The sequence below is a fragment of the Mesoplodon bidens genome (genome assembly GCF_964165515.1).
Source record: "Mesoplodon bidens genome assembly, chromosome: 4".
NCBI lineage: Eukaryota > Metazoa > Chordata > Mammalia > Artiodactyla > Ziphiidae > Mesoplodon > Mesoplodon bidens.
The window spans coordinates 150,796,488-150,864,166 of NC_138160.1; the positions used below are offsets into that span (position 1 = coordinate 150,796,488).

Here is a 67,679-nt window from a genome sequence, read left to right on the forward strand (position 1 = left end):
GCCCCTTTTATGTTTACTTTTTAGCAGTTGATGATGAAATTTTTGAAACGGACAGAAAGGTTGAGGGAAATTTTCAGTGAAGGCCCACATTGCCGCCGCCTAGATTCTACAGGTCATATTTTGCTGTGTTTGCTTTGTCCTGTCTTTGTTTACCCACCTTGCTTTTGAAATTTCATTTCAAAGTCTACTGCAGGCATCAAACCCCTTTAGCAGGCGCACCGTTTACTGGGGATCCATAAATATTTATGTCTTTAATAGGGGCTTCCATGGCAGTCCAGTGGTTAGGGTTCCACGCTTCCACTGCAGGGGGCGTGGGTTCGATCTCTGGTGGGGAACTAAGACCCCACAAGCTGCGTGGCCAAAAAAAAAAAAATCATTTGACAAATGTTTGTGTCTTTAATGTTTGGATGAAATTCACTCGAGGGAAATGTACATGTCCCAACTGCACTGTCAGATGGGTTTTATCAAATGTGCCGAAAGTCACCAATGGCCCATGAAGAAACTGAATATTCCCCTCACTCCGTGTATGAGCTCCCTGGGGCAGCTGTAACAAATCATCATCAGTGTAGTGACCTAAAACAACACAGGTTTATCCACTCACAGTCCTGGATGTTGGAAGTCCAACTCGGGTCTCACGGGGCTAAAATCCAGGAGTGGGCCGGGCTGGTCCTTCCAGAGGCTCCAGGGCAGCATCGGTTCCCGCCTTTTCCAGCTTCTAGAGGTGCCGCATCCCTGGCTCCCGGCCCCTCCTGCATCCTCACAGCCAGCAGTGCAGCATTTCCCGTCTCTCTCTCAGCCTCTGGCCCTCTCACCTCCCCCTTATAGGGACCTTGTGGTGATGCTGGGCCCTCCCAGGGAATCCAGGGTCACCCCCATCTCAGGGGCCTTAACCCCATCTGCAAAGTCCCTTTGCCAGGTAAGGTGGCACATTCACAGTTCTCAGGACTAGGACGGGGAGGTGTTTGGGGGCTGTTACTCAGCCGACTACACTCCATGAATCTTTCTAAAAATCAGTGAGATCCATGGCATCCTCCTGCCTCGACATACTGATTTTAGCAGGACACCGGGCGTGGGCCCTCCATCCTTGACGTGCCTGTCCCATGTCTTCTGTTATCCCTTCCCAGCAGCTCAGCTCTCACCTCCTCCAGGAAGTCCTCCCTGATGCCCCCCTCTCCCTCCCTGCAGTCTGGGGCCCTCACCTTTCATAGACTCCCTGCTCCCAGTGAGGCACCTCCCCTCTGATTTCTTTCTTTTTTGGGGGGGGGCCTTTTAATTTTTATTTATATATTTATTTTTTACTGAAGTATAGCTGATTTACAATGTAGTGTTAATTTCTGCTGTGCAGCAAAGCGATTCGGTTACACATATATACATTCTTTTTCATATTCTTTTCCATTATGGTTTATCACAGGATATTGAATATAGTTCCCTGTACTATACAGTAGGACCTTGTTGTTCATCCATTCTCTATATAATAGTTTACATCTGCTAACAAACTCCCAATCCTTCTCTACCACATCACCCCCGTCGCCCCATCTGATTTCTCTCTCCGTCCCCAGCTAACCCAGCCAGGGTGGCTGCCTTGGGCACCTGTGCCCACCCTGAGCCTTCCCCACTGTGGTCTGCTCAGTGTGTAGGTTCCCCCTTCCCAGCACGTGCAGGTGCCCCCAGATCAGTGGGAGAAAGAAGGAGAAGGTGACATTGGGGGGGGAGACTGGATGATGTCTGGGGACTTCTGTGGTTGTTACACTGGGAGGGGGCTCCTGGCATTGAGGGGGTGGGGGCCAGGGAGGCTGCTCCACATCCCACGGCACCCGGGATGACCCCGAATGTGGAGAGTGGGCATTCATTTCTGCCTCAAGAACCCAACCTTATGACTTCCTTGGCGGTCCAGTGGTTAAGACTCTGCCCTTCCAAAGCAGGCGGCACGGGTTCGATCCTGCACGCCACGTGGCATGGCAAAAAAAAAACACACACACACACAAAAAGCACAAAAACAACGAACCCTGACTGCAGGCTCACAACCTAGATCTGACAGCGAGCAAGGCTTTTGGTGCCGGATGAAACCTGGAAGGAGAGTTTGGTCTTGTTCAGCGTTTACAATCTTAGTGGCAGGTGCTTTGGTGCCCCCAACATGCACACACAGGGATAGAGCAGAGGAACACGGTCCCCATCCTGTGTCATCCTGTACCAGGTCACTCTCACCTCCCCGACAGCAGGCAGAGGGAGCTGTCCCTGAACCGGAGCCCACCCTCCCCACAAGGAAGCCGTGACACTGCCCCCCACGTCTCCGCCCAGAGCTGGGGCCCCTCCAACACCCGGAGACCCCACGGTGACTTTTCCAGACACGTCTCACCCCGACCTCATGTGCACCCATTTTCTTCTCCACCCGTTTTTTTTCCCCAAGCTGCTGCAGTTTGTTTTTTTTCTAAGAGGTTACATATTTTTCCCCTTTCCACCCACAGTGATTCCAAATTAAAGCGTGCTTTGGCCAGCAAGGGCACAGGGCCTGCTGATGAAGAAGGAACCTCCCACCCCAAGTCCTGGGTCTGGAGTTTCCTGCTGGTTCTCCTGGACTGCAGAGACCTGGACGTGGCCTAAGTGTCATCCCCCAGAGACTGGCCTGGCATGCGAGGCATTCTTGGAGACATCTCCCTGGACCAGGGTCTGCATGGCTGCTTGAGCCCACTGTGCTGGCAGTCAGCTGAGAGCCCTGTCACTCCCTGGCCTCAGTCATGGGGTTAGGTAAACATGGCTTGACCCAGTGACCAGTGGCCAACCATGGGCAGTTCCAGATCCTGGACTCTTAGCCCAGAATCGCCCGTCTGTGTAACACACCGGAGAGTTGCCATGAGGCAAAGACCCAGATTTCGAAACCCATAGGCTCTTCCAGCCTCAAGAAAACACAGCCTAAATAATGGTACACCAGGGACTTCCCTGGAGGTCCAGTGGTTAAGACTCCGCGCTTCCACTGCAGGGGGTGCAGTTTCCATCCCTGGTCGGGGAACTAAGACCCCACATGCCATGCGGTGTGGCCAAAAAGTTAAAAAAAAAAAAAGCATACTAGCCCCACAAATAGTGAGGACACTTAAGTGGCACCGTAAGTGGGTCGGTGGGAGTGAGCCCTGGCAATAAAAGAAACATTGAAAACAATTAGAAAGTTAACTACAAATTCATCTGCTTTTGGTTTTCACCATGAGCGGCAATTCTAAGCAATGTCATTCATTAAATATTCTTTCTCTGGGAAATTTCTTTGGTTGGCCTAACATTTGCAATTATTACAGTCTCTGTTGAGTTTTAATAATGTACATACGGAAGCTGTAAATTAGACGTTTGTATTACTTATAAATGCTGTATACATAAACAATAAGTTCTGCATTCCACATGGAAGGGTATTTGGAGACACACAGGGACTTCGCCACATGCTTTGGAGAGTAAATTTCTATCAGTTTTGTAATAATTCAAGGTCCTTTTGCAGAAAGTTTGTACCTCTAACCCCAATAGACACAGTAGCTTGGAAATAAAAATGAGATAAAAAGGACAGGCAGGGATTGTAAAGACAAAGAAACAAGTAGGAGTTACTTCATTCCATGTAACTCTTCAGAGACTCTGTGCTTAAAACGTAAAAACATGAAACAAAGTGGGACCTGCAAGAACAATATTTTTGCTTGGGGCAAATTTTAGTTCACACGTGAAATATCTTTGTGAGTTTATCTGCAAGGAAAAGCATTTTTGCTTAAGTCCAAATGTGATGCGAAATATTTTACTGAATTTGAATAATATCTTTGACATCGAAAGTAAACTGCAAATTGTTTTAACACGTGAAAGACCGAATCCAGAAAAACCATTATTAGGATCCATCATTATGACGTTATTACTGAAAATAGTTGTGTTCTATGGGGCGGTGTGGGAGCTTGGACCCTTCTCTCCAAATACCCGGGGTCTTTGTCGCCCAGAGCCGCCCAGGGGAGGGAGTCCTTTAGAGGCAGGGGACCCTAGCGAGGGCGACAGGGAACACCGCGGAGACGTAGCAACCGCGAGTCCCCCAAAAGCGGGAACAGCGACACGCCCCGGCCCCCAGGCCCGGCGGCGGGGCGGGGCGGGGCGGGGCGCGCCGCGCGTTCCCGACGCCCCGCGGGCCCCGCCCCCTCCGCGCGCCCGCAGAGCTACGACGGGGAGAGGGTGGGGGCGGGACCTCACGCGTCCTGCTCAGTCCGAGGCGCGGCCCCACCCCATGTCCCTCGCCGTCTGCCAATCAGACGCCGAAAGGGGCGGGCGCGCCTGGGCTTCCTGGTGGCCCCACTCCCTCGTGCGGCCGCGTTCCCGCGGCGTGGGGGGGCGTGGCCTGGGCGAGGTGCGTATAAAGGCGGGCGGAGGCGGAGGCGCCATTTTGCGAACGGCGAGCAGCGGCGGGGGCGCGGAGAAGCGCAGCGGAGGTTTTCCTGGTTTCGGACCCCAGCGGCCGGATGGTGAAATCCTCCCTGCAGCGGATCCTGAACAGCCACTGCTTCGCCAGAGAGAAGGAGGGGGATAAACCCAGCGCCACCGTCCACGCCACCCGCACCATGCCGCTTCTCAGCCTGCACAGCCGCGGAGGCCGCAGCAGCGAGAGGTGAGCGCCCCGCCCCCGCCCGAAGCTTCCAGAAGCGCCGCCGCGCAGGCCCGCAGGGGTCTGGCCGCGGGGCGCCACGGAAGTCCCGGGAGCTCGAGTTCCGCCCCTTTGTCGAGGCCACAGTCGCGCCGGGGGCGGGTTCTCGGCGGGGCGGGGTGGGGGCAAAGGGGGGGTCTCTGATTGGATTGAGGGGCCCGCAGGCTACTTGGTCGGATTGGGGGGGACACGAGGATTTCCGGTTGGATTGGGGGTCGCCAGGGAATCTGGTTGGGTTTGGGGGGCACGGGAGTCCACGGTCCTGTCTGGGGGTGCGAGGTTCCGGGGTCGGGTTTGGGGGGCGGTCGGGCCGGCGGGTCGCGGGAATCTGCGCTTTGCGGGCGCGGAGGTTGTGAGCGCTCAGCGGAGGGGCCCTTCCCCCTATCCCGCGCCCGACGTGGCCCCGGGACGCGACCGCCCTCGCGGTCACTTTTCAGCCCCGAGGATGCGCGGAGCCGGGCCGCGCCACGTAGACGGGGCCCGGGGCCCTTCTCGGCGTGGCGGCCGGCCCGCCTCTCCCCCGTAGGACGGCTGGGTCGAGGGTGGCCGGGGGTCCAGGTGAGCCGCGCTCGCCACGGATCGTGAGCTCTTAGACCACGGCCCCGGGGGTGCCCTCGCGCGGGCCCTGAGCCAATATGCCGACGCCCGCGGGTCGGGCGCCCCGGATAGGAGCCGAGCAAAATGGAGGCGACCGCGGGGCCTGTTGACACTGCGCAGCAAATGGCTGCTGGCGCTGCCGGCTGCGCGATTGTGAAAACCTCCCCCGGGGCCGAGGGCCGCTCTGTCGAGATGACGCAAGCGGAGGCCTCGGGGTGCGCGCGGGAGGGCGTCTGCGCGGGCCCGTCTCCGCTGCGCCGGCGGGGACACCGAACGGGTCCCGCGCCTCCCGGCGGGTGCTGCCAACGAAGGAACCGCAGCAGGGGCTGCTTCAGTGGAAGGACGGTTTTGCTGGACTCCTAAGAAAAGGCTGTTAGAGCTTCAGGTCTGCTGGAGACTGCAAAGTGGAAAAGGGGAAGCTGAAGCGCTGGACTTAGAAGTGGGAAGTAGAACCTGGCGCAGGGCTGGGTAGGGCGACACTTAGTGCTGGTGAGAAGATAGTTAAAGGACAGAAGAGGCACTCAGGGGACCGGTTGGACCTTTAACCAGCGTCACCACCCGAGGAGGTGAATTTGAGTGGCCTCTTGTTCCTGTGGTTGCTGACCCGACGGAGGCAGATGTCGACACTGCACCGGGTGTAAACATTGCGCTTGAAAGAGGGAGGCGCGTCCCAGGGACCTGGGCTCTGGTAGGCCTTGGTCGTCTGCTTGGCCTTGCTGGGGCTCGGGGCCCTGTCAGCGGAGGCGGGGCGTCTCCCCCAGTGCTGTTCACCAGCGCCTTTTCTCCAGTTCCAGGGCGTCCATCAACTGCTGTAGTAACCTGGGTCCAGGGCCTCGGTGGTGCTCCTGATGTCCCTCACCCACCCCTGAAGATCCCAGGTGGGCGAGGGAATAGTCAGAGGGATCACAATCTTTCAGCTAATTTATTTTACTCTGTAAGTATTCTTCTTCCTCGGACTTCTGGGTACCTGAGGTGGTGGGGGAGAGAGTAGCCAGACCCACAAAATGTTTTATGCACCTGTCGTGTGCCAGGAACTCTCCACATGGTCTTCCTGAATCCAAGATAGAAGGAACAAAGGTGCAGACTGCAGCGCAGGCTTTGCCTGAGCCTCTAGTAGCTGTTGGCACCTCCTGTTTGCGCCTCATCCTGGGGCTCCTGCTCTGGCCTTGGGCGGAACCACCGTTCCTCAGAGGCCCGGGAGGCCCCGCACCCCAACAGCGCTGCAGGGTGTGGGGTGAACAGTCATATGGGTGCTTTTCTGGGTTTTCCAAACTGTCAGGGTGGCAAGAGGGAAGATCCCCAGGCTGTGAAGGCTGGCGTCCAACGTTGGATTTGGTCTTCTTCCACAGGATAATCGGCTGAATGTAACAGAAGAACTAACGTCTAATAACAAGACGAGAATTTTTAACGTCCAGTCCAGGCTCACAGATGCCAAACACATTAACTGGAGAGCGGTGCTGAGCAACAGCTGCCTCTACGTTGAGATCCCAGGCGGCGCTCTGCCCGAGGGGAGCAAGGACAGGTGAGGGCGGGCCTGTGTGCGCCTGGGGGGCAGAGCAAGGCAAACCGTGTTTGCACCTCAAAGTTGGACTCCAGAGGAGGGAAGCCTGAGTCAGGAGCCAGGCAGTGGTTATTGTTTCCGGGGTGAGGGTTCCCCTTTTAAGCAGTGGACCAGCAGTATCACCCAGGGGGCACCAGGGACCATCTGTGGTTGTCACATTGTGGGTGTTGTGCCTGGTGTCAAGTGGGTGGGGCCAGGGACACCCCACAGTGCCCAGGACGGTCCCCCAGAATGACCTGGCTCCAATGTCAGCAGTGGCAAGGCTGACCCTGGATTAGACCCGGGAGAGGCTGGTGCTCCCAGTATGCAGATGAGGCCACAGACAGAAGTGGGAGAGCTGGGCTAGGGCCCCTGTGGGGCGGCCGGGGCATGGGCCCTGACGCTGGAACCTCAGCTTCGCAGTTCTTCTCGAGTTTGCTGAGGAGCAGCTCCGCGCTGACCACGTCTTCGTTTGCCTCCATAAGAACCGCGATGACCGAGGTGGGTGATCTCCACGCGGGGGAGAGGGGATGGGAGAGGCTGCCCACTGCCCTGGAGGCCAGGCCCAGGGTGGGGTCCATGCGGTCCAGGGGCCGCACCACACCCTGCTGAGCAGCCCTCTTGCCCTAGACTCGGGCCTTCTGTCTCAGGCGGTCCCCGGGCCGGCAGGACTCTGGGCCCTGCAGGTGGACGGGGGGTTCTGACCTGATGGTGTCTCCTCCGCAGCCGCCTTGCTCCGTACCTTCAGCTTTCTGGGCTTTGAGATTGTGAGACCGGGGCATCCCCTTGTCCCCAAGAGACCCGACGCTTGCTTCATGGCCTACACGTTTGAGAGGGAGTCCTCCGGTGAGGAGGAGTAGCATGATGCCCCTGGGGCTCGATTGCAGACCGTTCCATGTGCACTTGCTGCTGTGCTTCGGGCGGGTGGTGTGATCAACTGCGCGCTGACCTGCGTCAGCCTGCTCACCTGCTGGGTTTGTCCGCATGTCGTAATTGTGCAAATAAATGCTCACTCCAAATTAGCCGTGTATTTCTTGAAGTTTAATATTGTGTTTGTGATACTGAAGTATTTGCTTTAATTCTAAATAAAAATTTATATTTTACTTTTTTATTGCTGGTTTAAGATGATTCAGGTTATCCTTGTACCTTGAGGAGGAGTTTCTTATTTGAAGTCTTTTGGAAACAGTCTTAGGTCTCTTAACTTGGAAAGATAGGTATTAATCTACCCTTCTATTGCTCTCAAAAATCCAAATAAAATGATTGCCCTTCCAAGACCTGTGTTGGCTCAGTGGTGTTGACAGGGGCACTGTCTTAATGCAGGGCAGGTGGAGGGGTGGCCCGGGGCCAAGGGGAGAGGGGCCTCGGGGTTGCCTGGGGTTCAGGGAGCTGTGCGAGCGTCCTGAGCTGAGTGACCCCCCTACACACACTTCCTTCTTTCTACAGAGGGGTGGGGAAGCCAAGGGCCCGGTCTCACCTCTGGCCACAGCCAGCCTTGGCCTCCTGTGGGCAGCCCGGCCCTGGGGCTCCACCCCGGCTGCTCCATACCTCGCCTTCCCGCCGCCTCCAGGGCAAATGGCAGCCTGCCCCACCCCACACCTTGGGCCGTCACATCACTCGCCTTTCCCAGTGCCATTCCCTGCGGTGGCTGAGGCCTGAGGCTGGCTGGAGCGGCTTGGTTCCAGTCTGAAGCTGTTTACTACTGGGTCCTGGGAAGTGGCATGGGGCGGGGCAGGGGCTGCTTGGGACTTTTCCAGCTTGGGGGCGGGGTGGTGTCTATCCGTGGGCACCCCACCCTTTAGCCTTTGTACAGTGTCGTGCTGGGGCAGGAGCGCTGCTGGTGGGTGTCCTGGCTGGGGCAGAGGTGGGGAGGTCTGAGGCAGCCCGAAGGCAAAGACACTGCAGTGGCGGTGGGCTGGGGTGAGGTGGAGGCGGAAGGCGGAAGAGCTGCAGGGCTGCAGCGCCACCTACTGGCTGCATCTGCGAGCGTGGCCCGGCGATTGACAAACAGGCTGCCAAGCGGGTATCTTTTACTAAGGATGGAGTTTAGGGGGATTCAAGTATATTTGGGGGTTGGGTGGGCTATTCAGCTACCTGAGTGATAATGGAGTTGGCTTTCAAAAGTCTGGGGAGACGGCTGGACACACTCCAGTCCACGTTGGCAGGGCAAGGGTCAAGAAAGGGGTTTGGAGCCGTGTTGGAGGAGGTACAGGAGTCTGAAGCAGAGGTAGGGGGGAGGGTGTCTGCAGTGGAGGGAACAACGGGCAAGGCCTGGAGGCCAGAAGCACCTTCACAGATGGCGATGTGGCAGCAGGGGCTGGCCAGAGAGCATGCAGAGCCTTTAGAAGAGCCCCATTGTACTGTGAAGGTGCTAGGGCGCCATGGGAGAGGTCTGAGCAGGAGAGGGCCCTGGTCATACCTGGGGGTCAGAAAGTTCCCCCCAGGATCGCCATGGTAGGGTTGGGGTGAGTGAAGGGGCATGACTGGAGACCCCAGGCTACCTCATGGCCTCTTATGTCCATTTTTCAGAGGTATAAACTGAGACCTCATTCTCTCCCTCAGGTCCCTTGATGTATACCACTTTGTTTATTCCATCAATTAAACGCCTAGCCTGGCCCCTGCCCTCAGGGAACTCACAGCCTGATAGGTGAGGTGAACAGGTGACAGGTAGAGATGAATAAATACTTCCAGGTGGTGACAAGTGCTCGGGGAAGGCAGGGCGCGGAGCTAGAGAGGGCCCAGGAGGGGCAACTTTATTTGCTTAGAAGAGGTGAGATTTGGACAGTCTGGCAGAGGGAACAGGCCATGCAAAGACTTGGTGGCTGGACGGAATTTAGTGTCACAGAGGAACAGCAAGGAGGCCACGGTGGGTGGAGGGAGTAGGAGGTGCAGGGCATGGGCATGTTTGGGCAGGTGAGCCCAGACCCCACTGGGGTGGGCTGGCTGTCTCAGGTTCCAGGGAGCCTCCCTCCCCCTGGAGACCCCAAGCAGTTCTTGACAAGGTCGTTCACAGCACAAGGGGGTGTTCCAGGGCCAGGAATACCTCTGATGCCACCATTCGGAGGAGTGTCCACACGGTCATGGAGACAGTGGCCATCAGACCCCAGCATTAGAAGGGCATCCTGGCTTCTGCTGGAAGGTGGTGGGAGCAGTTCTACACACTGGGAGAGACATTAATTGTCGGGGGGTTCCACACCTGGAAGAGGGGTGGGCACCTCTGGCATCAGAAAGCCTCAGCAGGCACTGGTCATTAGCCCCCAGCCCTGGAAGGGGGGCACCTGAATTCTTAGGGGGCCTTGGTCCCAAGTTCCCAGCTGCATCCTCTGCTGGCCTTCTGGTCCCTTCTGGAAGGGGGCATCCACCCTATCACCAGCCCCAGACCTGGGAAGGGGGAAGTGCCTCCTAGAGAGGCCCTGGAACAGGTGCATTGCTCACCAGAAGGATCAGTTACACAGCAGCTCCAGGGCGAGGTACAAGGAGTCCTCAGTGGCCTTGGCCAGGTATTCACAGCACAGCACAGCCAGTCTTCCAGGCTGGGCACCCCCCACCCACGGCCCGCTCGGCTAGGTGCAGGACCAGCAGCGCGCGGCGCATCCGCAACCAGGACCCCAGCGGGGCTCCGCGGCCGCGCAGCTCGGGCCCGGGCCCCCAGAGCAGCACTTGCAACGCGCCACGCGTCCGGGCCGCCGAGGGCCGCGCGGGCCAGCTGGGACGCCAGGTGCTCCAGGCCCACGGCCAAGGACGTGGCCAAGGGTACGCCCGGGCCAAGAAGCTCTCGGAGTGGGCTGCCCAGCTGCCGCGCGTGGGCGGCCGGGGGTGCCGCGGGGGGACACGGCCGAAGTCTGCCAGCAGCAGGCGCTGGGGCCTGGCGGCTGAGCAGCCCCACGGTGCCGCCAGCAGCAGGTTCTCGGGCCGCAGCTCGGCCAGGGCCGCAGCCCGCGCCTCCGGGCACTCCAGGGCTGCAGGAGCAGCAGGGCCACGGCCTCGTGAACTCCTCGGGCGGCTGCGTGCCTGTCTCCACAAGCCACTGGACCACCGTGAGCTCCGGCACCTCCGCCGCCAGCGCCACGGGGCTGCTCCAGGGCGTCTCGGGAAGTGCGCCCTCAGGCACCAGACCACACAGCTCCTGGAGTTTGAAATGCAGGGCCAGCGAGGCCTGCGGCCCTAGGCCACACGGGTGGGGCTCGTCAGCTCCTGGATTGGGCACCTGCGGGACAGAGGGACGCTTCAGAGCTCCCCGCCACCAAACCAGCACAGCTCGCCCAGTGCCTCTACCTGTTCTGAAGACTTCCCACCCAACCCAACCTGCCCACCGTCGCTGTATCCCTCCAGAAGCGGGGGGTTCGTGTTAATTCGGATGTTGGTCGCCAGTATGATTTTAAGGAAAGCTACACCAGGGAGGATAGTGTTTAGGGGATCGGACTTCCCACTCTGCCAAAGGGGCGGATGCGTGCCACTTGGTAGCAAGGGAGATGACAGCTAAGGTGCCAGAGCTGGGCCGTCCAGTAGAAATGCAACTCGGGCCATGGTGTAATTCAAATTTTCCAGTAGCCACATTTTAAAAAGTGAAAAGGAGGTGAAAGTAACTTTCTTTCTTTCTTCTAAAAAAAAAAAAATCCCTAGTTTGTTTTATTTTTTAGATTCCACATACAATTGAAAACTTACAGGATTTGTCTTTCTCTGTCTTATTTCACTAAGCATAATACCCTCCAAGTCCATCCATGTTGCTGCAAATGGCATTATTTTGTTCTTTTTTATGGCTGAGTAGTAGTCCATTGTAGATATATTTCACATCTTCTATTGAGGGACGCTTAGGTTGCTTCCATATCTTGGCTATTGTAAATAATGCTGCTATGAATATTGGGGCGCATATATATTTTCTAATTAGCGTTTTCAGTTTTTTCTGGATATATACCCAGGAGTGGAATTGCTGGATCACATGGTAGTTCTATTTTTAGTTTTCTGAGGAACTTCTAGACTGTTTTCCACAGTGGATGCACCATTTTACATCCCCAACAACAGTGTACAGGGTTCCCTTTTCTCCACACCCTCGACAGCATTTGTTATTTGTGATCTTTTTGATGGTGGCCATTCTGACAGGTGTGAGGTGATACCTCATGGTGGTTTTGATTTGCATTTCTCTGATTAGCGATGTTGAGCATCCTTTCATGTGCCTGTTGGCCATCTGTTTGTCTTTGGAAAAATGTCTCTTCAGGTGTTCTGCCCAGTTTTTAAAATATAAATTTATTTTTATTTTATTTTTGGCTGTGTTGGGTCTTCGTTGCTGCGTGCGGGCTTTCTCTAGTTGCGGTGAGTGGGGGCTACTCTTTGTTGTGGTGCACGGGCTTCTCGTTGCAGGGCACGGGCTCTAGGGGCACGGACTTCAGTAGTTACAGCACGCGGGCTCAGTAGTTGTGGCGCACGGGCTTAGTTGCTCCGCAGCATGTGGGATCTTCGCGGACCGGGGCTCGAACCCGTTTCCCCTGCATTGGCAGGCGGATTCTTAACTGCTGCGCCACCAGGGAAGTCCCCCCGCCCAGTTTTTAATTAGGCTTGTTTTCTTTGATGCTGAGTTTTATGACCTTGAAAGTAACTGTCATAATCTGTTTTATGTAATCCAATTTATCCAAAATGTTATCATTCAACAGGTCACCAAATGAAAAAAGTATTAGTGAGATGTTTTACATTATTGTTATTATTATTTATTTTATTTTATTATTTTTTTTTTTGCGGTACGCAGGCCTCTCACTGTTGTGGCCTCTCCCATTGTGGAGCACAGGCTCCGGACGCACAGGCTCAGCGGCCATGGCTCACGGGCCCAGCCGCTCCACGGCATGTGGGATCCTCCCGGACCGGGGCACGAACCTGCGTCCCCTGCATTGGCAGGCGGACTCTCAACCACTGAGCCACCAGGGAAGCCCCTATTGTTATTATTATTGATACTGAGTCTTGGAGACCTGGTATGTATTTGGTACTCAAAGTATATTTCAATTGGCACCAGCCCCACTTGAAGCGCTCAGAAGTCACCCATGGCCAGCAGTTGCAGTACTGAACAGTAAAGCTCTTTCTAGAAAGTAGGAGAGTATCAGCCCTGGGGATTACCTTTGAATCACCTTGGGGCAGGGGTTAAAAAGGACAGATGCTGAGGTGGGGCTCTGGGAGTGTGTAATTTAAAATTTTAAATTTAAAAATAAACTCCTCAGGGGTCTCTGAGATGGATGGAACCAGGACGGAGGTGTCAACTGAAGAACTCACAGCCAGCAACAACTTACTCCCTCCATGCTCCGGTCTGTAAAATGGGTCCATAATAACACATTCTGCCCAATGGGTGATGTTCCTCCAAAATGGTGATGTGTCTGACACTTGGTAGTCTGGTTTATTTGATGGGAATCTTTCTTTTCTTTTTCTTGGTGGTGCATAAAACAGAAGCATCTTATAACGAAACGTGGTGATGCTTGCATGAGCATTAGCTGAATGAAAGTGTCTAAAAGTCCTTAGAACAGCACAAGACATGAAGGAACAGTGCTCAGTATATTTTGTTGAAGATGATGATGGAAAGTGGGAGCTATCAAGCTGGCTGTGGGTTTCTAGCGCCAGAATTCACAGGTGAGTGAGTTAAAATGCAGACTACTGGGCCCCTGAGAGTCGTGGGGGAGAGTTTAACAAGACTCCCAGGTGATTTGAATGTAGGTCACCCCACACCTGAGAAACACGGTTCCAAGGGCTGAGGGTGTTAGTTCGTATGTTAGTTGCAAAATAAGCAATCGGGCCTGAGTCTAAACAGCCCTGGGTTATGCCTTGGATGGGATACTGGGGAAACCTCCGAGGAGGGGGGCGAAGGCGGAGTCACCTTGGCAGCCAGGAGGTGCCACGCCTCCTTGTCTGTCTGCACCAGGCGGTGGTAGAGGGCGTCCCAGCTCTCCACGCAGGGCGAGCTGTCCAGGAGGCGGAAGTGGTGGCCGGGGTGGCAAGGGCCCGGGAGGCCCCCCAGGAGCCGGGCGTGCAGCTGGGGTGTACACGGCGCGGAGGCCCTCCAGCTGCCGGGCCTCCAGCGTGGCGGAGGGAGAGGCCCAGCTCCGTGTCCAGCGAGCAGAAGGGCAGCTCTGCAGGGGGACAGGCTGGCCCCGCCCTGTCGTCGCCTGCCTGGCTCTCGTCCACACTGCGGGATCCCAGAAGGGGCTTCTGAGGCTGCCCTGCTCGAGTGGGGCCGGGGCTGGGGCACTTGTGGGTGGGCAGCGACTGGCCCTGGTCAGGGTCTTCTTGGGCAGGGGCTGCGGGTCAGTAGTGGGGCGCTCAGATGTCTGTGAGCAGCAGGCCTTGGAGGGCAGCAGGTGGCACGGACCTCACCTGTGGGGGGAGGGAGTGGGGGAAGGGCGTGAGGACACGCAGAGTGGGGTCCTGTGCGCATGGCTCCACCCTCAGCCATAATTCCTTCATCTCTAGAATGGAAACAATGGGGAGCTCCCTGGTGGTCTAGTAGTTAGGACTTGGAGCTTTCACTGCCGTGGCCCAGGTTCAATGCCTGGTCAGGAAACTGAGATTCCACAAGCCACGCAGCACGGCCGGAAAAAAAAAAAAAGGAAAAAATACCAACTCCAACTACCCTATGCCCTGTGGGGTAAGGATGCCATCTCCAATTTACAGATGAGGAAACAAAGGTTCAGAGGAGTGACAAGTCAGTGGCAGAGAAACATCTGGCCCAGCACAGGTGACCCCCACTTCCCTGTGTGGCTTTGGGGAGGTGACTGAGCCTCTCTGAACTCCAGTTTCCTCATTTTTAGAAGCTGGTTATCCAGCTTTTTTTTTTTTTTTTAAACAAAGAGTTTTATTAAAGGTAGTTAAAAAGCTGCTATAGGACTTCCCTGGTGGTCCAGACTCGGCGCTTCCAATGCAGGGAGCACAGGTTTGATCCCTGGTGGGGGAACTAAGATCCCACATGCTGAGCGGCACAGCAAAAATGAAACAACAACAACAAAAATCCCTGCTGTAATCTAGTTAAACCATCATGGGGCAGAGCATTCCTTACATGATAATGAAACACTCAACCCTTCTGCTCTGGCTGCCTCACCGACCACCTGTCCCACCCCCACCCGGGGCCCCTCCCAGGCTCTCACCAAGGTTGCTGTACGTGGGCTGGGTCAGCCAGGTCGGGGCGTTGGCCCCCCGGGGGTCTCGGTGGGTGGCTCTGCGTTGCTCATGCTGCTGGGGGAAGGTCAGAGTGCAGGGCATGTGTGGGAGGGGCCCAGCACCTGCTGTGTGGCCCTGGGAGGGTTGCTTGACCTCTCTGGGCAAATGTCACCCATCAACCTTTCAGGGCGGCGAGACCTGTACTTTTGTGACATGGACAGAATGCCCAGCTGTGTGGACAAGACCTCAAGGGGGTGGGGGAAGAAGCTGGGGGCCTGTGACAATACCCAGGGAACCCATGCTTAGGCCTTGTCCCCAGAGCTCAGCCCCCTCAAGCTGTGTGGTTGCCAGCAGCAGCCTGGGCCCCAGCTCTGCCCCACCCAGATTCCAGGTTGCCCAACCTTGAAAAGCAGCTGCTTCTGCCCACTTCCTGCCCCAGCCCCCCTCCAGGAGTGCCCTACCTTCAGGACTGGAGTGACCTCGGGGCAGGGGGATCTTGGGGACAAACTCCCAATAGCTGCAGCCCCTGGCCTCCCGGACTGTCTGACCGGTTGCTGGCAGTGAACCGGAAACGCCCAGGCAACTGTCAGACCGCAGGCCCCGTCAGGAGGGGGAGCTTTCTGCATTACTTCCCCATGAAGGCCACCCGGTTCCAGGGCTGAAAGCGGGTGGCAGGAGATGGGAAGATGGGCGGAGGTCCCAAAGTTTACACGAGGTGGGTGGCAGAGGGGAGCCCTGAGAGACGGGGAGAATCGAGACTTTTTAGACTCTCCCGCCTTTGGGGAGGGCAGGGAACCCCAGCAGTGACTGTTTAGGGAGAGATTTGACCAGGTGACCCTTTCATCTGTGGCTTTCACTTCCTCCAGAGCCGCTTCCCCTTCTGCAGGATCATCTGAGAAGCCTCCACTGCGCGTGCCCCCACCTCCCACCCATCCCAGGACCCTTGACAGGTACCGCTCCATTTGAGCCCCAGCTCCGCTCTGACTTGCTGTGATGTTGGGCCAGTCACCAACCCTCTCTGTTCCAGCAAATAAAGAAAAGTGGCACCTGCTTGCTGCCTCCTGACAGCCACAGAAGCTGGATTTTTCTTTAAAAATTTAATCAACTCACTTCCCTTCCCCCCACCACCTTAATGCATTGATTTAGAAAAAGGCATTTGATATAGAATTACCATACACAGAAAATCAAGAAGGGTGAAAATCCAGGGAAAGCCAGACAGTGTGAAATTCTAGCTTCAGCACACACTGTCGAAGCTGTCTGGGGGCCTGAGGCTTGCCCTACCTGCCCGGAGGCATGAGAGGTGTCTCAGCTGAAACCCAGCCTCTTCCCCTCAGTAACGGAAGAACCAAGAAATCACTGCAGATGCGAAGATGCAAAGATGTTCTTGCTTCCTAGCTTGAGTGTCTTTCATTCTGAGTTTCTCCCTCCACCCCATCTCATTTCCCTTAGGGGCAGTGAGCCCAGAGAGGGCTGGAGTCCATGCATGGTCACATAGCAGGTCCAGGCTGGGCAGAGGGGTCCACAGGCCATCGCTGGGTGCCCCCTGGGTGTGGGAAAGAAGACAGATCCATCTCACGGAGTCCTCCAAGTGGGTCTCCAGTGGGCCCACAGTTTGGGCCCCACTGACCTGCTAATAGCCAGCTTTTCAAGCATGAGGGTCTGTAACTTGATTCAATATTTTGTCTTTCCCAGCACTCAGCTTCTGTATTTCATAGAATTTATACTCTTTGTCTTAATCCATGGGGCAGCCCGTGATTTGGGCAGATTTCAGAATCATGCAGTCGGAGAATGGCAGGCTCGAGGAAGGATTTGCCAATTATATGGGACAAGGATTCCGCAAATCATGGGCTGCTCCAGGTGGAACAGAAGGGACCAGAGGTGCCAAGGAAGTGGCCTGCTTACTGCCCAAACCCCTGCTGACCATGAGTGCTTATTCTTTCCTTCATGAGACCCTGTGGGGTCACCCAGCTGGGCCACGCCTCCCATCCAGGACTAATTAGGGTGAGGCAAGCAAGGCACTCACCCCAGGCACAGAATTTAAGGTGATGCCAACAAAACAAAACAAAAAAACCATCAAGGTGGAGAGACTTCTGACCCTTTGCTACCTCCTGAATTAGCGAGAACAGGACGTTGGCTGGTGGTGGCAGTTGTGGCCGTGACACTTGTGTTTTCCTCCTGTCGCCCTCCTGGGCCCCCCGCCTGTGCCCCCTGCCTGTGCCCCCTCTCAGAAGGGGCACCTGTACTTCCTCCGTGCGCGTGTGGCCAGCTGGCCACCCTGAAGGTGTTCTGAGCGTGCTGCTGTCAGGGACCCCGAGCTGCCTCTCATCTGGGCCGGAGTTGGGGTATGGGTGCTCCAGTCCCTGGGGGGCCCCCGGCACAGGAGCAGGTGCCGGGAGACGGGAGCCACACGGTGGGACAAGTTCCTGGTGGTTCCTGGCCAGGCCAGGATGGGGCAGAAGTGAGACCTCCCCATCCTGTCCCCTGGGCCTGTAAGAGCCTCACCTCGGGAGAGCCGCAGCCCCTACCTGACCAGTGCGGAGGGGCTGACCACAGGGGTGTGTACATTTTCTCCCACCCACCGGCAGCTGCTCTGCTTTGGCGTCTCTGGGCGGTCTGGGGAGAGGCTGGCTGCCACCCATGGGCTCAGCCCTGAATCCCACCCTACCCTCACCTCTCGCCTTGGGCTCCCTGCCAGCCTCAGACACCTCCATGGGCCCAGAGCCCTGCTCACAAGGCCAGGCCGAGGTCGAGAGGTCGGCCCCACTGCCCTCAGCCTGCTGCAGCCACAGGGCTGGACCAGCGGCTTTATCTTCTTCGTTTTGCTTCAGGTTTTTATTTCTTTCTACTTTAAGTTCAGACCAAAAAATTCTGGAGTCATCCCCTACCCCTACCCTCCACCCCTCCAGAGACCCTCCAGCTGAAACCAGAACCTGAGTTCAGGGACCCGAGTGGTAGGTGTCGGGAGTGAGGGCACGAGGGCCACGCGGGGCCCTGCTGAGCCCTTGGGGTACCCCCGGCCTCGGGCCGCTCCTCTCCCCTCTGGGGACTCGTGTTCCAGCAAGTCGGTCGGGGCCCCTCCAGCGCCTCTGCTCTTCCGACCCCCCTGCTCCGTTGGCACTTAAGCCACACGACAGAAGTCTGTAGCGGGAGCTGCACACACGCCCCTGGGCGTGGACCCCAGTGAAGTAGGTGGTTCAAGGCAGAGCTTCAGGGACTGGGTGCAGAGGCCCTCACTCGACGACCTTCGTGCAATGTAGTATTGTACCCACCTGAGTATTTTATCATATATCGAGCCTTCTCTGTATTTGAACAAGAAAGCAAAACACTAGTTTCCTAGTTAAGACTTTAAGGGTTTGTGGGACGGCCGGGGTTAACACGACACTTGGTTTTGTTCTCCTTTTCCTTTGGTTTCACGTGGAGTGCGTGCTGTGAGTGTGTGCATGGACGTGTGTTAGAGCCTCACCAGGAGATTAGGCTGTTGGAGGCCAGAGGGCGGCTTACAGTTCTCTGCTTTAGTCGCTGAACTCCTGAATGTTTTGGAGAAACAGGAAACAGAAAATTGCAGATGTCATGTAGGAAAGAGGATAAACAACGACCAAAAAAAAAAAAAGGAAAAAAAAAAGCTCACACCCAAATTCACAAAACCTATTTTTTAAACCAAAGCACATTTTGAATGCGTATGGAACCTCAATGGGCTCAGAAGAAAGTATTAATGTATTTATCTCATTGTTTGTTTACATAAACTTTTACAGTTTCAGACCTCAGCAGATAAAAGGCCAGTCCCAGTGAATCCCAGCTTCCGCCAGAGCCCCTCTGAGTAGGCCCTGGGGTGGGCGTGGAGGCCCCTGAGCCCTCCTCCCAGCCCGGCCTCTCCCAGCCCAGCTGGCACCAAAGAGCCTGGGCCCGTGCTGGCCCGCCCCAGGCCTCCTGGCCAGACCCTGGCGGTCCTGCCAGCTGGCACAGCAGGGGTGGCTGTCACTTGTGGCCGCAGGACCTGAGCCTGGGCTTGGGCCCTTGGGATGGAGGTGCGCCCCCATCCCGCTGCTCTGCCTGCGACCCTCAGGTGGGTTGATGTGAGGGTCCCTCTCACGCCAAAAAGCCAGGAACTTTGCACAGCTCCGTGGGCTCCAGCGGGTCTCCGCCCCCTGGGGACCCCCACCTCCACCCCGGCCGTGGGAGGGGCTCACTGGGCAAACACTGCACGGACGGTGCAAACGCTCTGAACAGTGTTGTTTTTGTATCAATGTCTGTGCAGTGACGAATGTATTTCTCAGACTTGGGGCGAGCGAGCGGCAGACCGGGCTCCGCCACCGCACGCTCCCGCCAGACCCAGCCCACCGCCGCCGGGGCTCCTCCAGGATTGCAGAAAAGGTGAAGAAGGAAAGAGGAACCTTTAAGCAGATACGAATCTCAGAGACTCGCAGCATAGCCACACACCTTAGCCTGTGAAACGAACAATCTTGACCCAGATGGACTTTCAGAACCTCACACAGCCATGGGCTACCCCGACTCCCACCCGTCAGAATGCACTGGACTGGCCGTGTGCAGGAGTGCGATCCACCAAGGACCCCAGCCGCCCTGTCCGCGGCTGTTCGGAGTCCGGGTGAGGCCTGGGCAGCCGGGAGGGCAGGGTTCAGGGCAGAGGCGGCCGCATCCGTCCCGTCCCCTTGGCTTGGTGGGTTGGGGGGTAGGGGACGAAAGCAGAGGCACCAGGCCTCAGAACAGACCAGGGATCCCAGCCTTGCCGGCCCCCTGCAAGGACCAAGGCCCTCACTCTTCCCCAGAGCCAGGGTGGGCATCACTGAACCTGTGAACCCGATGCCAGGAGCGGGTGGTGGAGCAGGGCCTGACCTCAGTCTGACGTTCCAAATCGGGGTGGGTGTGTGCTGTGGGGACTGAGGCTGCCCGGGACCCCCTGCCTAGGACGACCCACCCTGCCCCGGGCTTGTCACCCCACTTTAATTTTCTACCAGGAACCCCTCCCCTTACCTCACCTTGCTATTTATTGCTGTAATTTATTGACCTCAAATATGCTGCATAACAGACCTCACTCAGGGCAGGGAGGATCCCCAGGGCTCCCCGCCTCCACTTGGCGGGGCCCCGGGGGGGCCAGGTGCTGAGGGGAACCTCTCTGTCCCCCACCCATCACTTGCTTTCCCCCTTCCCTGTTGGGAGACCCCAGGTTGGGCACTGGCCCATTCACAAATACCTTGAGGGCGAGGGGGAGGGATGGGATTATAGCTGTTTTGTTTACCAGGAATTGGAAGAGGGAATCATGTCCTGCTACGCGCCCTTCCCAGGAAGGGGAGACCATGATCGCACTCCTGTACTGGCCACCACTACGGTCAGTCATCACACGGAGTTCACTTCCCTCGAGAGTTTGGATGAATTCAGGTCAGATTTGCAGGTATGCAACCCTCAAGTGTCATAGTAAAGCAGTTCACCGATCTCTCCATTTAGAAGTGTGCAGTCTTAATGTACAGTGATGAGAAACTGTTATTTTATGATCTTTTCATTAAAAGCGTGATTGAAAAAACAACCCAGTAATCAAGATAAATAACATTGTAATATAATAATGTAATATTAAAAAAAATCTTATTTGCAAACTATGGCCCTCGGGCTGGCCGGCGGTTTTTGTAAATAAAGTTTTATTGGCACCAGGGCCAGGATTAGGGTGTGGGGGGTGAGGCAGGGTCATGCCAAGGCAGAGTGGATCCTGTCTTTATCTAAAGGGTTGATATTGTGTCCATTGTGGACTCAGGGCATGAATTCATTTTGTTTGTAGAATATTGATCTTGATGACTGAGTTCTGGGTGCCAGGTCAGTGCCTCACTTGCCTGACCCAGAGGTGGGGTTTGGGGGTGGGCAGAAGGGCCAGGCTGGGACAAGCAATGACATCCCTGGGGACTTCTCCACCCAGGACAGGCAGGGTGGGGGCAGCTGGTGCCCAGGGACGCCCCTGCCTGCCTCAAGATGACCCCTCCTTGGAGTGGTCGGGGGCCCTTTGTGGGGGAGGAGAGCAGATGCCAGCTGACATCTGCTCAGCACCCCAATGTGCCCACCACCCCCACTGAGCCCCAATGGACAGTCCTCCCTTGAGGCCTAGAAATGGGGACCGACTGCCTCAGCTCACCCTGAAAAGTGGCCCCTGTGTGTCAGCCCTGGCCGGCCACCCCACATCAGGGTCAAACCCTCTGCAGATAGTAAAGCTGTTCTTTTATTCGAGAAGTGTTTTTGGAGCGCTGCGGGAGCTGGGGCCGGGCTCTCTGCATCCCTGGCATCGCCCTGAGCAAGGGCTCGGGATGCCAGATCCTCCCGAATTTCTCATGACTTCGCATTTCTGAGAAAAATGCCTCAGTTTTTTGTGGCACGCAGGGTTACAGTCCCCAAAGATGTCCATCTCCAGAACCTGTGAATGTGCTATGTGGCACGGCAGGGGGAAGTGAAGGTTACTGATTAGATGAGGATGGGGATGACCCTGGATTCCCAGGGGGCCCAGCGTCATCACAGGGTCCTTATAAGAGGGAGGCGGGAGGGTCAGAGGCAGAGAGAGACGGGAGATGATGCGCTGCTGGCTGTGAGGATGCAGGAGGGGTTGTGAGCCAGGGATGCGGCACCTCTAGAAGCTGGAAAAGGCGGAAACCAATGCTCCTCTGGAGCCTCCGGAAGGACCAGCTGCCAATCCATTTTAGACTTCTGAGCCCCAGAGCTGTCAAATAACAAATCTCAGTTGTTGTAAGCCACTAAGTTTTGTTACAGCAGCCATAGGAAGCTCAAAGAGTTCCTTGCATAAAAGAGGACCATAATCCTCCAGTTTATAGATGAGCACACTGCACAGAGAGGGGCAGCGACTTCCCCCAGGCCACACAGCACTGAGGCCACAGACACCGCTCTGAGAGGCCCCGCCTTGGGTTTCTAGCTACCAATGGTGCGGGTCCCCCTTCAGCTGCCCTTGGCCAGGAGAAGCCCCATGGGGAGAAGCTGCCAGCTCCAGAGGCGCAGCAGGGAGGGAGTGGGTCTGCACCTCATTTCTCCTTTCCTCCCTGCCGCTGGCTCTGCCCCTGGACCAAGCTCAGGGCAAGAGTTCCCCTGGACAGCCCAGTGCCACTGGTCCCTCTCAGCACCCTGCTTCTCCCTAGCTGGGGACTTGAATCTCCCTTTGCCCACCTGTAAAATGGGGTCATAACAGGACCCAGCTCATGGGGGAGTGAATACAGGTAGCACAGGGAACAGCATGGGCACTCCTGAAGTGTGACCTCTAACCTTATCACATGGGTCATTCTCCACAAATACCCTATGACTCAGGGTCAGCTTTGGTGCTGAAGCCAGGCATCTCCCTCAGGGACACCCAGCAGCCCCTACTTTCTGCCCCCATGCTTCCCATGAGAATTTTTTAAAAACCTGAAGTTTGTTATTAAATTGCTTTCACTTTTATTGGATTCCAACCAAATAGAGCAGGGTAGGGGTGGGGGTCAGGGGCTAGGGGGTCTTGGTTGATGTTGGGACAGGGGGCGAGCAGAGGGGGCTGGGAGATCTCAATATGCTGACGTTCTATAAGTCCTAACACTGCTGAGAACATACTCCCTCCTATCTTGATGATGTTAAAGGCACTTGGATGTCATTTTGAGGGGCCCTCGGTGTTGTTGTGGCAACCAAGGTGAGGAAGATGCTAAGGGAACAAAACTAGTCCATTCTGTTCGACTCTGTGTAGGGCTGCTGGACACCCCATTCGGCCCTCACTCACTTCCTGCCATGAATGGGGTTGGGTGGAGTCCCCACCCTGGCTGGCTGTGGTCAGCAGCCTGCCACACAGCCCTGTTGGCCCATGTGCACACTATGGAAGCAGGATCAGGGCCTCCCGATGTTTCCAGCCCAGGGAGCATGGCCAGTGTCCCCTTCCACCTTCTGGCTGAATCCTTTGTGCAAAACTTCCAAGAGGGACAGCTTTCTCTCTGGCTTATCTCAGAAAGATCTTGAGGGATCCAGAATCCAAGTCAATCATCAAGCTTGTCCACGGGCCTGGCCTCTACGTATGTAGCAATAGGTTTGACCATCAGACCCATTTTATAGACGTGGACACCAATGGTCCAGGTGGTCCTCGGTTGCCAACAAAGATTACACAGCTGCGAGGGCACAGATCTGGCTTTGAACCTTCTTACAAAGTCCTTGAGAATACTGTCTAACCTCCCTTCTGGCCAGGGCCTGGCCACACAAAATTTCCTGTGCCCCTTCCCCCCAAGTGATGCCCTGTTGTCTGGCCGAGGTAGAGAGTCGGGGCAAGGACCAGGCTGGGCAAGGCAGGGTCATGTATGGTCCCTGTCTGGTATCTGAATACTTCAAAACCTCAGCTCCTGCTTGCATACCCCCAGTGACTGGGAACTCACTCTCTGTAGAGCAACAGGGCAGTGACCTTGGGGAAGCTTTTCTTTCACCTGAGCTACAGTCTTCCTGTGACCCTCTCTACTCTTTGGCCCAAGATCTGCCCCAACGTTGCAGAGACCAAGGTGCCTCTGTCACCTTCTCCCAACGACCCAGGTCCAAGCCTCCCTGTAGCTTGAACCTCTGTTCTGGCCTTTCTCCCTGTCGCTGCCCCTTCCATGCCCATAACAGGGACCCTGAGAACCGTCCACGCTCTGGTCTCCTTCCCGAGGTGAGCAATGGGCCGCGGGGCTGGGCAGGGGTGGTGCAGACTCGGGATTGAAGGTCACTCCAACTGGCCTGCTGCAGAGGGACACCTGGAAGCCATGCTCCTGGGCCAGGGGCCAGGACGGCTGTCCCTCCTGGGTGGTGAGGGCAAGGAAGCAGATGGCAGCTGTGAGGGATGGTGGGAGGAACCAGGGAAATGGCTTCTCCTAGCGGGCAGCCCACCCTGCTTGGCCAGCAGGTCCTGGCAGGCGGGAGTCTGGGTGCAGGGGCATCTGGGCCAGCGGGTCAGGGACCATCCTGCGTGCTGGACCGCCTCAGAGTGAGCCTGACCTCCTCAGCGAGACCGTAGCACAGCCCCTGAGATCTGCCCCAAGATGGCCAGCTGAGCGGGAGTTGGGTGTGAGCTGAATGTCTGGGTGTGAGCTGAAATGTGTCCCAAGTGTGAGCTGCCTGGCCCAGGTGTGCGCTGGTCTCTCCCCAGAGCCCTGCGTGCCCTTGGTGAGCTCTGGAGCTTGGGGCACCTGCTCAGTGTCAGCTGGGTGTGAGGTGTGTGTGTTCCACTCTGGAGCCGTGCGTCTGGTTGTATGTTCCGGGTGTGAGTGTGTGCTCTGGTGTAGGGACGGGGGCGGTGTGTGTGTGTGTGTGTGTGTGTGCAGGTGTGAACAGTGAGGGCTTTCACATGCCCCTGATGACCTCCGTGGGGTTCCAGGTGTAGACCATCTCCACCAGGTGTAGACCATCTCCACCAGGTGTGAGCTGTTTACGCCCAGGATCCTGGGCCTCTGAGCACCCCCCGCCCCCTGCCCAGCTCAGCGACCACACGAGGGGCAGGAAGACAGGGTGAAACACTAAGAAAACGCTTGAGAAACTCTGCAAAAGATGCATCCTGATGAAAAAACAGTCCTGTGGTTGGGTCTCTACAAAACAAGGGGAAGTTCTGCCAGGGGCCGGCTTGCGGCCGCCCCCTACGGGAAATGCATAGGTGGTCGTCAGATGGGCCAGCCACGGGCTGGCGTGGAATTGGGCGGAGACGGAGACGCGGCCTCCGTCGCAGGCGCAGCGGCGGGCGCCGCGGGAGGTGGGCCGGGGCCTCTCAGATCATCTTCATGTTGAACTTGCGGGCCCCGCCCTGGCCGGCAGCCGCAGCGGGCCCGTCCACCTTGCGGAAAGAGTACTCCACCGAGAAGTTGTTCTTGTGCTGCCCGCGGCCGCGGCTCCACACGAAGAGCAGCAGGAAGCAGAAGAGGACGACGCCCAGGAAGGTGATGCAGCCCATGGCGGTAGACACCAGGATGGTGGTGAGGTCCAGAGGGAAGCGCAGGGCCGCCTGCGTGTCGTTGCGGCCCTCGCCCGGGGTCCGGTTGGCGGCTGGCTCGGGCTGCACGCTCAGCGTGGCGAAGTAGGTGTCGTTGCCGCCCGCGTTGCTGGCCACGCACGTGTAGGTGCCGCTGTCCCCTGGCCGCGCGTCCCGGATCTGAAGCGTGCCGCCCGTCAGCACGCGCGCGCGGCCGGCGCTGGCGGCGGTCACCGCGCGGTGGCGCGGCGTCACCCAGGCCACGGTGGGCGCCGGCTCGCCCTCGGCGCGGCACTGGAAGCGCACGTCGTCGCCCGCGGCCGCCGTGACATGCTGCAGCCGCCGCTCGCGGATCTTGGGCTTGCGGCACACAAAGTACTCGAAGAGCACCGAGTCCGGCAGGTTGCGCAGCGCGTCGCCGCGGACCTCGGCTGGGGTGGCGCAGGCCGGCAGGCGGCCGTCGAAGTTGAGGGTCTTGCGGCGCTGCACGATCCAGAGCAGGCGACAGTCGCAGGCCAGCGGGTTCCCGTCCACGCGCAGCGTCTCCAGCGTGTTGACCGAGTGGAAGGTGCTCTCCTCCAGCGTGGACAGCAGGTTGTTAGAGAGGTTGAGCAGGCGGATCTGCCGCAGGCCCAGGAAGGCCTGAGGCTCCACTACGGCCAGCAGGGCCCCGGCCAGGTGCAGCTCGCGCAGGCGCACCAGGTCGCGGAAGGACCCTCGCGGCACCGTGCTGATGGGGTTGTGCGAGAGATTGAGGCAGGTGAGGTGGGCCTGGTGGCGCAGGGCTGCGGCCGGCACGGCGGTGATGTTGGTGTGCGTGACGGACAGCGAGGTCAGGTTGAGCCCCCTCAGGCTGCCGGCGGCCACCTCCTCCAGCAGCGGCCAGTTGTCGATCTCCAGGTGCAGCAGGCCCGGGAGCCGCTGGAAGTTCTGGTCCTCCAGGGCGGCGATGGCCAGGTGCCGCAGCCGCAGGGCGCCCAGGCCCCGCAGGTGGCCCAGCGACTCGCCGGACAGCGCTGTCAGGTTGCAGCGCTCCAGGGTCAGCTCCTCAAGCGCCAGCAGCCCCGCGAAGGCCTGGCGCGAGATGAACACCAGGTCGTTGTCGCCCATCTCCAGCCGGCGGAGGCTGCGCAGGTCCTGGAAAGTGTAGTCCAGGAGGATGACCAGCTTGTTCTCGCTCAGGTCCAGCAGCGTGAGGTTGTCCAGGTGCGTGAAGACGCCGGGCGGGATGAGCTTCAGCAGGTTGCCGCGGAGGCGCAGCACCCGCAAGCGCGGCAGGTTGGCGAAGGCGCCGGGCTCCACGTGCGCGATCACGTTCTCGCTCAGGTCCAGCTCCTCCAGCAGCGGCAGGGCGGCCAGGTCGCCTGGGTTCAGGCAGCGGATGCGGTTGCGGCTGAGCTCTAGCAGGCGCGTCTCGGCCGGGATGCCGTCGGGCACCGTGGTCAGCCGGCGCCGGGGACAGGTTACCGCGCGCATCTGCGCTGTACACTCGCAGCGGGCCGGGCAGCCCCCAGCGGGGGGCGGGGCCGCGGGCAGGAGCAGGAACTGCAGGCTCAGGACACACAGCCAGCAGGTCATGGTGCGGAGCCTGGGCCTAGGGCCGCGCCACCATCCTCGTGGGCACCTGAGGGCGGGGGCAGCATTAGCACCCGCATCCCGCCATCCCGCCACCCCGGCCCGTCCCATCCCATCCTAGTAGCTAGCTCAGGAAGCGATTATCTACCGTGGGACCCGGGATCCCCCTCTGGGGTGTCTACCCAAGGGCTGGGTAGGGAAGCAGTGTGGACGGATGATCAAGGTGATCAGGGCCCATGGAGGGGATGACTTCAGACCAGGACAGGTGACATTTGGGCTGAGACCCTGTGCTGGGTTGAACTGTGTTCCCCCAAAAGAAACGTTCAAGTCCTAACCCTGGTACGTGGGAAGGGGGCCTCGTTTGGAAATAGGGTCTTTGCAGATGTGGTGAGTTGAGACGAGGTTATATTGGATTAGGGTGGCTCTGAATCCAATGACTGATGTCCTTATAATAAGAGGAAAGTTTGGACTCACACATAGATGCACACAGAGGGGAAAAGGCTGCATGAAGATAGAGGCAGAGGTTGGAGGGATGCGTCTACAAGCCAAGGATGGTGGGGGCCCCCAGAAGTTGGGAGAGGCAGGAAGGACCCTCCCTTGGAAACTTCAGAGGGAGCATGGCCTGAGACCCCTGGATTTCAGACTTCTGGCCTCCAGAACTGGGAGAGCATAGATTTCTGTTGTTTTCAGCCACTCAGTCCATGTTACTTTGTGTTTGGCAACAGGAAGCTAATACAGACCCAAAGAATGACCAGGAAAGGGCCCATGGGTGTTGCAGAAAGAGGGTTCCAGGCTGGGGGAAGAGCCAGTGCAAAGGGCCTGAGGCTGAAGGAGTGGCTGGTGAGGCTAGGAGTACAATGACTGGGGGTGGGGAGTGGGAGATGCACTGGAGGGTTCACGGAGGCTGGATGATGTGGCTGGGGAGGCCCAGAAGGACAGATGCCAACATGCCTGTGCCTTTGCACCTGCGCCTTCCGAGTTGCTCCATCTCTCCTGGCAGCCAGCTGGTCCTACATCCCCTGTCCCTGCACTCTGCTGGGCTGCAGCCCAGATCCTGGGGCCAAGGTGGGTGGGGGTGGGGAGGGCATAGGCAGATGGCAGCCTGAGGGTGCTACTCCATTGGCCAGGCAGCTATTTTCAGCATCTTAGCAGCTGAAGCCCCCAGGCATCCCCTGACTCCCCCTGACACATGCTTGCTGCCTGTTTCCTCACTGTTCCCACAGGCCCGGCTCAGCAAGGACCCAGGCTGTAGATTCTCATCTGCTAAACAGCAGTGAGGCCAGCTCCGGCCTTCCTGGGCCCTTTTGGGAATTTTAGGTGAGGATTAACACACACAGAGCCCCGAGTAACTTAATGCCAGAGGTGAGCCATATGTCACTGCGGGGAGAGTTTGTATTTTGCAGGTGTCATCAATTTTTTTTTTTTTTTTTTTGAGTACGTGGGCCTCTCACTCTTGTGGCCTCTCCCATTGCGGAACACAGGCTCCGGACGTGCAGGCTTAGCGGTCATGGCTCACGGGCCCAGCTGCTCCGCGGCATGTGGGATCTTCCCAGACCGGGGCACAAACCCGTGTCCCCTGCATCGGCAGGCGGACTCTCAACCACTGCGCCACCAGGGAAGCCCAGGTGTCATCAATTTAAGATGAGGTCACACTGGAGCAGGGTGGGCCCTGATCCAATGACTGGTGTCCTTATAAAAGGGGAAATTTGGATGCAGACACTCAGGGAAGATGGCCACGTGACAACAAAGGCAGAAACTGGAGTGATGCATCTATAAGCCAAGGGACACCAAATATTGCCAGTAACCACCAGAACCTGGAAAAAGCAGGGAAGGATCCACGCCTAGAATCTCTGGAGGAAGCACAGCCCTGCTGACACCTTGATTTTGAATGTCTGGCCTCCAGAACAGAGAGAATAACTTTCTGTTGTTTTAAGCCACCATGTTTGTGGTATTTCATTATGGCAGCTACAAGACCTAAAGGAATATCCCTGGATCCATAAGAAAAGCTCACACATGGGAGCAGAGTGAACAAGGAGGTTTGCTGCAGAGTCGTTTGGAACAGCAAAAACTGGGACTAACCTAGATATCCATCAATAGGGGATCAGGTAGATAAATTGTGGTCCGTGCCTGCTGTGGAACACAGGGAGACTTGTATGTACCAATGAAGAAAGACAGTGGAGATGTAGTTGTATGGGGGCGTGAATAAAAATCCCCAAACTAACCTAAGTGTCCATCAATAGGGGATTAGTTAAATAAACTGTGGTCTGTGCCTGCTGTGGAATCAAGGAGATCTGCATTTACTCAGTAGAAAAAGAGAGCTGAGATCTAGTTATATGGAGGAAAAATGGAACTAACCTAAGCACCCATCAATAGGGGATCAAATAAGCCATAATCTATGGTTATTGTGGAATGCTGGGAGATTCAAGTGTACCCACAAGGAAAGCTGGCTGAGGTGTAGTTCCACAGGAGGCCAGGGGGAATCAAGGTTGCCAAACAATCACGGACAGCACAATCCTATTCATGGCAAAATAAAATCAAATACCAAACTCAGTTCTTGATTTGGATGGGCACATAAACACAAGCGCAGGTGCCCCTGAAACGCCTGGGAATTCACACACCATTCAGGACAGCACTGTGAGTGGCAGGAAGGGAGTTGCCGTAGTGGAGAGTGTGGTCACATCATGAGGAAACTGAGGCGCCCCTGGCCTCCAGGAGGTCACAGGTCTTAGCTCCCTGTCCCCGGCTGGGGAACCTAGCAGGGAGGCAGAGGGAGGGAGTGAGAGGCATCTGGTTGTGCCTTCCCACTGCAACTGTCCTTAATCCCGACCTGGGCATTGCAGGGAACATAATCCTTCCCTGAGGCAAACTCCTTTCCCAGGCTCTTTTTCTAGGTCATTCTCTCCCGTGTAGTTGCCCTGGACAGCATGTGGAGAGGCCGTGTCCCAGGAGGGGACATGACAGTCAGAATTGATGGTTCCCTGTTCAGCCGTCTCTTTCTACGTTAAAGGGGCTCTGAGGTCAATCCCAGGTCGCCATCCCAGCCCAGGCCGCTCCCTGTGGTCAAGGGAGAACTGTCCCCCAGCTGGGGATGGGGCACAGCTCCTCAGCAGTCCGCTTTGGAGGAGCAAGGCCCTCCCTGGCTCTGCCCCAAGAAGGAAATGGCTGGTATTGTTCAGCCCCCCAAACAGACTCCTTGTGGGGGCAGAGCTGCCTGTGTTGTTCCTTCTGCAGGAGAGAATTTCACGCGCCCAGCCCCTCCTTGCCTTCTCCTCCTCCCTCTCTCCCCCTCATTCTCTCTGCTCCAGCCCCACAGGCCTCCTCGCTGTTTCTCCAACATGCCTGCTATGGTCCTGCCCCAGGGCCTTTGCATGGGCTGTGCAAGACCCAGACCACTCTGTCCCTTCATGGCTCTCTCCCTGACTTTATTTGGGTCTCGCCCCCAGTGTCACTTCCCTGGTGACTCTCTGCACTAAACTACCCCTCCCCTCCCCCCAGGCTCTCTGAAATGCACCTTAAACCCCTGTTCAAAGCTGGTCCCTCTTCCTGGACTGGAAACATCATCTTCATCATTATCATCATCATCATCAAAATGGCAAACTCTGCTATAGCCCCTGCTCTGGGCCACCCTGGGCTAAGGCTCTACATGGATCGGCCCATTTAATTCCCACAACAACCTCACAGGGGTGGGTGCCCACTGTCACGCCCACTTTACAGATGGGAACACTGAGGCTCAAAGCAACATAAGTCACCCGCTCAGGTTCACACTGCACGTCAGAGGTGGCAGGGGACAGTCTCGGAGTGAGGTGGGGTGGTGCTACACCCTGTAACACTTGTTCATCTTTTTTTTTTTTTTTTTTTTAACAGAGGCAGGAGAGGGTCCTGGCAGTTCATCCAGCTAGAATTCAAAATATGGCTCTGTTTTTGCTGGACCTGTTTTCATCGTCACCTGCGGAGATCCTGTAACACTGGTCTCTCATTCGTTGATTCTGTCCATCAGTCAGTCAACAAACATCTACTGTGCCAGGCATTTTCCACGTGCTGAGCACACACAGTGCGTGAGACAAATGGGGTCAGCTTTCTTGGAGCCCATAGATAATAAAAGAGGTAAGTAAATACACTCTCTCCCACCTTAGGTGGCCATAAGTGGAGAGAAATAAATCCAGGAAAAGGGCGAAGGGGGTGTTGAGGGGATTGCAATGATCTAATTTGCCAAGAAAGGGACATTCATACAAAGACTTAGGGAAGGAGAAAGGGAGCCTAGAAGGGCAGGGCGGGGGTGGGTGGGGGGTGCGGAGTCCAGTGTCAGGTGCTGCAAAGAGAGGAAGGTGGACTTTTTACAAACTTAGAATTTTTTTTTTAAGTTGGAAAGAATTAAAAAAAAATAGTTGTCACAGAACAGTATCAGGAAGGAAGTACTTAAGTGGCGAGAGGCCAGCACGGCCAGGGCACAGCCACTGTGGTACAGTCGCAGAAAGGCCGGCAGAGACCTCGGTTCTGACACGCTGTGTGACCTCTAACGAAAAGTGCACCCTCTCTGAACCTCGCCTGTCAAAGGGAGCAAGTCCCGGGGTGCCCTCGGAGCACTCGCGCTGTAACTGCTCCTGGAATGAGAAGACAGCTGGTTCTTGGTGCCCAGCGGGGGCTGCTCCAGCTGTGACCCAATTTGTGAGCTATAACCTCTCCCCCCAGCATGGGCCTGTTATCTCTGTGCGGGGTGGGCGGACTCGCAGCTGGGCTGGAGCTTGTGATGCCTCCCCCTCCACCCCAGGGTTCTGGCCCCTCCACTGTGGGAAGGTCTGGTCTGGGCGAGGGAGCAGCAGGGACTTGACTCTGTCTCTAGCAACCCTGTTCATTCACTTACCTCGACGTTGGCTGGACTGGGAAGTGGGAGAGCTCGCGGGAGGGTGGTCTCAGTGGAGGGCTGGGTGCCCTGAGCAAGTGAGTCACCCTCTCTGGGCCTGTTTCCTCGCGTGGAGGCCTGGGCCTGGAGGTGGGGTTAGAAGGCCAGGATCCCAGGTCCCGATTAGGGTGGGGGTCTGGATTCCAGTCCTGCTTTTGCTGCTAAGTTTTTAGGGCATCGGGTCCATTTCCTGAAAGATGGCGAGAAGGCCAGCCAGCTGTGAATGGTGGTGGGAAGGGCAGGTGAGGGGTGGGAGGCACAGGGCTGGCCAAGGCCACTCAGTGGGGCCATGCTGGGTGGTAAAATGAGACCATGTGGACAGGTCCATGTTGATTCTACACCTTCTGTGCCCCTTCCCTCCTCCTTGAGGCAGGGGCCTTGGGGGAGGTGACACCCACAGGGCCGTCAAGGTCACCACCTGCCCTCCAGACACTCCTTTTCCCCCCAGGGACCTGCCACCCTGTCCACCCAGGACTAAATACCATCTGTTCACTGATGACTCCTGACCCTGTGTCTCTCCTGAGCTCCAGCCCTGGGGACCAGCCACATCCCTGACATCGCCTGGAGGCCCCACAGTGTCCCGACGTCACCCGTCCCCTGGCAGCTCCTCATTCACACCCCCGGCCAATCCATCACCAGGTGCTGTCAGCTTCACCTCCAAATATATCCCAGATCCACCTTGCTCTGCATCTCTGCCACCGCCAGGCTACCACCAACCCACTCCAAACCCTCCTCCTGTCAGCATGGGCTCCAGCTCACCCCCCCACCATTCAACAGACACCCTGCCTTCTTCAGGACTCAGTGTCTCTACCTTCAGAATGCACTGGGGTTGTGTGAGGTCCCTCAGCATTGCTGACTTCCGGGGCTGGATCATTCTCTGTGGGAGGCCATCCTGGGCACTGTGGGCTGTGGAGCAGCATCCCTGACCCCCACCCCATCGACGCCAGGAGCCCCCCAGTCGTGACAACCACAGACGTTCCCAGACATCGTCCACGTCCCCTGGAGGGGGGGGATCGCCCGGTGAGACACACTGTCGTACAGAATGCTGGGCACAGAGCAGGCATCCAGTGGCTGCCCCAGGAGGGAACAGGCTGATTTATCAGCCTGTGTTATAGATGGGGAAGCAGAGGCCCAGAGAGGGGAAGTGACTTGCCCAGGGCCACACAGCAGGTGAGAAGCAGATGTAAGACTTGAATCCAGGACTCCACACCCTGTCTTCCCAGGGTTCTCCCAGGGTCGGGAAGATGGGTGGGAGCCCATCCTCGTGGGACCCTGACTTCCGCCAGCTCTGCAGACCCAGGAGCCTGCCCTGTGCCAGCCGGGCAGAACTGTGAGGCCCCGGGGCTGCCCTTGGCAGAGGGAGGCTCCCTGCCCCCATGCCATGGTCAGCGAGCACGCGGCTTGTGGCCACGGGTGGAGGAGGCCCTGGGGGCCAGCCTGGCCCTTCCTGGGCTGCGGGGACTGAGTCCCCATGTGACTGTTGATGTGGGAAAAACCCCTTGCCACGTGGACTGAGTGCTGTTCACGCCGAGCGTGGTGCAGACGAGACCCCCTGAACACCCAGGGTCACCCCCTCCTCATTTTCCACACCAGGGAGCCAGAGCCTCGGGGCTGGTGGCCGAGAACCTTCCCATCTCTTCTCCCCAGCGAGGGGCAAATCCCACCGGGGCAGGGCTGCCCTGGCCACACTCCAGGACTCCCTCTCTCTCTCTGAACCCCAGTGGGCCAAGCATGGGTGCTGGGGGCTCAGCAGCACCGGGTCCTTCCTCGGGGCATTTTTTTCTCATTTCAAGTGTCCAGTGTTTTTTTTTTTAGTACTTTCGCATATATGTGCAGCCATCGCCTCTAATTCCAGAACATTCCATCACCTGCAGAAGAAGCCCTGCCCCCATGAGCACTCACCCCCTACCCCCTGCTCCAGCCTCTGAAAACCTACTCTCTGTGTCTGTGGATCTGCCTGTTCTGGATGTTTCCCATCCATGGAATCACACACTGTGTGGCCTTCGGCATCTAGCTTCTCTCACTGAGCATCGTGTCGAGTGGGCAAACAGGCAAGACATGCAAACACATCCGTGAAGTAGATCGTTTGGGAAAAGTAGGGGTCTGTTATCTGGTCTGATGCTTTGTCCGGCATGGCCGGGAAGGCCTGTCTGAGCTGAGTCATGAACGGCGGGCAGGAGTGAGCATGTGGAAGGCCGGGAAATGGTGTTCCGGGAAGGGATCCGCCGGGGCAAAGGCCCTGGGGTGGGAATAGGCTGGTGCTCGGAGGACAGAAAGGGGGGCTGCGGCTGGAGGCTCAGGGTGCGTCTGAGTTTGGATCTGGGGGGTCGGGGTTGGCAAGGGTGGAACCACGCAGGGCTCTGAACCCACAGTGAGGTGCTGGGACTTGATTCTGAGAGTGCAGGGGAGTCATGGGGGGATTTGGGGCAGGAGCAGGACGTATCTGAGCTGGAGTCTGAAGATGCGTCTGGCTGTGTGTGTTCTGGCCCTGTCACCCCACATCATCTGAGGCTGGAAACTTGTGTCTCCTGCCTGAACAGCACTGTCCCAAGGGCGGGGACCACGTTAGTCCTCTTTCTACCCGCCATCACCAACATGCACAGAGCTGGGTGCTCAGAGGGCCCAAGAATATCCAACGAATGAAGCAGAGAATCAGCGAAATCCCGCGCCAGGACGAGCTCTTCGGGGTCCCCGTCGGAGCCCGCCCCCGACCGCCTTGGAAGAGACTTTTAAGGCCCTCAGCCTCAGCTTTCTCTTCTGCAAAAGGGACTCATGTGACTAACAGCCGCCTCCCGGGGCTGACGGAGTGGCAGGTGAGAAGTCAGAGAGAAGATACTTTATAACCTGGGCGCCTTCAGAAAAGTCTCCACTGGGTGCCGGCTGGGGTCAGGCGCCCCGAGTCCTAGGCCTTGTTCTGCTCTCGGCCAAGTCCTCACCTCATCTGTTCATTCATTTATTCATTCATTCAACAAGCACTGAATGGGCACCTTCTGTGTGCCAGGCACTGCTCTTTGAGGGAAGCAGCTTTGAGCAATATGGACGGAATCCCTGCCACTCATCCACGGGTGATACAGGAGTAAAATAGAGGCCACGTGTGGACAGGGCTACGGAGAGAAAGAATGGGGAAGGTGGGGGTCTGTGGTTAGCAGAACAACGCCCCCATCCAAAGCTGCCTGCACGAGACCTGATCCCTGGAACCTGTGAGTGTTACTTTATGTGGCAAAGGGGGATGAAATTAAGGATGCTGAACAGTTCACCCTGAGACGGGGATGACCCTGGATTCCCCGGGGAGGCCACTGTCATCCCCGGGTCCTTATAAGAGGGAGGCGGGAGGGTCAGAGGCAGAGAGAGATGGGAGATGCTGCGCTGCTGGCTGTGAGGATGCAGGACAGGGCGTGAGCCAGGGATGCGGCGCCTCTAGAAGCTGGAAAAGGCAGGAACCGCTGCTCCCCTGGAGCCTCCGGAAGGACCAGCGCTGCCCACGCCTGGATTCAGCCCCATGAGACCCCAGTCGGACTCCTGACCCCCAGGACTGTCAGAGAATCAATGTGTGTGGTTTCAGCACTAGGTTTGTAGTGATTTGTGGCAGCAACCTCAGAAGGCTCAAGCAGGGTCTTTGTAGATTTGAAGAGGAGGTGGGTGGAGGCCTCCCCAGAGCTGTGCGCTTGCTCTGCGGGCTGGAAGGTGGAGGGGGCCGAGCTCCCCGCAGGGTCTGCCATCAGCCTCATCTGCAGTGCAGGGACCTACCCCGGGGGAGGAGCCTGAAATCTGTCCGTCCAGGCAGGACCTGGGAAATGGAGACCCCTCCTCCCCTTCGCCCCAAGCTGTCCTTTACCCAAATTTACCAGGAAGTTCTTAAGCCGACGGGGCTGGGGTTGCCGGGGCCCCTCCCCTGGAGCAGAGGCAGCCCAGCCCCAGGGGTCCTGGCCAGGTAGCTAGCTCCCTCCTCCCCTCCTGGCCAGGGGCCCTCCCCCTCCCATCCCTTCTATCTTGAGCCAGCTTTTGCCCCCGACAGGCCACCTGGGACTCATCCTCCTGACCCCTCTCAGGCTGGGGGATGCTGAACACTCCCTTGAGCAAGGCTGAGCCAGGCCCCTCCTGCAGGCAGCAGCTGAACCCACCAGGAGGGCGGGGGCGGGGGGGGGATAGATGGTTGCAGCCAGCCCCGGGGCCACAACTGGGGCCAGAGGGAGCAAGGGCAGTGCGGCTGGCAGGTCCTCAAAGCGTTCCCTATTCAAGCGGCTAGACCTACTTGGGAGGTGGGGCCCAGCCACAAGCAGCGCCCGGCCCTCTGAGGCCTGCTTTTGGGGACGCGCTGCCGACCCCCTCAGGACTGGTGCATCCTTCGTCCTAGATCCGGGCCCTCCAGGGACTTTGATCCATGACAATTCATTAAGTCCTAATTAGCCTCCAGCTGCCGTTAGTCCCTGTTAAACCTTCGGGGGGCTGGGGGCCTCCCGACCCACTTTCCTTGCCAGCCTGTGCAGGGGGGCTGTAGACCGCCCTCTGCAGGTGAGGCCTCTAGATCTGGAACCACGTTTCGAATGCCCACTGTATAGCACGGCCGCTCAGCCAGTAGCCCAGCCGAGCCCCGAGGGGGGAGAATAACGAAACCCACTTGGAGAAAAGGAGACTGAGGGTCAGAGTGGTCCCCAGCTCGCCTGGCAGCACTCAGCTTGAGAGTCAACATTTGAACCCGGGTTTGATGCCAGCTCCCTTCCACTGAATCCCAGAGCCCTTCTGGAGGGTGGATGGACGGCCCTCTTAAGAAGCCCAGGATTGACATGGGGTGGTGGGCGGCTCGCCCGGGCCCACCCAGGACAAGCTTTGCTTGGAGAGTTCTCCAAGAGGCTCCCTACCTGGTGACTAGGTGGTGACTCAGGGGAGCCCAAGAATGACAGCATTGTGGGAAGAGAAATCAAGTTGATGCCTAAGATCTGCTTTGTAATTCCCACTCAGCAAGGCACCTTCGGATCCCAGGCATCATGCGGGGGTGGCTAGGAGCAGCCACCTCCATTCTACAGATGAGCACACTGAGGCCGAGCAGGTGCAAGGCAGAGCTGCTGGGGTACCAGTGAGGATGATCATGGCTGCCCCACGGTCACAGAGCATCTGTCTCATGGCAGCCCCATGCTGGGGGTGCAATGCACCTCCATTTATTACATCCCATGTTGATGTCCATCTCAAAACTGGAGCTTAGAGAGGGGCTGTCCTTTGCCGGAAGTCACCAGCTGGGACGGGGAACAGAGAAGCAGGCTGAGGACAGCTGGCTTTAGCCCTACTGAGCCCTCGTCCCATGGTTGGGCATCCCCTTCCCATCTCCCCACACCATCCAGGTAGAGCAGAGGAGCTGCATCTGCGGGGGAAGCCTATGGGGTGGGCCCACGGGGTCTTCCAGCTCTGATTCTGTCTCAGATGGCTGCCACTCCAGCTCAGTGGGGAATGGGGCAAGGCAGTATACCCGCAGCCCGACGGACCCAGACCTCTCCCTGCTTGTCTGCACCTGGTTTCCACCCGTCTCATCCACAGAGACCCTGTGTCCTCCACCTCTGGGCACTCACACGCCATAGCCTTCCCAGCCTCCACACCTCCTCCAGGGAGCCCTCCTGGGTTGCTCCAGGTTTCAGAGCCCTGCTGTCCCTGAAAGTTCCCCCATCGAGCCCCAGATGGTTCCTCTGCTGCTGCCATACTGCAGCAGACACCCCCTTCCCATGCCCCCACCAGCAACCATCTCTGTACAAACATGGATTCACCAGGCACTGCTTGTTAAAAATGCAGGTTCTGGGGCACAAACCCCAGAAGTTCTGATTCCTCAGAGCTGGGGGGCCGGGGGGCCTGTGTTGTCGGTGCCTGGGGCGCATGTTGAAAAAACCAGTCATAAGACGGTCTCAAAAATAAGGACCGGGTCCTTTCCTGCACCCAGATCAAGCAAGGCATAAGGTACTGTCCCCCACCCCCCCAACTTGTTGAATGGGGCTCAGTGGCCTCCCAGGCTTGGCCCCAGAGGCCCTGGGGGCACCCATGCCCAACCTCACGGGATGGAGAGAAGCTCCCCCGACCCCATCCTTGCTGCTGCTTGGACACAGGCCCTCAGTGCAGGGGGCTCGGCTCTGTGCTCCCAAATCCCTCCCACCGGGCTGAGCTGTCCCCAGCCCCAGGGATGCAGCAGGTCCTGGTGTGGACCCCAAACGCTTCCTTCTCCTTCCTGGCAGCTCAGCACCCCCTAGGCTGGACCAGACCCCGCTGGAGGGGAGGGCAGGAAGGCTTGGGGCTGACGCTACCATCCTGACCGTCATCCACCCCCAGACCCAGCCAGTCCCCCTTCCTTCCCCTCATGGAAGGGGGTGCATCCCCCCAGGCATACCCACTGCCCCAGAGAGAAGCCCACCTGCCTCCCTGCTCCTCGGCGCCCCAGGGGAGGAACAGAGGGACCCCAGCATGGGGAGTGGCCCCCCAAAGTTTCCAGGGGAGCGCTGGGGGCCTGGCGAGGAGCAATGAGCCCGGGAGGGGCGCTCAGTGAGAGTGGTCCCCGGGCGAGGGTGGGGGCTCGGAGGGGCGGGCTGCGGAGCGCAGGCGCAGCGGGGTCTCGGGGTCCGGCGCGGCCACTCACCTGGGCGGCTCCGCCGCGGACAGGGCGCGGGCTGCGGCGCGGGGGCCGCCCGGAGCCGACAAGACCAGCCGCCACCTCCCGGGTGCACCGTGCGCGCCGCCGCCGGCGCGTGCCCGCCGTCGTCCTCCACGGCGCGCGGTGCGGGGGCGCGTGGGACTGCGCTCGGACGTGCGCGCGGCCCGTCGGCTGGGGTGCGCGGTGACCCGACCGCAGGCAGGTGTGCGGGGCTGCGGGGCGCGAGGACACGTGCGCGCAGGTGCCGGGACTTGGCGCCAGGGCGGCGGGCGGGGGAAGGGCAGGGCGTCCAGGACCCGGGAGCGCCTGCGGCTCGGTGCGCACCCGAGACGGTGGCGCGAGTGAAGGCCACCCCTGTGGCCATGGCTTTGGTGGGCCTGCAGAGGCTGCGGTGCAGGGAACGCAGGGCTCCCCATCTGTGACCCTCTGGGATCTGGCCTCTCCTCGCTGACCCCACTCCAGGCCTCCGCCCCCTGGCACCTGGATACCTGCCCCAGCCTCTTCCGATCCGGCCAGCGCTTCAGGCCCATTCCTCACGTGGGCCCCAGAGGATGCTTAACCACTGGCCTCTAGAAACAACTACGGCTCCCTGTTGCCCTCAGATTCATGTCTAAACTCGGTGTGTGTTTCTGGATCTTCCCTACCCATGCCTTCCTCCCGCCGGCTGCCTCACTCCTTCTCAGTGAGGCCCCCTTGCCCCTTTTCAAACATGCAAGGCTCCTGCCAGTCTCAGGGCCTTGGCCTTCGCTGTTCCCTCTGCCTGGAATGCCTTCCCCTGCATCCTTTGTTGGCCAGTTTGTAATCGCTTATTTATGCTGCAGCTCAATGCTGTGCTCAACGGATGTTTGTGGAAAGAATGACCCTTTTACTTTTACTGTGGTGGTGTGGGGAGCCGTGGGCACCTCCAAGCTTGGCAACCTCAAGTTAGGAGGGAGGCTTGCCTCATCTGATGAAAGGCGTCTTGTTGGAGCAGATGTCCTAGAATCACTAAAAGTTGGGGTGAAGTGTCCCTACCCTGACTCCCAGGTTGGGATATTGTGCAAGCCAGGGCAGAAATGGAATCAAGAGTGGAGTGTCCTGTCCCCCCCAAGACAGAGCCTGCCCAGCATCGGCCCTGTTTAGGGAGCTCACACTGTGGAGTCCAGTGTGAGAGGCAGGACATTACTGCAGTGTGGGAGGTGCAGGGGCAGAGGACAGGGTGGGGGCACCCTCCCCCCCCACCGTCATGCTAATACAGGATTAATTAGCGAGATTACTGAGCACTTACTATATGCTGGGCTCCATCCTAAACACCACGGGCCCTCTTGTGCTTGCTGCAGGGTCATGGTTACAGGCGGACACTTATTATTCCCATTTTACAGATCAGCAAGTCGAGGCTCAGAGATACCATTTGTCCAAGAGAGGGGCTCAAGGTGGGCCTGGCTGCCCAGGGGGCTAGGCGTGTAACCTCGCATGATCCCACCCCCACCAGCCTTCCCTGCCCGCTGCGCCCTCCCAGCTGCCTCCATGGTGGTCTGGCATCAGCTCAGCCACCTGTGATTCGAGCAGGCTCCGTTCCCAGACTGTCGTGTTGGCCCGAGGCCCGGAAACCGCATCCCAGAAGGCCGTAGTCCAGGTCCCCATGGGACAAGGGGGCAGATCCCTTTCCTGGCCAGCAGAGTTCCAGGAGGAGGATGTGGGCTCCCCTCCCTCGTGGTTCCCCATCCCCATGGACAGCCCAGCGCCCGCATAGAGGAGTCACTGCTGCAGAGGCTGTGTGACCTCAGGGCAGTTGCTTCCCAGCTCTGAGCTTCTGTCTCCCTCTGTAAAATGAGGCTCTGATACCTGCCACCCAGGGCTCTAGGAAAGCAAGCACTTTCCTACTGTGTGCCAGTAGGTCTGTGTACCAGGTCAAGTGCTGGGCCGGAGGGAGGAGACGTGGCAGGTGGGAGAGGGCTCGCCATGGGCCTGGGGGAGCAGACTTGTGAGATTATCACAAAAGGGGGTGGCGGAAAACTCAGCAGATGATACCTGGTACCCAACCTAGGCTGGGGGTCAGAGACACTTTTCCAAGGAGGGGGTGCTTGAGATGAGTCCTGCAGGGAGAAGGGGGTAACCAATGCGGTGGTCAGGGTTCAAACCTACTTCCTGCCTGTGGAACTGTGGGAGACTCCCCTGCAGCCTCAGTTTCCACATCTGTAAAATGGGGACCCAAACAGTACCGTCTTCTAGGGCTGCAGAGACCCCACTCAATGATGGAGGGGGACATCATTGTCCTCAGTGTCCACAGGGGGACACCAGGGTGCTCAGTGGCTCTGCCCAGCTTGCATTCATTGCTCTGGAAGGAAGCCTGGCTGAAGGGCAGGATGAGGTCTCGGACACTGCCCGCCTCAGGACCTTTGAACAGCTGTCCCCTCTGCCTGCAGCGCCTTCCCCCAGCCATCAGCCTGGCTCACCCCTTCCTGATTCATGGCTCCACCCTTTGCCTGCTTCTGTCCCCTCTCTGCCTCCTAGGCACTCTCTCCAGTTAAGACACTGTGTAATTTACTGATTTATCCTGTTTATCGTGGGCCCTGCCTTCTTCTCGGCCGCAGCTCCAGCAGACACAGTAGGCTGGATGTCCAGTAAGTACTGGTTGAATGAACCAATAGTCCAGTGACATTGAGGGCTGTAGGTTTTGCCCCCAGAGGTGGAGGTTCTGGGGGTCTGAGTAGGGAAGCATCTACCGCTGCCTGAAACCACTGTCTTGTCTTCTCTCTGTCCATGGTCAGCATCAACCTGCTGTCTGTGCCAAGAGGGAGCCCAGGAGCACATAGTAGGTCCTCAGCAACCGGCTAGAATGTACACCTTGTCATTGCTGTTCTGTTGCATTTAGCAAGGGGAGGGAGGTGGGCTCAGCGGCTGGGCGGCCTCTCCCGGCCCAGCATCCCCAGTGGGATGCTGCCGTGGGGGCCGAGGGGGACGTGGGAAGGGGATGCGGCCAGGGGTTCCAGCCTCCCAGGTGGTGGGGCAGCAGAACCTGGTCGCCAAGGTTACGACCACCTGTGATGGGGATGTTGCCGTGGAGACAGACCCCTGGGAGGAGAGGGTGGCTCCAGATGGGGGAGCTGTGGCAGGGGCAGGGGGCCTGGAGGTGGCTGCCAGCCCAGGGTACTTCCCTAACCCCCGTGTGTCCCTCTGGGTGGGAGTGTCGCGGGGCCATGGCTCTCCCCGTCCTGCGTCCTCATGCCTGGAAAAGCCAGCAGGAACCGTTAGGCAGCAGTAATTATTTCTAAAATTAAAAGCTCTTCTCTCCTTCCTTCTCTGGCGAGATGTGCAGGCCTGGCGGTCGGGGCCAGGGGAGGGAGGGGTCACAGGGCCTGGGAGCCTCAGGTGTGGCTTCGGACAAGTGGCTTTCCTTCTGTAACGGGAGAAGAGTCCTGGATTTCTGGCAGGCCAGAGAGCAGAGGGATTGAGGCCTTGGGCTCCAGGCCCCTGGGGCTGTGCCGGGTCCCCTCAGGGTGACCTTGACTAATGACCTAACCTCTCTGAGCCCCAGGAACCTCATCTGTAATGTGGGAATCATAGCAACCAGTCCCTCGAGGTTGTTGGGAGGATGACACAGGCCTGTATGATTCACAAGTCTGTCTGCCCGATCCACGGTAAACAGCCTTGAGTGGTTGGTTAGCTGAGGTTATTTACTGAGTCAGCATTTTCCTGGGCTGTGCATGGGGATGCTGGTCCCCAAATGTGGCTCCCGCCACAAAAAGGGACCCAAAGCCAGACTGCAAGGCAAACATCACAGGACAAGCTCTGAGGGCCCCAGAGGGTGGGAGAGGCCTGCCGGCAGAGGGCCCAGTGTGGGCAAAGCCCGCAGGGCTGGCCAGATGTGGTGTTGGGGCCTCTGCAGCCATTCTGTGTGGTCAGGTGGGGGCCTCGAACTGACACTAGCCTCTTGTGCAAGGCAGGCCCTAGTCGGCAACTCCCAGGGTCCCAAGTAAGTGTAGGTCCCTGGTACGATTGTGAGAAGCAGCACCCTCAGGGCCTCCCTATGTGCACCCCATGGAGCTTACCAAAACCCCGCTCTCTTTTGGTTAAATTGACAAATTGACCAATCTGGCCTCAGCCCGGGGATCCCACAGTGCTCCACCCTTGGGGCAGGTGCCATTTTGATCCAGCTGAGGGGTGCTGGGGCCTGAATCACAGCAAGTATTTTCAGCAGGTAATTGTAATTCAGCAAGTAAACCTTGCAGCAGCAAGCAGCTTCAGATTTTGCAAATAGGGCCCATCTTAGTTCTTCTTTCCCAACACTTACCATTGATTTTGTTTTCCTGTCCTATCTCACTGTTCAGGCTCTCAAGTACAATGCCCAAGGTGACCGTGGGTGTCCTTGCCTTGCTCCTGGTCTTAGGGGGAAAGCATGCGTTTTTTCACCATTGACGGTGACGTTAGCTGTCAGTTTTTTCACAGATGGCCTTTATCAGGTTGAGGAAATTCCCTTCTATTTCTAGTTGTCACGATTTTAACCTGAATGGGTGTCGAATTTTGTCAGATGCCTCTTCTGCAGCTACGACATGGTCATGGGTTTTTTTCTCTTTATTTTGTCAATGTGGTGAATCACATAGATGGATTTTCCAGTGTTAAACCAACCTTGCATTCCTGGCCATGACCACTTGGTGGTCACAATGTGCAATCCTTTGGATCCAATCTGGTGATGTTTTGTGAGGGGTCCTTGCATCTGTATTCGTGAGGGATATTGGTCTGTGGTTTTCTTTTTCTGCAACGTTTTTGACAGATTTTGCTTACACTGCCCTCATATAACAGGTGGGGAATATTCCTTCCTCCTCTGATGTCCGAGGTTGGATTCGTATTATTTGTCCCTTAAAAGCTTCGGGATAGGTTCTGAAGTAGAGTTGTCAGTACTTGCTGATGGATGGGATGCATGAGGGGGGAGGGTCAAGGGTGACCCCAAGGTTTGGGGCCTGGGCAAGCGGGGGACTTGTGGGGATGGATCCTGGGATGAGGAAAGCTGGGGAGGTGGCAGGCGGAAGGGGGAGCATCAGCTTGGGGCACATTAATTTGGGGTTCCTCTAAGACACGCAGTGGGTGTGGATCTGGTGCTTTGGGGGAGACAGAGGGGGCGCAGAGGTGGGGAAAAGGAACTCAGAAATTAGTGACAGGGTGGGGTCCAAAGGCATATCCGCCTGGATCCCAGGCTCCTGGTCAGCCCCCTCAGCCAGGGATGTTGTTTTCTCTCTGGGCTCTTCATTCCTGGGTGAGTCCTGACCCCTGCAGGCTCCAGTCAGCATGGCTTGGGGAAGGGACGGGGTGGGTCAAGGAGCTGACCTGGGCCCTGAACACAGGCAGAGAGCATGAAAAGACATGCGCTTTTCACCAGAGGACATTTATTGCACATATTGCACATCAGAGCCAAGAAGCTCCCGGTCTGATGGAATGGATGGGGCCGGGCAGGGGAGGGGGGCAGGCACTATTCCTGCAGACAGTGAGGGCTGCAGGTGGGCTTGGAGCTGGGGAGGAAGCGAGAAGCAGGAGGGTCAGACCCCCGGGGCGTCGCAATCCAACAGCCCCAGGGATCCAAGACCCCTCCCCCCCCCACCCCATTTGCAAAGTCAACAAAAGATTCTTCCTTTTACATCCATGTCCACGTCTGAGTCCAGGCGGAACTGGATTCCTCTCCTGCCTCACTGGCCAGCCATGGGGGGCTGCAGGGCTCTGCGGCATCACTGGTGCTCCAGGGTGGAGATGAGGGCTCCCCAGGTCTGTTGGTGGCAGGACCGGACCTGGTCGTGAGAACGGGGGAAGCTATTCCCTCCCAGCTCCTGGGGCCAGGTGGGCAGGCGGTTCCTTCCCCTGTTTGCTTCCCACCCACCTAGCTTTGGGTCTCAGTTTCTCACCCACGAGACAGCCTTCAGAGCACAGGAGGGATGTGGGGGCAGCCCACCCCCTGGGTTAGGATCCCGGCTGTGGGACCCAGTACACATTGCTCAGCCTCTCTGGGCCTTAGCTTCCTCATCTGTGAATGGGGATAAGGAAAGGGTTTGGGGTGGGGGGCTGAGTGAACCAGAAGGTGTACACATGGCCGCCTCTGTACACAAGCCTTTGTTCCAAGAGAACAAAGGTAGGAGCCGCAGGGCTTCTTGGCAAACTAAGCTCTGAATGCCACAACGTCACTCCTGCCGTATTCTTACCATTAAACCAAGTCCCCAGATTCCAAGGGGTGGAGAAACAGACTCCCCCTCCTGTGAGGGAAGCTGCAGGGAATTAGTGGCTGCACAAAGAGATCTACCTACCTCTCTGTTGAAAAGTTGCTTTGTATTGATATTTGGCTGGAGGAACCCGAGTTTCTCCAGCAGATCCCCCAGTGATGGGCAGCTAGGTTATTTACGGTCTTTTACAAATGAGGTCATAGTGACTCTCTAGGGTGGATACGGTTCAGTGGAACAAGCTCATCTTATCCCCCTTTCTGGGGAGTTCTGCCTGAGCCCCCAGGAGGTCAGGGTCTCCCTCTCTTGGGCCCCCGGAGCATCTTGTTCTCAGCCTCAGACTTGAACACGAAGATCTGTGCTCTTAACCAACTCCCCATCCAACAGTAGCCCAGTGCCCGGCCACAGAGTGGATACTGGATGACTTTTCCTGAGCTTAAGAGAGAAGGAATGGGACCTCAGAGAGGTTGGGACACTTACTCTCAGCCACACAGCAAGTGGTGGAAGGAGATTGGGGCCCCAGACTTTGTGGTCACAGAGAACTTTTGCGCTCACCGGCTGGGAGGTGAGGGGTGGGTGGAGAGTGGTCTGAAGCCTTTGAGGGCTGTTATGATGGAGCAGAGAGGCTCCCGAGACAAGCCTTGCTTTCTGTGCAACCTAAGCTGGGAGCTGGAAAGCCAGGTGTCCTTGTCCTTCTGTCCTGGCCCCTGGCTGCCCCGGGGCTCTAACGAGGTCTGATTAGCCTCCAGGCCTCACTGCTCCCTCACCCCACCTCACCCTACCCCGGGGTCCGGACCCCTGGGCCTTCTGACCCCGAGATCTGGGTCTCAGCCTTTGTGTCTCAGCCTCAGATAGGACAGGCTGGGTGTGTGGAGAGAACAGAGGCGCCGGTGCCCAGGTTCTCGGTCCCTCCACCGTGTGTCCCCCCTGCCGGAGTCGCGGTCCCCCGGCTGTTGAATGGGCACGGGAATTGCCCCCAAGAGCAGGACGCATCGGGTTGGATGTTGGCAGTTTGGGTGCGCCCAAGTTCTCTGTCACAGCCTTCCCTGGGGCTGTGACCCCAGCTAGCCCAGGCCCCCCTGCTGCCCAGCTGCTGGGGCTGAGGCCTCTGATGAGGGAGCGGGATGAGGCAGGGCCACCAGCTGGCAGGGAAGTGGGGCGGGAGGGATGAGCGCGGGACTTGGCTATGCGGCCCCACGACTAATCCCCGGCAGCAGGGCCACAGCAGAGCTCAGATCCCCGCGATAAGCCAGCTGCTTTCAGTTTATCTGGTGGCAACGATGGACAGGTAGCGTGGGGGCCATCCAGCCAGGTCCCCTTGTGCGGTGGGTTCCTGTGTGTCGCCAGCTGTTGGCAGAGGGGCCCTGGTCTACAGTTCCCGCCAGGACAACTCCCACTCACTCCCAGCCCCACTCGTCCTCACATGCACAGCGCTCCTGAGTGACAAATAGCAGACACGAGCCTGCTCTTAGCAGAGGGTGCCACAGAGATAGGGTCCTAATGAGGACACTGGGTTTAGGAAATGGGGCCAGGAGAAAGCCCTGCTTCCTGAGGATGGGCATGGGGACATTCATGACCATGGCCCCTGGAGTCGCCAGCTGAGGGGCAGGGGTGGGCGCTTCCTCTGAGTTGAGGCGGGAAGCAGGTTGGGCTAGGAGGTCGTGGGACCGGGCGGACAGCAAGGCTCCATCCAGTTTGTTCTTTGTGAGGTCACGGCTGTGCGGGGATGTGACAAAGAAGGACCTGGCTTTGGGGGAACCACTCGGGCCGGCGTACAGAGGCACTGAAGTGACAGGGCCTGCCGCTGAGAAGGCTGGCTGGGGGTCTGCATGCGCTGCGGCCCCAGGGGGGGCTCTGCAAAGGCTCCGGCCTCCACGTCCCGTGCCCTCACCTGGAGTGTGCACGCTCAGTCACCTCCGAGCCCCCCAGCCCTGGGCCTGGACCCCAGACGGCGCACAAACTCTGCTGGATGGACCGCATCCCTGGGGCCCAGGTCTTGTCAGAACACCAAGGCTGAAAGCCAGAGTCCAGGGCTCCTGGACACTTGAGGTTTGCAATTTTATAAAGAAAACAAAAACATAAGCTATACAAAAAGGAAAGTTCCATTCCTATGGGTGGCCCGAGTCCTGGAGGAGGGGCGGCCCCGGCCGCTAGGCGTCTTGCTGCTGGATGAAGGGGTTGGGGATGGCCTCCATGCCGTCCTGCGGGCAGATGAGCACCACAGAGGTGCCCCTGCACACCACCAGGCCCAGCTGCCGGGTGTCCTCCGTGAGCTTGTACTGGTCATCAGGGTCTGCGGAAGAAGAGGGGCGGCAGTGAGGCGGCGCGGGCTCAGAGGCCCAGGGGGGTGGGGAGGACAGGCCAAGGGCCCCATTCCCAAGCCAGCTGGCAGCCTCTCCCCGAGACGGACCATGAGGCTCAGGAAGAGCTCTGGAAACAGCCGCGTGCAGCCTGTCCTCCTTCTACAATGAGGACACAGCCCGGGGGACAGCGGAGACCGAGTTCTCAGATGGGCGGCAGAGAAAAACCCCATCTGCAGAATCTTGGAAGCCCTGCGGGGCCACCATTCACCCCCATGCCAACGGGCTGTTCACAGTGGGGCGAGGGGCCCGGGGAAGTGACGGCACGGAGGTCACGGCGGCGAGGCCTCCATTACTGTTACTGCACGATGGCGGGCTGGGGAGGCCCGACTTGGGGTGCGGCTCCCCACTCCCAGACCCCGCAGGATGACAGCTGTCCAAGCCTGCCCCTCCCCTCCCGGAACCGTGTGCATGCGTCAGGGCGTCTGTCCCAGGGCTGTTCTAGGGGTGAGAACAGGGCGCAGACTCAGCCAAGGAGTGAGCCAGGGCCCAGGTGGGAGCGGCCTCTGACGCAGGAACAGCAGCCATGCCTCCAGGGCTGCTCCGCCCGGGCCCGTCTAAGTGCAAGGCACACCCCAGCTCCCTTGGTTTTCCCTACAGCCCCACGAGGTGAGGCTGTCCTTTTCCAGAAAGTCATCCGCCCAAGGAGGCCAGGCCAGGATCCCAGCGGGCGAGGCTCTGGGCAGACTCAGTGGGCAGAGGGAAGAGGAGGGCAGAGCAAGAGGCCCCACGGGGTCACTCCCCCACAAAGAGGGCCTCTCCCTGGGGGCCCTTTGACACTTCTGTGCAGCTCCATTAACTCTTCACCAGACTAACGTGTGTCTCAACATCGACAGTCCCCAGAAAAGACACCCCTTCTCTCCTAGGCCTTGCGGTCCCCTTCATGCTACGGTCAGGCTGAGCTGGAGAACTTCCTGGCTGATGGGCAAGGGTTGGCCTGACCACCATGTGAAGGGCCTGGGGACCTGGGGGAACAGGGAATAACGGGGAGGGGGCCCTCTGTCAGCAGCCGGGGGTTAACACACAGGGACAGCAGGAGATAAGGGGGCAGGACGAGCCGCAGGGCAGCCGGCTTTCTCACGGCGGGTGCAGCATCTTTCCAGCCCCGCTGGGCACGCCTCAGCCCCAGCGGGTGCTCAGTGCTGGTAAGGAGTGGATCCGGAAAATACTCCACTTCCACCTCAGACCAAGTCCTGAGACGATGGTCTACTGAGCCTCACCGGGACAGCGGGAGATCCAACACATGTGTCAGCCGCGTGATCCACAAGGCACCACGTTCACACAGCCGTTGGGTGGCAGCGGAGCAGCTTTGGAACAAAGAGTAAGGAGGGCCCAGCGAGGACGCCTCCGAGCCCCACGGGCTGCACTCACCTCTCATGTACTCGATGGTGCCATCCAGCACGAGATTGAGCAGCGGGTCAAACCCTTTCAGGATTCCACTGGCTTGTCGGAACCACCGAGAAGAGAAGAGAGACAGACAGGCATTAAGATCAACGGTCATCCTGGGCAGATGCGAGCTGTGCCCGGGTGTCAGCACGTGAGATTGGGGTGCCCCCGCCGGTGAGGGGTCTCCCCAGCCGGATGCAGGTGTGGGAGCAGCCTCTCCAGGGACAGGACAGATGGGAGACCACGGGGGAAGCAAGGGAAGGGCTCCCAGACAGGGAGCAGTGACAGCGGACCCCAAAACCATCGCCACCACAATACAGTCAGCAAAATCCGCCTGCGCCTGTTTTGTAAACAGTTTAACTGGCACCTGGCCATGCTCATTTGTGAAATGTCGCCTGTGGCTGCTTTCCTGCTGCAATGGCAGAGTGGAGTAGCCGCGACAAGAGACCGTCTGGCCGGCACAGCTGCAAATATTTCCTGTGTGGTGTCCTAAAGAACAGGTCCACCAGCCCTGCCTGAGGGCGACACCCTGGCCCTCTTCCTCTCCTGCTCACCCTCCCCTGCAGAACAAAGACTGTGAAGGCACCCACCTAACGGGGTTACGGAGAGTGACAAATCCAGTAACACATCCAGGCACTTGGCCCCAGCCGGGCAGCGAGCCTGCACCCGCAGGTCTGCCCTCCTCACCAGGACGGGGGTGCAACAGGCGGGCAGGATGCTCAGAGCCAGCGTTCCCCCCCCCAACAGTGTGGGACGGGACCCACGATGGGACGTCAGTCTGCACTCAGGCTGCGACAGACACACTGCTTCATGGATCTCATTAACGTCCATGAGTCGGTGGACTTTCAGTGCATCTAAAGAGAGGCTATGCTGGGCAGGCCTGACCTGATAGGTGAGCCGTTAAAGGGATGGGCCCTTTCTGAAAAAAGAAAGTTCAAAAATGAGATTTTCCTGTTGGTCTTGAAGACGTGAAGTGCAGTGCTGTGGACAGAGTCTGCGGCAGGGGCAGTGAGCAGCCTCTAGGAGCCCAGGGGGTCCCTGGCCAACTCTTGGCAGAAAATGGGGACCCCAGGCTAAGAAGAGGACCCTGGGCCTGAGATGACAGGCTCTCAGACACACTCCTTTACGGCAACCTCGTCAGAGACCTGAGCCTGAGGCACCCAGAGTCTGGAACCACAGGCGCTGTGAGATAAAAACGTATGTTGTTTAAGTGTAGAAAACGAACACTAGCGCCTTGAGAAGCAAGAGCCCCATCTCTTCATACATCCCAGAGCCAACACGGTGCCAAGTGTTTGTTAAGATTCCGATCCTCGGGGGCTTCCCTGGTGGCGCAGTGGTTGAGAGTCCGCCTGCCAATGCAGGGGACATGGGTTTGAGCCCTGGTCTGGGAAGATGCCACATGCCACGGAGCAACTAAGCCTGTATGGCACAGCTACTGAGCCTGTGCTCAAGAGCCCACGAGCCATAACTACTGAGCCCTCGTGCCACAACTACTGAAGCCAGCGCGCCTAGAGCCTGTGCTCCACAACGAGAAGCCACCGCGATGAGAAGCCCACGCACCGCAACGAAGAGCAGCCCCTGCAGCTAGAGAAAGCCCGTGCGCAGCAACGAAGACCCAATGCCGCCAAAAAATAAACAAATAAATAAATAAATTTAATTAAAAAAAAAAGAAAAACACGTTACCTGCTTTAAACTTTAATCTCAGTGCCACTACTGAAGTAGGTGGAGTTAATAACCTCTGACAAATGAGGAGACTGAGGCTCAGAGAGGGTAGCAACTTGCCCAAAGTCCCACAGCCAGTGAGCTGGGGCTGTGCCATGGGCAGCGCTCCCCGCATAACCCTGCAGCATCATTCCTGCCGTCTTCGCATCAGACTCTAACAGCAAATTCAGAGTTAAAGCCTCACAATAACAACACAGAGCCGCAAACTGTGACAGGTGCTACCAGGAACTTATAACAACAGGGGCCTGAACTGGGGTGGAGGCGTGGGGGTCAGGGAAAGCTTCCCAGAGCAGTCGAGAGCTCCCTGCAGTACTCAGGTATAAAACGTTCATCCCGTTACCCTGGAACAACCGTGAACAAGGAAACGAGATTTGTTTTAAACAAACCCTTAAGGCAGCTTGGTGGAAACTGACCATAGGGCCGTGGTTCGCAACTGGGGCAATTCTGCCGCCCAGGGGACACTAGGCCATGTCTGGGACGTCACGACTAGGCGGCTCCTGGCACCGAGTGGGTGGGAGCAGGACGGCCCCCAACGGAGAAAAATGCGGCCCCAACGTGAGCAGCGCCGAGCCTGAGAAACCCTCAGGTGCAGGACGACCCGTGAGGAGCTGGGACAGCCGCCTGAGTGAGGCAGGACCCACAGGAAGCAGAGCCGTGAATCCCAGCCACTGTAGCTTCCGGTGAGGTTGGGGACCCTTTGCGTGCCTCAGTTTCCCCACCTGCAAAAGGGGCATAACCATTCCTACCTGCCGGCGCCGTCAGGCCAGCACGAGTTGTCCAAGCCTAGCGCTTAAAGCTCAGCCCAGGCATCCGTTATCGGTACCGCCGCCCGTTACTCCTCGTGGACCGTGGAAGGGGCGGGAGGAGGGGCCTCACCTTCTCGGCCTCCCTGGAACTTCACTCGGATCGTCTTGTCGATGTACTTGGACAGGTCCAAGATGCTCTCCTTCTTTTTCTTCTCTTTGTCCTGCAGGGGAAACAGAGCTCTGTGAGGCGGGGAGCGCGGCCGGACTCCGCCCCGCCAGCCCCGCCAGCCCCGCCAGCCCATCCAACCCCGACAGCGGCGCCAACCCCGCCAGCCGCGCCGCGCGCTCACCGCCATCTTGCCCGGCCGCGTCGCTGTGCGCAGGAGCCGCCGCCGCGCCCGTTGTACCCTGCCCCGCGCGCATGCGCTGCGGGCGCAAGGCGCCTGTGCGGCGCGGTGCGCCGGGGCGTTGCTGGGAAACATCTGGCGACGCCTGAGGCTGGGACCGGGCGACATGGCGGCGGCGGCGGCGGCGCTGGCGCGGCTCGCGGCGGCCTTCCTCCTCCTCGCGGCCCAGGTGAGGGCGGCGCTGACCCCGCCGGCCTCGCCGGCCGCGGTGCCCCGGCCCCTCGCCCCCCACCCCGGCCCCGCGCAGGATCCCGCCCGGCCCGGCCTGGGGCCAGTTTAGGGGATCCGCGCCCCGCGCGCGGGCGGCCCGCTGGCCCGGGGCTCGGTCGTGACCTTGCGGGCCTGTCCCCGGCCCGTCTCCCTTCCCCGCCTGGAAGTCCTTCTCAGCCACAGCGTCACCCGCTCCCGCCTCGGCCCCTGCTGGTCTGTCTCGGGGTCTCCCACCGCCGCCGGGGACGCCCCTCTCTGGCTCCGTGGCCTTGGCCGGGGGGCTACCCCTCTCTGAGCCTCAGTTTCCCCTTGAGTGCCATACTACTCCCTTTCCCCCTGGTTGTGGTAAACTGTCGAGCGCGGCACCCAGTGTCTGGTAGTGTCGGGAAGCGGCCAGGAGCCCAACCCTGGAGTGGGGTCGAATCGCCGCCCCATCTTTTGCTCCCGTGACCTTGGCAAGGGAGTTTCCCGCTTTGAGCGTCCGTTACTCATCTGCAAAAGGAAGATAAGTATACAGTGCAGAGTCAGCAAAACGATGTAGGGGAACACGAGCGCGCAGCATGCTACTTGTTTGTCACTAAACCTTCAGGGTCTCCAGTGCTAGCGGCTGGGGGGGGGGCGACCAGGAAATGGCTGATGTACGTTGTCATAAGCGCATCTTTTATTTCCAAATCCTCCCTCTCCCCGCCAGGTTCCACAGGTCAGGAAATACCCGCCCCTCAACAGCCCTACAAACTGGGCCGTTAACCTTGACCCTTCTGCTCCAGTGCCCCCACCTCTGCTCCAGGCGGTTGGCGTTCTCCCGTGGCTACTTTTGTCCAGTTCATTCTCAACACTGCAGGAGTGATCCCTTTCAAAGTGTGTCTTGTGGGCTTCCCTGGTGGCGCAGTTGTTGAGAGTCCGCCTGCCAATGCAGGGGACACGGGTTCGTGCCCTGGTCCGGGAGGATCCCACATGCCGTGGAGCGGCTGGGCCCGTGAGCCATGGCCGCTGAGCCTGTGCGTCCGGAGCCTGTGCTCCACAACGGGAGAGGCCACAAGAGTGAGAGGCCCGCGTACCGCAAAAAAAAAAAAAAAAAAGTGTGTCTTGTGTCCAGATGCGAGCCTTCTGGTGGCTTCCTGGCACATTTAGGAGGCCTTTGTGATCTGGCTGTCAGGAAGCTTCGCGTTCTCTCCAGCTCTAGTGTCTTGAAGGCACTCTGCTCGCTGGTCTCTGTTTCCCTGAATTCCCCGGTTATGCTTCTGGTCTCAGCTTAGCTGTCCCTCCCTCCCAGAAGCTCTCTGGGACGCCCCCTCCCCAGCTGCTTTGCCAGCCCCCTGTACTTCCCCCAGCCCTGTTCACTCATCTTCCCCAGCAGTCTGAGCATTTGGAGGCAGGGACTTTAAGCTCTCCAGATATTTCAAATGAGGGCCAAGCAATGGGACGCAGTTGTTCTAGGAATGCTTTTCAGAAGCAGAGGTGCCTGAGGGGCGATCTGAAGGATGAGTGGGCGTTTGCTAGGTCAAGAAGGTAGAGAAGGTTGTTGCAGGTGATGGGAGCAGGGCCGGAGGTGTGAGAGCTGATGATTTTTTTTTTAATAATAGATTTATTTATTTTAATTCTTATTGGGGTATAGTTGATTTACAATGTTGTGTTAGTTTCAGGCGTACAGCAAAGTGAATCTGTTATACATACATATATTCATTCTTTTTTTTATTATTTTTATTTTTTTATTAGTTTCTGCTTTATAACAAAGTGAATCAGTCATACATATACATCTGTTCCCACATCCCTTCCCTCATGCATCTCCCTCCCTCCCACCCTCCCCATCCCACCCCTCCAGCGGTCACAAAGCACCGAGCTGATCTCCCTGTGCTCTGCGGCTGCTTCCCACTATCTATCTACCTTACGTTTTGTAGTGTATATATGTCCATGCCTCTCTTTCGCTTTGTCACAGCTTACCCTTCCCCCTCCCCATATCCTCAAGTCCATTCTCAAGTAGGTCTGTGTCTTTATTCCCGTTTTACCCCTAGGTTCTTCATGACATTTTTAAAAAAATTCCGTATATATGTGTTAGCATACGGTATTTGTCTTTATCTTTCTGACTTACTTCACTCTGTATGACAGACTCTAGGTCTATCCACCTCATTACAAATAGCTCAGTTTCGTTTCTTTTTATGGCTGAGTAATATTCCATTGTATATATGTGCCACATCTTCTTTATCCATTCATCCGATGATGGACACTTAGTTCATTCTTTTTTAGATTCTTTTCCCATATAGGTCATTACAGAGTATTCAGAAGAATTCCCTGAGTATACAGTAGGTCCTTATTACTTATCTATTTTATATATAGTAGTGTGTATGTGTCAATCCCAGTCTTTCAATTTATCCCTCCCCCTTACCCCTCGAGAGCTGATGATTTACTTGGAGATGGTGAGGGTCCACTACAGCTGGCGTGTAGGATAATCCAATGGTTACACCTGAGGAAGGTGTCATCCCAGTGGAGGCCCTTCAGGTGCCCTTGCAGGGAAGGCCATGGAGGGAGCAGCAGTGGGAGTGGCTCCAGGCGTTGGGGGTAAAGGGCAGGCTGAACGTGTGGCTTCTCCGAGCTGGAGTCCAGGGGAGCAGACTGGGCTGGTCGGAGCTGGGTGCTGGGACATTTGGACTTTATTCCCAGCTGGCTGAGGATTTGGAACTTTACCCTGAGCGTGGGGAGCCAGGTAGAGTGTAGAAGCGAGTGGGAGAGCACCTGGGCCAGCCCTTCCCAGGACAGAACCCTGCATGTGGTTCTTCATGGCGCCCCGGTAAGGCCAGCTCTCCACGGGGCGGGAGGCTGATTGCTCACAGCTCGAAACTCATTCCCTACCATTCTGTGACCCTGCCCAGTTGCTGTAAGTTGTGCACATAACAGCCCATGTGGGGCCTGTTACTCGGCAGATCTGAACACAGTGGTGTTCTCCCTGCCTGCCCCCTCCGCCTGCCCCTTCACCCCTCCCACTTTCCTCCACCTAAGCTTCCCAGGTCCTAATTAGCCCCTTCTAGAATTCACCAAGTCTTAGGAAGACTGCTCCCCGTCTGGACCCCTTAGCTTCTTTCAGAGTCCCCTGACATGGATGCTTTCACCGTCATCTTGAAGCATAGTTTCCCTAAGAGTTCCTGAGCTCGATATGATTGTGGCGCATCGGGAGATGGCCTGTCCTCGGTAGCCCCAGCTGTTTCTCATCCTCCAAACTGGGATGGGCCGTGCTGGAAAGGGGTGGGGGGCACTCACAGCCCTGGGCCCTTTGGAGGAACTCCTCCTAGCCCTTTAACTCCCCGGGGAGGAGACAGTGTTCACGGCGAGACTGTGTTCTCGGGTGTTTGATACAAGCCCAGGCTTATTTCTTAACAGAAAGCCAGTTGTGCACGTGGTGAGGGGAGAGCTGTGAAGTGCGCCCTTGTGCTTCTCGGCGACTTTTTAAAAACAAATGCTTCTAGTCGTTCCCATTTTATACAACCGACAGTTTTCACCAGCAACTCGGATCCCATAGACCAGGGGTCAGCAAACATTTTCCAAAGGGCCAGACAGTATTTGTGGCTTTTCAGGCCACATGGCCTCTGTTGTAACTCCCCGGCTCTGCAGAGAGCAGCATAGGCCCTACCCTACGTTCAGCAACCAGGCAGACATGTTACGATAAAACTTTACTGACAAACACAGAAGGTGGGCCGGATTCGGCCTGGGGGTTGAGGGATCACAGAACCCCTGCAGTGGCCCAAGGTGGGGGCAGGGCAGGGCTGACCTGGGGTGGGGGCCCAGGGCTGGGCACTGTACTTGGGGGCAGCCTGGTGGGGAGAACCCGGAAGAGGGGGCTCCATGTCCTACCTCTGGTTGAGGGAACGAGGTTGGCCAGGCAGGGGCGGGTGGGGAGGATACCACGCTTCCCTCCCTTGAGCGCTGGTGGCAGTGCCCATGTGCCCTGCAAACACAGCCTCACTGAGCATACCCTGCAGCCCATTTGGCTGTCGGCACCTCACTCCAGGCGACAAACCAAAGCGCTGGGCAGGGGCAGTGGGGGCCCCGGTTTCTCTCCACGCCGCCAGCAGATGTGGGCCTGTGGGGAGAAGCTCCCGGAGCGGCTGGGCCCCGTTACGCATTCACAGAGGGCCTGGCCTTCTGAGCTGGTCTGTGCCCCAGGCCTGCTGTCGGGGCCACGGCCCCTCGGGACCCCAGCTGAGTCGGAGCACCACCGCCTGTAACTTGGGAAGGCCAGATGGGGGTGGGGGTCTGTCCCTGCACAGACAGGCTACTGCCTGTTGTCACCGAGGGGTGCAGTCTCTGTCTCGGCCTCCGGGCGGTACAGAGGGACAGCCCTGGGAGCCAGAGTGTGCAGAGTTGGGGTCCACTTGGACCCCTCCAGCTCCAAGAAGCCAAGGGGCTGGGGTGGGCCCAGGCCCCTGTGGGCATGGCATGGCCAGGCTCCCTGCTGAAGGCCCTCTCTGGGACCCCTCCTCCCTCGCAGGTCCCACAGCCCCGGGGAGCAGCCCAGACCTGGGCCAGACAGCGTGAGACCCGCTGGGGCTGAGGTCCTCGCGGGGGCTCCGTAGCTGAGCCCGGCCTATAGGAGGAAGCAGCCCCGTCAGGGACGCAGCGGTCCAGGCGGGAGAGGGACGAGCAGGCAGGGGGGACACTCGTGTGCGGTACTGGTTTGTCATGTAGATAAAGCCGCTCCCAGGCCCTGGCCACCCCGCTGCCCTCAGCGGAGGGGCTGGAGTTCCAAGGACTCTGGGCCTGCCCCTCTACCCCACTCTGAATTCACACTGGGAGCAAAGGCCCCGATGGCCCGTGTGCCCAGCCCGCCCTGTCCTCCGCAGTCAGCCAGCTGCCGTCGACCTTGCTCCATGTCAGAGCGGGCGGGGTCCATGTGGACTCTGTGGGACCCTCCACGAGCAGCCTGCTGCCTGGCGGGCCTGGGCAGGAGGAACTGGAGGCCTTGTCGCCCTCCTGGGAGTAGTGGGCCAGGAAGCCGGGCACTTCTGCTGCCCGTGCCCATCGGGAGCGCTGCTCTACTTGCTCGGGACGTGCTGGGGAGGAGGTTCTGTCAGCTGCCTGGGCCCTGCTGGGGTCGTGGTGACGCCATCTGTCACGAAGACCCCCTGCCCAGAGCAGCCCTGCCTCTCGCACTGTCCACGTCTTGCCGCGCGTCCGAGCAGGGAAGGCCAAGGTTCTGACCCAGGGGTTCCCACCGACCTGTGGCCCAGCAGGTGCTGGTCACGTGACCCGGGCTCCACCGCCCCCTTTCTGCCCTGAGCCTGCTGGCCTCGCTGGGTGGGGGCCTGTCGGCTGTTTTCCCGGGAGCCCGTCGGGGAGCCTGGAACCTGCTGGGGCACCGCTGACTCTCCCCGTCCCCTTCTTGCCTTATGGCAGTGGCGTGGGGCTCTTGTTCTCGCTGTAGTCCCAGGAGGACTCCCCCGCTTCTGCCGCTGGAGCCCCAGGGAGGGGACCCGACACGGCCACTGTCAGCGCCCAGGTCTCCCTGAGGCGGCTCAGCCCTGCCCTCCTCCTCGTGCCCCCGCTAAGACGTGACAGGTGTACCCCGCCTGTGCTGTCGGAACGACCAGGCCGTGCTGTGGGCCGGCCTCGTGTCGGCTCTCTGACCGATGCCCCCCGTCCAGGTGGCCTGTGAGTATGGCATGGTGCACGTGGTGTCCGAGACTGGGGGCCCCAAAGGCAAAGACTACTGCATCCTCTACAACCCGCAGTGGGCCCACCTGCCGCTCGACCTCAGCAAAGCAGTGAGTACCGGCCAGCGCGGGCGCCCCCTCCCGACGCAGGGTCTTGTCTGTCCTGCTTGCCGCCCTCCCTCCACTCCTCCCCTGGGTCTCCCGAGGGCCTCTGGAGGACGGGTCTTGCGGAGAGCCATTGAGGATGGAGGAAGGGCCTCTGCTGGGAAACGGAGGTGGGATGTGTCCCCAGAGGAGCTCCCCAAACTCTCGGGGCCCGGGTTTCCTCCGTCATAAATAAAAGATGTCAGGGCGCTGCTGAGGGCCAGCCCCTGGTGGGGACGCCGGCCAGGCTCCCCCCACCACCCGTCCGTGCTGGGCTGGGGCGGCTGGTGAGAGGAGTGACGGGAGGGGCCGTACCCGGCCCCATCTTTGGGGTAGCCCGGACGGTCTGCTCCCTGCTCTGGCCTCACTCCTCCCAGAGGGACTCAGGGTGCCCAGTGCCTGGCTTGGCGGGTGGAACGAAGGCCAGCGCTCCCGCCCGCGCCTTGTGCTGTTTGTGACGGGCTCGAGAGAGGCGGAGAGCGTTCCTGAGCACACGCCGCCCTGTACCCCTCCCGTCTGCCTTGTGCTCGGGGTGGGTGTGCGCACACGCTTGTGCACGTGCGTGTGTGTGCGCGCGTGTGTGCAGGGCTGAGACCCTGTGGGCTTGAGGTGAGGCTGCGTAGGGGCGGTGGTCGCTGCAGCGGCCTCCGCCGACCTGTCTCCCCGAGGACGCTGTGTGCCCCGGCTCCCCTGGAGCGGCTCACGTGAAGGCCACCCTCCTGCAGTCTCTTCTGCAGGTGCGGGACTGGACGACCTCCGTGCTCTGCTCTCCGGCCGACCTGCCTGCCAAAGGCTTCAGTAACCAGATCCCCCTGGTGGCGCGGGGGAACTGCACCTTCTACGAGAAAGTGCGGCTGGCCCAGGGCAGCGGGGCGCGTGGGCTGCTCATCATCAGCAAGGAGACGCTGGTGCGGCCGCCGGGCCCCTCCTGGGCAGCTGGGGGCCCTGGGGGGCAGGGTCGGGCCAGGGTAGACGAAGAGTCTGGTTTCCTACCTGTGGCCTTGGAGGGGCCCTGTCCCAGGGCGGTGCTGGGGTCCGACAAGGCCTGGGGCGGAGCTCTGGGCCTGCCACCTGAGGAGCGGGTGGCGTGGGCCGCGTGCCACCCTCTCTCTCAGGCCCTTCAGGGCTGACCGGTGTCACCCAAGCCCAGGGTTGAGAGGGGAGGGGAGCTTGCCCTTCCCCAGAGGGAGGGGCCGAGCCCGCAGGCCTGCCCTAAAGGCGGTGTGGCCCTCCCACCTGGCCCCCGAGGACCCCGACATACACGCAGGACTCCTCCGCCCCCTCGGGGAGAGCTGGCACCGTGGGCCGCGCCGTCAGGAGCGCTTGGCGGCCTGCCCTGCCCTGGGTGGGCCTTGCTAAGCCGTCCAGCCGCCCTCTCCCCGCCTCCCCCAGGTCCCCCCAGGAGGCAACAAGACGCAGTACGACGAGATCGGCATTCCTGTGGCCCTGCTCAGCTACAAAGACATGCTGGACATTTTCGAGGTAGGCTCGTCCCCAATCCTGTCTGCAGCTGGGCCCAGGGCCTGAGGACACGGTGTGCCCGCAGTGCTGTGAATGTCAGGAATGGAGACCCCAGCCCTCCCCTATGCCAGAGACCCTGAGTGTCCCCCGCTGCTCGGGCCTGCCCGGCCCCTCGCCCAGCCCGGCCCTGTCTGACCAGAGACCGGTGCGTCGTTGATTTGGGGAGCTGGGTCTGGAGCAGGCGAGCTGCAGCACACAGCGACACGGGGATGGCCAGGTTCCCCCCTGCAGGCTTCGCGTCTCCCCCAAGGGACCCACCGGCCGTCTCCGGGCCGCTTCCCAGGCCACGTCCCCCCTCGTTCACTCATGTGTGTCTGGGGGTAGGGTCTGTGTTCCTGCACGCGCGCGGCCATGTCTCCCACCCTGTGTGAAGCTCGTCCCGGCAGAGCCCGCTTCTCTGGGGTCAGGAGTAGCGGGTGAGGGCGTGGGGTGAGGCGGGATCTCCCGGCCCCTGGCTCCTCGAGCGGGCCAGCCTCGGCCCTCTGGGTGGTGAGGGCACGGGTGGGCACGGGTGGGCCCCCCCGACCTTAGCTCTCTTGTGTTCCCTGAGGCAGACGTTTGGCCGGGTGGTACGGGCGGCGCTGTTCGCCCCCAAGGAGCCCATGCTGGACTACAACATGGTCATCATCTTCCTCATGGCTGTGGGCACCGTTGCCCTCGGAGGCTACTGGGCCGGGAGCCGGGACGTGAGGAAGTGAGTGGCCTGCGCGTGTGCACGCGTCCCGGATGGGCAGCCCTAATGCTGGGCAAGTAACCACGAGAGTCCGCACGCCCAGAGAGCCTTCTGGAAAACAGCTGCTATAAACACCCGGGAGACCCGTTGAAAGCCCCGCGGGCCCTGCTCCCCATGATTCTGTCCTGCCCTCAGGGTTCCCGGCCCGGGCCCAGCCCGGCAGGGGCATCCACGGGAGAGCTCGCCCCTGCCGCCCAGGGTAGGGCGGTGGTGGGGTTGGTGCAGGGCCAGGGTCCAGGGTGGCCCCCATGCGGCCACCACAGCTTGGCCCTGGGGACCGGAGCCCCACCTCAGCAGGACTGGCTCCGTCGGGGGCGACCCCAAGTACACATGGTGGGCAGGGACGGGGAACTGGCCGACGGGGCAGGTGATGGTGGTCACCTCCGGGCAAGCTGTCCCTCAGCCTGTCCTTCCCCATCTCTGTGGCCCTTGGCCCCCGGGAGCGGTGCCAGCTGGTAGGGCGTCCCCCAGCCCGTTCTCGTCTTTCAAGGAGGTACATGAAACACAAGCGGGATGACGGGCCCGAGAAGCACGAGGACGAGGCCGTGGACGTGACGCCCGTCATGATTTGCGTGTTTGTGGTCATGTGCTGCTCCACGCTGGTGCTGCTTTACCACTTCTACGACCAGCTCGGTGGGTCCCCGTCGCCGGCTCTCAGGGCGTCGGGTGAGGGGGGGAGTCCAGGGGCCGTGTGGTGGGCGGTGGCTGGAGGCCCTTGTTGCTGGCTCACCAGGAGGGGCCTGGGGCTACCCCTTCCTTCCCATGGGGCGGTCACCCTGCCAGGGAGTGAGGCACAGAGCCCTCCTTCAGGCTCCCCTTACCGCCCGCCCCGCCCTGCAGTCTACGTCATCATTGGCATCTTCTGCCTGGCCTCCTCCACGGGCCTGTACAGCTGCCTGTCACCGCTCCTCCAGAGGCTGCCGTTCTGCAGATGCAGGTGAGCCCCCGGGCGACCCCCACCTGCTCGCGGGGGTCTCCCTCTGCTGCCACGTGGCCTGTCCGCCCCCACCTCCCGTTACCCGGCTCCCGGAGGCTCCACAGCTTTGCTGAGGCCGAGGACCCTCACCCTCCGGAGCCCTCGGTCAGTCTGGCATGATGCAGGTGTTACAGCAGGCGCCCACTCCATGCTGGCTGGGGGCTCACGGCCCCACCTCCAGCCCCTGGGTGGGCCTCCCTCCCCCGGCCTCCCGTCCTGGGTCAGGGCCCATGGGATCCCTCAGGGTACACCGCTGGGGGCAGCAGGCGGGCAGTGCTGCTGATCCAGGCTCCGAAGGTTCCCTGCGGTCAGGGGTCTGGTCTGGTTCTCGTGGGGCAGGTGGGAAACGGAAGGGTTTAGATGAGGTCCGACGGGGGTCAGGAAGCTTGGTTCAGGGGGGTTGGGGGAGGGCCTGGAGCAGGGCGGGCTGTGCGAGAGGGGTCACAGCACCCGACGGAGGGCTCCTGCGGGTGAGGTCTGCTTCCCCCACGGCCCTGCCCCTGCCCGCTCTGCCCTGCCCTGCCCTTGGGAGCCTCCCTTCTAGAAATAAAAGGTGAGGGATGGTGAGTTTAACAGATAAGGTAAAGGAGAGGAAGGGGCAGGGCCAGGGGTGGCCCTTGGGAGCAGAGCCTGGCGGACAGCAGGAGGACAGACGGGGAGGCCGCGGGCTTTTGGGCAGGAGTTGAGCTGACCCTCCGGGCGCTGGGCAGAGGCGGGGCTGTGAGGGTCAGAGGCCGCTGACCTCCCCACCCGCCTGCCCGCCCTCAGGGTCCCCGACAACAGCCTGCCCTACTTCCACAAGCGCCCTCAGGTCCGCACGCTGCTCCTGGCGCTGCTGTGCGTGGCCGTCAGTGTGGTGTGGGGCGTCTTCCGGAACGAGGACCAGTGAGTGCAGCCCTGGAGGCCCTGCTGGGGGTGGGTGCAGCTGTCCTCGGGTGCTCTGACCTCCCCGCGACTCCCCGAGCCCTCCGCTCGGGGCGCCTGGAGCCGGGCCAGCTCCCGGTTATGAAAGGCTCTCCTGTCAGTGCTCTGGACGCAGTGGCTGCACGCCGTCCAGGCCTGGCCCTGGCTGCCCTGTGGCTTGTCCGGTGCCCCGGGATCTGCGATCGCAATCTGGGCGTGAGATGCCGCCGGCACTGCTGCCCGGGCGCCGAGCCGTGTGCTCCAGGGCAGCCTGGACGTGGCCTGGCGCCGCTCGGCCGCCGCTCCGTTGTGGTGCCCGCCTGCCTGCTTAGCTAGCTCTGCTTCTCCCAACACCCACCCCCCGGGGGGCCTCCCCCGCAAGGCAGCGCGCCACTGCCTGCCGTCACTGACACCATCTGGCACTTTCTCTGAGCTTCTCCCGGGGCAGTTAAACGCTCTTGGCTGTGCTGCTGTTTGGAGCTACAACAGATTTAACTGGCAGAAGGAAAGCGTGAAAATATTTTGAGTCCTTTGTACACAAAGAGAATAAGGACGCTCACGGTTAAATCCAAGCCAGAAGGCTCGCTCCTTCGCATAAAAGTAGAACAGGCCACGGTTTCTGCCATGTCTGGGTGCCCACGTGGCCTCAGTGAACCTTCCCTGCTCTCACCAGCACCCTGGCCCAGAGAGGTTCTCATCCTGCGCTCAGATGAAGCTCTGATGAGTCTTGAGGGGCAGGGAGGATGGGGCCGGCTGTGGGGCCGTTTCCCAGCTGGGAGCCTCATCACATGCGGCTTCATCACACAGCTTTGACTTCCCAATTCGGAAGTGGCCCCAGCAAGGGTGGCGCCCTGCTTCCCAGGACTCCAGATGATGTCCTCAGGGCCCCAAGCCCCTATTTCCCCAGAGACTGTGTGGCATTTGGCTGGGTGGGTACAAGTTTTGCTTTTCTGAATTGCTTAAAAGATTTTTTTTTTATTTTTTGCGGTATGCGGGCCTCTCACTGTTGTGGCCTCTCCCGTTGCAGAGCACAGGCTCCAGACACGCAGGCTCGGTGGCCATGGCTCACGGGCCCAGCCGCTCCGCGGCCTGTGGGATCTTCCCGGACCGGGGCATGAACCCGTGTCCCCTGCATCGGCAGGCAGACTCTCAACCACTGTGCCACCAGGGAAGCCCTTAAAAGATATTTTTGAGGGACTTCCCTGGCGGTCCAGTGGTTAGGACTCCACGCTCTCACTACTGAGGGCCCGGGTTCCATTTCTAGTAGGGGAGCTCGGATCCCACAAGCCCCGCGGCACGGCCAGAAAAAAAAAAAATTTTTTTTTTTTTTTAAGAAATTTGAATCCGCTGGATGCATGGCCCCCCCTCGCCCTGCACCCCCTGCCCCGGGCTGTGATCTGGGTGGGAGAGCCGCTGCTGCAGAGGGACAGAGACCCTGGCACGTGCCCGCCTTTCTCTGGCCGTGGCGTCAGGGTTGGGGGGTCGGTTTACCTCCTGCTCCTACTGGCCGTTGCTGCCCCTCCTGTCCCCCCATGGGCCTCAGGACGTCGGCCGCTGCCTTTGTCTGCATAAGGGTCTCTGCGGCTCGTCTGGGCGCTGGGCAGCTTGAACTTGGCGGCTGAGGCTTCCAGGGCTGGGGAGGGGCCTGGCAGGCGGAGGTTCTTGGTGGACACCCCGCCTGAGGGTGGCTGCGTTGCCTTCCAGGTGGGCTTGGATCCTTCAGGATGCGCTGGGCATTGCCTTCTGCCTCTACACCTTGAAAACCATCCGCCTCCCCACGTTCAAGGTGAGGGCCCCTCGTGGTGGCGGGGGCGCTCTGCGGACGAGGGGACGGGGTCTCTTGGGGTCAGCCCCGTGCCCGCCAGCCACGCAGCCCTGCCCAGGGCCTTCCACTCTGAGCCTGGCCCTGTGTGGGCTGTGTGGTCTTGGCTCATCCGTCCCTCTGGCCACCCTCTTGGGGACAGGGCTTAAGGATCAGTGCAGAGTTGTCTCCCGGCGTGGCGGCAGCGTCTGTGACCGCTGGCCGAGGGGACACCCGGGCGGGTGCGCGCAGCAGGGCTGCCTCCTTGCTGGTGAGGTGAACAGAGGAGGGGAAACCAGATGAAACCAAGGGGGCAGAAGCACAGTGCTCGGGACCCTGGGCCAAGGCCCGACCCTAGCAGGAGGAACCTAGAAACACACAGGCAAACGTGAAGCCGGGCGTCACCTGCCCAGACCTGCAGCTGGCCGGTCGCAGCTGTGTCTCTCTTCAGCGTCCCATCAGAAAGTCGCCCTCCCTGAGCCTCCGGCCTGACATTACCTCCAGGGCACTGAAGGTCAGGCTGCCCGTGCTGTGCTGAGACTTTCTCCTAAAGGCTTTGTCCCCACAGGGAAACTCTGAGCCTTGGGAGAGGCAGGGACACGTCCTGGAGGGTCTGTGCATCTGGGACCCGGGGCGGGGCGGGGTGGAGGGCAGAGCCGGTGGAGGTCCCCGAGCACAGCCCTCAGGACGCCCCGTTCCTAGGCTTGCACGCTGCTGCTGCTGGTGCTGTTCATCTACGACGTCTTCTTCGTGTTCATCACACCCTTCCTGACCAAGGTGGGCTCTGGGCCCCGCCCACCCCCCCGCCCTGGCCCCCACGTTCCCCTGTCTGACGCAGTCCGCCTTCTCTTAGAGTGGGAACAGCATCATGGTGGAGGTGGCAACCGGGCCGTCGGACTCGGCCACACACGAGAAGGTACGTGGTGCCCACGGCCGAGGTGCTGAGCAGGTGGAGCGAGCGCGTGCTGGCGGGTCCTGGACACGCTGTCCTTTCCCCCCAGCTGCCCATGGTGCTCAAGGTGCCCAGACTCAACGCCTCGCCGCTGGCCCTGTGTGACCGGCCCTTCTCCCTCCTGGGCTTCGGGGACATCCTGGTCCCAGGTACTGGGGCCGGGCTTGGGTGGCCCGGGTGCCCTTGGGGGTGTCAGGCCACAGGGGCTGGTGGGCAGAGGCAGAGCTGAGCCAGTGGGGCCTGGGGGGCAGGGAGGAGGTCCCCCGGAGGTGCTGTCCCAGCCGCATTGCCCCCAGGGTCCCCCTCTGGGCCCCTCCCCACACCGGGCAGCCTCTGAGCTGGGGTTTGCGCTCGCCGGAGGTCTGGTTACCTGCCAGGAGTCGAGGGTGGTGCCGGGCCAGCTCCCTCCTGAGCCGGGAGGAACGCACGGTGCCTGGTCCCTCCGGGGAAACCCCCGGTGCCTGGCTGGGGCTGCGGCCCGGCCTCTGCCCACGGCCTCCCTCCCGCAGGGCTGCTCGTGGCCTACTGCCACCGCTTCGACATCCAGGTGCAGTCCTCCAGGGTCTACTTCGTGGCCTGCACCATCGGTAAGCCCGCTGCCCCGGGGGCTCGGCCGTGCCCCGTCCTCCGCCGCGGGGTGGTAGGGGACAGGCCTGCACCCGCGTCACAGGCCTCCTTGTCACTTTCCACGGTGGTCGTTGTTTCTCTTTTCTTTGGTCTTCTTTGTCTTCATCTTTCTTCCTTTGTCTTCTGTTTGTTTCCTTTGTTACTAAAGCCATTTACACCAAAGGGATGTTTTCTCATTTTCTGTTGAGTCCAATCATTTCTAAAAATGTCCAAACCAGTTCTCTTGTCCTGCTGGGTCAGCTCTTCAGGACGAGCAGGGGTGCAGAGCGCACAGGCCCCGCCAGCTGACACAGGTGAGGGGAGGCCCCGCCATGGCCCCCAGCAGTGCCAGGCGGACGCAGGCCAGCCTTCCCGGCGTACTTTGGGCCGTTGCCGTCCGCCCCTTCCCACCGGGTTCCTGAAGGTCCAGACACGTGCTCCCCGCCCCTGCCCCCTGGGTTCACACTCCATGATTAGCTCGTCCAGATGCGCCTGCAGAGCTTTTCTCCGTGTGAACCACAGTTTGTCAAATTGTCCTCTAGTTCCCGTCACTGAAACCCTGTAGTTGGCTCGGTTGAATCACTTCTTTAGGACCGGTGGCTAGTCCACAGCCAATAAGCGGGAACTCTCCCTGCACAAGCCTATCGCTTGGAAACCTGGAGGTAAGGAGCAGGGCAGGCAGCCCGAGCAGACGCAGGTGCTGGAGACGGGGCTCGTTGCCTCGGAGGGGATGTGCCAGTCAACGGTGTCTTTCTTTGTAACTCTTCACCTGGGAGTAATTGCACGTGTTCGGCTGCAAGGTTAATACAGTGAGCCCCGCGCCGCTGCGCTCAGGCCGACCCCTCTAACTCCTCCTCGTGTGTGCTGTGTTGTATGTCCGTCCCTGTGCTCTACGTGCGCGGGGGTCTTTATACGTTGGACTCACACATCCCTAAATAACACACGCTATTTTATGCTGAATGGTGAGCAGGAAGTGTGGACGCTTCTCACCGCTCAGTGCTTTCATGCGGTCACAACTCAGTTATGAAAGGTGTGATTTCCTAATTCTGTACCTACGTTACTTCAGTTCAAATTACTTTTCTAACTAGAGGCTTACAAAAATGAGACACTGGGGCACGTCTGCAGCTCCTCCAGCCACTCCCGGGACTCCAGGCCTTCCCATAGCGGCTGCCCGCTTCCTCTCCCCAGTCTGGCGGCTGGGACCTCGCTCCCTCCTCTTTCCCTGCTGACCCCGGCGTGCACTCTCGCCTGCCAGCATCCGGGAAGATGTGGGTGGGGAGGACCCGCTGGCCTGGCCCGTGGGTCACGGCCACGGCCCTGGCACGAGCTCTGCGTCTCCTGCCCCTGTGAGCAGTGGGTGGTGAGCCTGGGACTGGCCAGGGTAACATGCTGCCTGTCTCCTTCCGCAGCCTACGGCATCGGTCTCCTGGTGACGTTCATGGCGCTGGCCCTCATGCAGCGCGGCCAGCCTGCCCTCCTCTACCTGGTGCCCTGCACACTCGTCACCAGCTGCGCCCTGGCGCTCTGGCGCAGGGAGCTGGGCATGTTCTGGACGGGCAGCGGCTTTACGGTGAATACCAGTTTGCTATGAATGTCTGCGAGAAATAATAGCCTAATAAGCCCTAACTAGAGTTAAAGTTGAGTAAGACCTCCTAGCGTTACAACTAAACCCCGCAGCCCGCGTCCCGTCTGTGGAAGGTTTTGCTTTGGGTGTGGCGCTCCTGTGGCTGCAGGGCGGGGAGGGGTACACGTGCTAGTGGTGTGGCTCAGGGTGACGCTGCTGCCCCGCTGCTAACCCATTTGGTTGGATTGGTTGGACTTGGGGTTCCAGCTACTTCTGTCGCGGGCAGGGGGCGGGCCGGGCCTTGTTCTTGTCTGAAACTGAAGAGGCCACTCCCCGTGCAGCGCAGGGTGACCGCTGTATCCCCGCAACTCAAGGGCGTTCCGGGCCTGCGGGGTCTCTAGTGGGCCCTGTTAGGAAACCCATCCTGCCCTGATGGGGGCTCTGAGCACTTCCGGCGTGTGTGTAACTTGTTCGCATAGATGTGAACACGCTGTGCACGTGGTGTGACTGTTGTGACCTGGTGAGTCGGGAAGGCTTCCTGGGCTCAGTGCCCACCGTCCCCAAAGGTCTCCCTCCTGGCAGGCGTTGGCTTTGCTGCAGAGCGGGTGGATTGGTTCTGGAAGGTTCCGGAGGGAGAGCAAGCCAGAGAGGGCAGGGCGGGGCCCTCCTGGGGCCCTGATGCGGTGCTGGTGCTGGCTGGCGAGCGCGGCTCCTTCCTGGGCCCGGAGCCCCCACGCGGCTCCGCCAACCCGGGCCTCTTTCCTCCCTCCCCAAGAAGGACCTACCTCAGTCGCCGTGGGCGCCCGCCTCCGCCGACGGCCCACAGCCCAAGGCGGACTCCGCCGACGGCCCGCAGCCCCCGGCGGACTCCGACGCCGCCCCCTCCCGGCAGCCTCCCGGCCAAGAAGCGGCCCCATCCCCTCCGCCCGCGGAGCAGCCCCTGGAGCCGTCCGCGCCCGAGGAGAGCGAGGCCGGCGCGCCCCCCCAGGAGCCCGAGAGTCCGGCCGGCCTGGCCTCCGGCCCCTCGGCCTAGGGGAGGGCACAGACTCGGCCCCCGCACCCCGGGACTGGACCCACGCGGCCCTCAACTTGGTGCTCTGGTCTGGCCGATGCGCACGTCCTGCTCCAACCCGGCCACACCCCGGACCCCAGCCCTGCCCCGAGCTCGCGTGGCTGTCAAGCCCCCGGCCGGCTGAGGCCAACCCCGCGCGAGCCCCGCTTCCGGCGGCGGTGGTGCCCCGGGGAGGGCGGAGCTGTCACCTCCGCCGGTGGCCGTGGACACGCCCAGTTTGGTGCTTACCCTGCTGCTGCTTCCCTTCGGGTCCGGGCCGGGAGAGGGAGGGGCCCTGGCTCCTGGTGGAGGGGCGCCTTTGCCCAGCAGGGCCCCCAGGGGTTTGGACTGGACCCCCGCCGCGGCTTTGGGGGCCCGCGGTGAGCGCCGAGCCCTGCGCCCGGCCCTTCCATCGCCCGGAAGCGCCCAGCACCTGTGCTCCAGCTCCTCCATGTTTGAATAAACGGCCACAACTTTTTGAAATTCTGGTAGTGTCGCCTCTTGGGGTGCGAGCCCTTCGGACTGCCCCTCTCGGGGGCGGGGCTGGTGCCAGGCCGGTGGCCCCATCTTGCCTTTCAGCTCAGAAGAACTCGGCCCCCACCCTCGCCACAGGCACCCGCACGCTCTCAGCACCCCATCCAGTGCACGCACCTCGGCCTCCAACTCCAGCACGGGGGACGGGGAGCTTCTGGAATGTGGGAGGATATTCTGGAACTGGCGTTATGTTTTCTACCTCACGAACAGGGTTCTCTGAACCTCACGACGGAGATGCCGCCGGCCCCCGTGTCACCGCCTGGCGACAGAGCCGGCGCCCGGAAAGGCAC

General features: G+C 59.5%; 5 protein-coding genes across 9 annotated transcripts; 2 read left to right on the top strand and 3 right to left on the bottom strand.

The window, feature by feature from the left end:
• The first annotated feature begins 4,372 nt into the window (after positions 1 to 4,372).
• OAZ1 (ornithine decarboxylase antizyme 1) lies at positions 4,373 to 8,057 on the top strand. The gene is given in 6 exon segments (XM_081233833.1): positions 4,373 to 4,612; positions 6,034 to 6,091; positions 6,093 to 6,179; positions 6,595 to 6,767; positions 7,201 to 7,286; positions 7,512 to 8,057. Coding segments are annotated over 6 exon segments (684 nt in total). The 5' UTR covers positions 4,373 to 4,466; the 3' UTR covers positions 7,646 to 8,057.
• A 338-nt stretch (positions 8,058 to 8,395) lies between these two features.
• On the bottom strand, positions 8,396 to 15,112 carry PEAK3 (PEAK family member 3; the record flags this gene model as incomplete). Its single annotated transcript, XM_081232668.1, is given in 16 exon segments — positions 8,396 to 8,635; positions 8,877 to 9,025; positions 10,234 to 10,297; positions 10,300 to 10,325; positions 10,328 to 10,479; positions 10,481 to 10,599; positions 10,602 to 10,741; positions 10,744 to 10,767; positions 10,770 to 10,989; positions 13,633 to 13,791; positions 13,793 to 13,841; positions 13,843 to 14,023; positions 14,026 to 14,118; positions 14,121 to 14,129; positions 14,897 to 14,945; positions 14,948 to 15,112. Coding segments are annotated over 16 exon segments (1,707 nt in total). The 5' UTR covers positions 14,981 to 15,112.
• Positions 15,113 to 24,648: 9,536 nt separating this feature from the next.
• On the bottom strand, positions 24,649 to 26,466 carry LINGO3 (leucine rich repeat and Ig domain containing 3; the record flags this gene model as incomplete). Its single annotated transcript, XM_081233161.1, has 1 exon — positions 24,649 to 26,466. The coding sequence occupies exon 1, from the start codon at positions 26,425 to 26,427 to the stop codon at positions 24,649 to 24,651; it is 1,779 nt and encodes a 592-aa protein (XP_081089287.1). The 5' UTR covers positions 26,428 to 26,466.
• Positions 26,467 to 46,175: 19,709 nt separating this feature from the next.
• Positions 46,176 to 50,860, bottom strand: LSM7 (LSM7 homolog, U6 small nuclear RNA and mRNA degradation associated; the record flags this gene model as incomplete). Its single annotated transcript, XM_081233840.1, has 4 exons — positions 46,176 to 46,424; positions 47,863 to 47,934; positions 50,476 to 50,566; positions 50,696 to 50,860. 4 exons carry the CDS (start codon positions 50,858 to 50,860, stop codon positions 46,282 to 46,284), a joined length of 471 nt encoding a protein of 156 aa, XP_081089966.1. The 3' UTR covers positions 46,176 to 46,281.
• SPPL2B (signal peptide peptidase like 2B) lies at positions 49,949 to 66,970 on the top strand. Of its 5 annotated transcripts, none has more exons than XM_081233836.1 (15): positions 49,949 to 50,279; positions 56,596 to 56,715; positions 57,474 to 57,656; positions 58,141 to 58,230; positions 58,824 to 58,963; positions 59,493 to 59,668; positions 59,843 to 59,939; positions 60,747 to 60,863; positions 62,586 to 62,667; positions 63,385 to 63,459; positions 63,536 to 63,598; positions 63,684 to 63,783; positions 64,144 to 64,221; positions 65,650 to 65,810; positions 66,580 to 66,970. In XM_081233836.1, the coding sequence occupies exons 2-15, from the start codon at positions 56,614 to 56,616 to the stop codon at positions 66,835 to 66,837; spliced, it is 1,722 nt and encodes a 573-aa protein (XP_081089962.1). In that variant the 5' UTR covers positions 49,949 to 50,279; positions 56,596 to 56,613; the 3' UTR covers positions 66,838 to 66,970. The 5 variants fall into 5 exon arrangements, with proteins under 5 accessions (XP_081089962.1, XP_081089963.1, XP_081089960.1 ...); XM_081233837.1 differs by lacking the exon at positions 49,949 to 50,279 and adding an exon at positions 50,814 to 50,921; XM_081233834.1 differs by lacking the exon at positions 49,949 to 50,279 and adding an exon at positions 50,814 to 50,921 and having other exon boundaries at positions 66,583 to 66,970.
• The last annotated feature ends 709 nt before the right edge of the window (positions 66,971 to 67,679 follow it).

Excerpts from the sequence above, each read along its gene's own strand:
- SPPL2B (XM_081233837.1), top strand. The coding sequence starts at position 50,859 with ATGGCGGCGGCGGCGGCGGCGCTGGCGCGGCTCGCGGCGGCCTTCCTC. Across the intron at positions 59,669-59,842 it reads GCCGGCTCTCAGGGCGTCGG|TCTACGTCATCATTGGCATC; the intron begins GTGAGGGGGGGA and ends CCCGCCCTGCAG. Across the intron at positions 65,811-66,579 it reads GGACGGGCAGCGGCTTTACG|AAGGACCTACCTCAGTCGCC; the intron begins GTGAATACCAGT and ends TCCCTCCCCAAG.